Raw genomic sequence first — 70,643 nt, 5'->3', positions numbered from 1 at the left:
AGCTCCGGTGAAACCGCACAGCACACTGCCTGCTCTGAAATTCGCCTGCCTCAAATTACAGCCGCCGCTACAGGGATGGAACCCGCGACCTGAGGATCAGCAGTCATAGCCAAAGTTTTTGCAGCGTTGGAAACGACTGCGGTGTTTCAGGCGCCTTGTACTCGCCCCATCTGCCGGTTTTTTTACAATTGAGCGAATCGATTTCAGCGAAACAGAGCGGTGCAGACAGGGTAGCTTGATGAGAAAGCCGCTTTACCGTGATAGCTTAAGGACCTGAAGTCGCAGAAAATCTTGCGATGTCGTCAACGTCATCGGCATCGTCGGCGTCGTTGACCGTGAGCGAAAAATGGACGAGAAAACATCAGACAAGCAACGCATGTGGCATGCAGCTAGGCCACATACAGCGTGTTCCGCAGTTAAACGTACGCTGTAGAATACTTCTCCGCAGCTAAACTGGAGAGTTGTTCGTGATCAAATTTCGCACAAATGGCAGAATTGTTTCATTTTAAGTATTTTTTGTGGTACTTGCCAGAATCGATAAAAAAATTCGGATATTCGCACCTTCTGCGGCAACAGCGAAAAAAACTAACCGTTGTCTCATCGGTTGTACCGGTGCCCCGTCTGCTTTGTCAGCCGTGGTCATTCTGTGAAGGAGGGGGGTGGGGAGTGCATTGCGGGGGCGTTGAAGACGCTTTTTCAACTACCAATGATTACAACAAACATGGTTTGGACAGAACTCCCCTAAATTTCAAGAATTTCTTTAAAAAGCGTCTTCAAACGTCCTGCAAAACACCCCCACTCCCTTCCATTGCCGAACCTCTACGGCCGACATGCTAGATGGCCTCAACAGTATAATCGCTGAGATAAGCACTGACTTTGTTTCCTTGTCCCGTTTGTTTCGTTGTTTATTGAGTCACTCTAGCACCTCACACGAATGTAGCTTGAAACAATTCTGCCGACCAAATGCGTTTATTTGCGAAATTTGAGCTTGAACAACTCTTCAGTTTAGCTGATGGAACCTTCTGTGGCGCTCGTTTATCGGCGGAACAGACTGTAGCTCACGTGACCTTGTGGCGCCGTCACAACCTGCGCATCAGATTGGGAGCGAACGAGAGAGAGAAAGAGAGACTTTAATGAATAAAGGAGAAGAGCGAACGAGAGGTTGTAACAGTGATGCAATGGTGGGACTGTTTTTCTTTAGCATGTCAAATGCTTGAGGCTTATATATCCTTTCATTGTTTTTATTTGGTCAATCATGTCGTTGTTGCCAACCATTGCGGGCCCCGGAAGCTTGTCATGCTCCTACTTTTTTTCCCGAGGCAAACCTGTCTTTGAAGCGGAAATGAAAATGAAATGAAAGGGAAACATGGATTGCACATGCCCCACCAGTGGCAGCACCTGCCGTCACAGGGCAGTGGCGCATCGCTCAAGCGGTGAATACCTTAGCCGCTGCACCACTACGTCAGGAGTTGTATCAGAACTCGCGGGGATCTATGAAAGTCGAGAATAGAATGGCCTCTTCAGCGTATATGAACAGTAACTCATTACGCTATCGCTTCATGGCGTTCAAGCGGAGCTTAAGTGTCCCTTGCAATTTTATGCGTAGTATATTGCAATCACTCAGTTCAGCCCTTGGGCGCGGCCGGGCAGCCACCAAACCATGAGACGTGACGTCACGTGGTTTGATGACGTCAGGTCACGTGGTGACGTGACGTCACCAAACCACGTAAACAAAGAAAAGAAAGAAAGAAACATAAAAAATGAAAAGAAAAAATAAAAAGAAGAAACGAAAAAGGAATAAAAAGGGAAAAAACAGGACGGCTGAGCATGGTGGCGGTTGCAACAGCCCCGTTTCAAAGGGGGTGCTCCTATCCATCCGTCCATCCATCCATACGTCACGGAGGAAAAGCTGCTGAGAAAATCGAGTGCCGCCAAGCAATACCTCGCGCAAAAAGACGGTGCAATAAGCAACGCATTCTTGGCTTAACCAAGCTAAGCCTGGCCATTTTTTTTCTTGAACTCACTGAATATATTTGATTTCGTCCTCCCTTTTGAGTGGAGCCAGGCAATAAAGGATCTCAGAGCGCGTGATAAAGGCTCTAGGCCCCCAGGAAGGTTAGGTAACTAGCATTAGGTGATTTTTTAACACGCTCTCACAGTGCTGAGGTATACCTGCAGATACGTGACATCTCATTTCATAGAAGTAGCCACTCCCGGCAGAACTACCCTAAGTGAGCACATATTCACATTAAGTCATAAGCCCCAGCAGCACAGCTGATTGGTCCAACATTGGAAATATATTGGTGGAGGTAGGTCCTACAAAGGAACAGAGTGCGACCATCCATTTCCTATATTGGGCCGATCACCCGTGCTGCCTGGGAACAATGCACTCACGGCTTTCGTTTCAGTATTAACCACCTGCACTTTGCTAAAAATAAAGAGCAAGGGGGCGTGAGGATAAAACCTTTGTTTCGTAATGGTGTCTCGAAAACTGTTTGCGGGCGATCTCTTGCAACATCAGCATATCAAAGGTCCATTAAAATTTTCTATTGATGAAGGAATCGTTTTCGATGACATAACTTTTTTAGTAATGGCTTTGCAACACAGCCGACGTAGAAATACCAAGATTGCACCTTGCTTACCCTGGTTGTCCATTCTGTCCTTTCAAGAACCACACGTAAGTAGCTTTTTGGGACTGCTTGTCGTAATCTGTCTGAGCGGCTGTTACGCAGTCCAGGTCTCCGTCCAGACCTTCGTCAAAAATGGCGGTGAGTGCCGTAAACGTATCCATTAGCTGCGACAAATACCAAAACCAATAAACAGGCGGATTTACATGGCCACTGTATTCAATGCCTTGAAATATCACTGCGAAAACATCATTCCGATGGGTAAACCCAGTGAAAGGGCTTGCGACGTTTGTATGCTTGCGGCGTTTGTGGGTTTGTGCCAAGCGAAAGAAAGAAATGAAAATAAAACTACCAAATTATCAAACTAATATTCGTGTTTTGAGCTATGTGGCGGTAGTCACGGACAGAGGTGCGCTCCATGCGGTGGCGCGGACAACCTTGTGGCAGAAACATGGCACTAGAGCAGTACGTGTTGGCGTTGGCATTGTTGCAGAAACGCGCCACTATCGGATAGGTCTTCTGCGTACATTGTGCAAATGAGCATTCAGGAGAAAATGTTGAAGACGCGCAGAACTGACTCCCTATAACAATGGACACCTCAATACACAATTGACCTCATTTGAAATGCTAATGGCAGCATGAATAAAATCTGGAACGTTATAAGAGGTGCAATAAGGCATCGTTCAGTGCAGAGTATATTACCTGACTTAATTAGAGAAACTGCTGATGAGTTTAACGACTATTTTATGAATATTAGACCGCACCTAGCAACTCAGCTACCTCAGTTACTGATCCTATGCCATCAATGAAATCAATTGTGAATAGTTTTGTAATTTATGATGTAAAGGTAGATGAAATAATAGCACTAGTTAAAGAGTTAAGAACATATATGGCAGCAGGCCTCAATCAAACTCCTGTGAAATTATTTAAGGATAATATTGATATACTAGCCGATCCTCTTATTTATCTATTTAATCACTCCCTTGAAAGCGAAATATCTACTGCTGAATTAAACATAGGAAATGGCGTTCTAGTTTTTAAGGAACGAAATCGCTCTCCTGCATCTAATTATAGACCAATATCAATTATTAGTGTTATCAATGCAGTTTTCGAAAGGATACTCAGTACAAGTATAAACATATTTATATCCAAATAGAATGTGCTTAGCCCCGTCAGCGAGGTGTCAGGCCATATAAATCTATTTCCTCTGCGGTTCTCAACATAACACGAATGCTAAATACAGCGCTCTACGAGACTAGAATTGCCATCGTTGTATATATTGATATAAGATAGGCCTTCGACACAGTTAACCACAAGATTTTACTCAACAAAGTTGGCAATTATGGATTCAGTGGTAAGTTCCTGAATTTACTCAAACGCTATCTTAGCGACCGCAAGCAGCAGACAGTAATTAAAAAATATACATCTACTTCACAAACCGTATTAACTGGCATGCCACAAGGATCGGTTATTGGGCCCATGCTATTCTGACTGTACATAAATGATCTCCCTGGCATCCTTAAGTATTCCCAACTTTTATTGTATGCTGTCGACACCACTCTTGTGTTTATTGGACAAAATTTCGATGAAATACAGGATAAAATAAAGGCACAGCTAGGCAATGTTTTAAGGGGCTCACGTCCAATCAATTAACCCTTAATCTCAGCGAGACTAAGTATACAGTTTTCAATCCCGAGAAAAGCAACTGAATACTGAGATACTGCACATATCACTACGCGGCACAAAACTAGAACAAATTAGTTCTTGCAAATATTTAGCATTTTATTTGAATCAGACACGCACTGGAAAACAAACATTAAACATCTCTGTTCGAAGGTCGTATACGCGTGCTATGTTCTACTAAAAGCTCGTGAATGTTTCGTATATCCCATTAGGCGCATTCTTTACCTTTCCTTCTTTCCTAGTGGCCTCTCTTACTGCATTGAGTCTTGGGGTGCCACTTGCATAACTATGTAATTCCACTGCAAAAACGTGCGTTACGAATTATTACGTTTTCAAGTCGCGATCAATCCAGTAGATCCCTGTATAATTCTGTCCATGTGCTGTCGTTCAATGCTTTATAAGAATTACAAATTGCACAAACTATACACAGAATCTTAGAGGCCAATGTTCCTCTTCCCATAGCTTTGCTTCAATTCTCATTGCGAAATGGAGACTCCATACGGGTGAGCATGATCTTGATGGGTGGGCGAACTGCGAAGGAAGATAGGCACGGTGAGCTTGAATTACATTTGCAAATGCAGTATGTGGTCTGAGTACGGGAAGAGCTGCAAGATGATGACTCGGAACTCGCGTGAGGTGCCGAATGTGTGTTCTCATGGTTTCAACAGCAATGTATGAAGTAACAGGATGCTCCCCAGTCTCCATGAACCCCGGGTGCACCTATCTATTCCTGGAATTAATAAGAAATCTGATTTATCATTGCCTGCTCTCAAGCAACTGACACTGCATCATTTGCATTTTAACCATAAACACCGCATACATGTCTACACAGATGGCTCAGTGACTTCAACAAGCTCTGCTGGGTCTGTGGTGATACCGGCCAGGTCTATTTTAATGAAGGTGAGGACTACCTATCTCACCTCTTCAACTGGTGCGGAACTAGCTGCCCTACGGGCGGCAGTTCAGTTCATTAGTCAGGAATCTGCAGATGACTGGACAGTTTTCACCGACTCTAAAGCAGCCCTTCAAGGCCTGCAAACTGCACTACGCCGTGGGTCACAGGAACAACTCGTTGCCGAAATCCGCAAGCTCTACCATGACGCCACTTTGAAAGGACATAACATAATTTTCCAGTGGCTGCCGGGCCACTGCGGCATTCATGGCAATCACCAGGCTGACGAAGCTGCCCGTTCTGCCCACAATGATGGAATCCCCGTTAATATCCCCGTAACGAGAGCTGACGCAGCGTGTGGGCTTCGTTCTTTGAGGCTGGAGCTCACACTTTCAGCGTGGAACTCTGGTGAGTTGTGCAACCGTCGCCTCAGGACTTTGGACCCTGGACTGCGCCTCCGTCTTCCGTGTAATGTAGCGCGTCGTGGAGCAACACTACTGTGTCGTCTATGGCTCGGTGTTGCCTTCACGAATAAGTATGCTTTCCGGATCGCGATGGCCGACAGCCCTTCTTGTGTCAACTGCGCCTGTGATGAGACAATCACCCATATCTTGTGTGAGTGCCCTGCCTTTGTAGCCGAAAGACATAAGCTGCGATGTGCTTTGGACCGCCTGGACCCTCGCCTTTTCACAGAGGCCAAGATCCTCGGTCCGTGGCCACAACAGTCAACTGCCATCAAGGCTTACAAGGCACTCTTTCGCTTTTTGAGAGCGACTGCCTTAATTGACAGACTGTGATTATTTCCCTTTACTTCTCTCTTTCCTCTTTAATTCCCCTCATTCCCTTCCCCTGTGCAGGGTAGCCAACCGGAATCCTTTCTGGTTCACATCCCTGCCTTTCCCTCTCTCTCTCTCTCTCATTGCGAAATACAAGAGCTGTCCCGGGGACATCTCAAGATGTCCCCGGGAAAAGGCTCACAGAATTTAACGGAGCCCTTATCTGGAATTCTTTGCCTATACACATCAAGCAAGCCTATAACTTTAATAACTTTAACTATAACTTTAATACGTCGCCACTGGATCCTGTACTAGCATATGGCTATAAATCCAGCAACTGTTTTGCACTTTGAAAGAAATTCTGAAAATAAAGAACGAATGGGTAAATCACACTTTCAGGTGGCTTGCGGTGATGTCCACTTGAAAAACCTCTGCTTTCGCTCAATATTGCATGCTGAAGAGAGCCATGCATGGAATGGCACTTATTGATTCGGCATGTCGCCGGTCCTGAAGTGGCACTTTCTTTAAAAGCATTTAGAATAAATGTAGGGATCAAGAAAATAATATTTGCCGCCAGAAACTAGAGACATGCCGTACTCTGCTAATAATGGCATTGCTAGGCACGAAGAACTCAAACTGAGGAAAATTCTACTAAAGAGACTACCGGTGTTTTAAAAGCCATACTATGCAGTGCTCTCAGCGCTCCTCTCCTTTTGTTATCCCCCACGTTCTTTATTCGTTTTGAATAGGCTTTCTCCATTTTCCTTAGTAAATGAATGTCGCTTACATTGCTCGTATTAAATACACCTAAGCCTTTCAGCTGAAGCTGCAAATACCTGCTGTCCAAAGCAAAATATTGTGGCACAGCAAGATTCATTTTTAGAGCCAAGTTCCCTTAGTCATCGCCAGCAGAGCCTCAGATTTGTCTTCCTCAAGTAAGCTTCTCCGGACTCCTATCTTTGATAGCGTGGAGGAAGGCTCAACAAAAAAAAATCAGCAGTTTACTGCGAAAATTGATTTGAAACGTACATAGCAGCATGGCACGTTTTGTACGACATGCCTGTTACTGATCGAGCTCTTAAGTAAGCTGCACCTCAGACTACAATTTGACGTAACGCCATCCCAAACGAAATGGAGCTGGCGAAAGAAAAACCTTTGAGGGAGACCAGTACTGGTGCCTGGGAGGTTAATGAGCTACCACGAGCTCGAATAGAGGCAGCCTACAACCCGGCTGCTGCCCTTACACCCGGGTCAGCCATGGTGCCCGGTAGGTTATGGAATCGTCACACCAACTTCAGCGGGATGAAAAATTCAAAGTTCCATAATGCCAGACATAAACCATAAGCATTCTTCTTATGAAACATTTTTTTTATTTTAGTACCTCTCTCTTGAATCAAACAAGGTAAAGCCAAGTTTATGCTCTGGCTTGAACACCTCTAATTATAGTCCCATCTTGTAATAGACACAAGCACAAGCACGCACCAAATGGGAGAGGCTAAAGATTCTCCGGGTACGGCATGCTGCCGATAAGAAATTTTGGTGAATGGAACGTTTAATTATTATTGACAGAATATTTAGTTTTCCTACTTGTTTCTTTTCGGCACCTGCAGCCACTAACACACAGCTTATTATTTTTTTCTCTCAGTAAGTGGCTAAAAATTTGTCGCAAATAGACGGATTTCACCGGCAGTTGCGCTACGCCACCGCCTCACCGCCGCCGCGGTGCACTCTGGGTGTTGTGGTACTCCGGTCGGCGGCCGCGTCGGCGCGGTGCGTGACGCACGCCCGAGAAGCAGTCTTGTTTGCGTCGCACACGTGATCTTTGTCTTCATGAATGCTGGATTTGTGGAACAAGTGGGTTCACTTGAGAGGTTTCGTGAGCTCTGGCAACTGTGCGAAGCAAAGGGTCCTGGATTTTTCTTTTTCTCTAAGGGAAAACGCCCCCAAGACATAGCGTAGAAACTGTTCATGAGAAGCAGCTGAAGAAGTCCTGTTCAGTACACTTAGCCGTCTTGTCCCTGTTGATCGGTGGACATTGACAAATGGCAAGTGGTCGAAATTTCCGGAGCCCTTCACTACGGCGTCTCTCATAGCCTTAGTCGCTTTGGGACGTTAAACCCCACAAAACCAAACCAAACGAAATGGCAAGTTTGCAAGTTCTGAAGCTGTATGAAATCACCTTCACGAGCCGCTCAGCTTTGAGGCACTCCCTTAAATTCAGATTTACCTTCGTTCTGCGTCTTCAAGCCGTCTTTGCTGGAATTTCTGCCCAATGTAAGGTTGTAAGCGAACAACTGTGCTAAGTTTGATTGTGATATTCAGGTTGCACAACGTACGTTTGATGCGAGTATCCACTCCCGACATCTCGAGCGGCCATGCTAGCGATAGTGCTTCCTCTATTTCACTGAATGAGAATGCGAGGCTATAAAACCAAAGAAATGTGGAATAATTCCTGACGTTTTGTTGCACATCGGTCGTTAAGCATGCGTGGTATTCCAATTTCAGCCACATGCCATTTATGCCGAGATATCACCACATTTTGCTCGCTGTTTTCCAAAAAAGGGCCATTTAGTGGTTACTTATTAGTCAACGTGTTCAGACCCGTTCTGAGAAAATAGCGAGAGTGAGTCGTACGGGAGGGGCCTTGGCAGCAAAGATTATATTAACGTAAATAAAAAGTAATTAGTGTTGTAACAATGAACACAAAAATATTGGTCGCGAAATTAAAAACCGTGCAAACCTAATTTAGCGAACTAAAAACTTCCACATTTGGCTTCTCCTTTTCTCATTTTGCACTGAAGAGAAGCATTTGTTACAACTCCATTTAGAAAAACGCCATAGCTCACTCGAACTGCTCATCTTTCCTGCTAGCGACCCGCCGAGCACGTCGTGAATACTTTTATGCGTTTATGTGAACAATAAAAACACTACTTCATCGCCACTTTTTGCACAAGAGACGTGGTGAAAAAATAAAGAGAACAGGCGCGTCTATAGTGAATGCCCAGATGGATACAGGGAATACTGAAACCGCAAAACGAAGTGGCAAGAAATGTAAACGCTGTCTGAAGGGGTAAAACGCGTGCATCACTGTGCGTTAAAATGTTCTGCTGGCAAAATTAACGAAAGTGACGGTCGAGCGCGTTTTCAACGTTATTTGCAACATATTCAAAAACAAGGTTCGAGTAACAAGCGCAGCGTCGCCACCGCGGTCACTCCACTAGAGGCAGCAACTGACCATGCTCTCTGCGCTCCTCCTGCTGCGATTAGCATTGTGTACTTCGAAACTCCGTCGTGGCGCCTCTGTTTCCTTATAAAGCTCAATACAATAAACGAAACGGCAGAAAGTTGCTGCGACCGGGTATAATGCCAATCAAGATGCAAAGTAAAGTGCGCTGTCGCGCAGACCACGCCACGAAGGAGTACAACCAACATGGCGGCTGGCTACTTCCGGTAAACGCGTGCATGCGCAGTAGGCTTTGTGAAATCGGTCTATTCCGCATAGGCGCCTACAAGAGATCTACCTCAGAAGTTCTCCGTTATGTTTCTTGGCCATAACAGAGCTTGGCCGACACCTTCCAACAACAGGTCACGCACGCATATCAATATCTACGCCACCGACTTCCTCTGCGTTTCCTGGCGGTCACAGGTTCACCTTCTGCCGTGTTTACATTGAGATAGATGCTCATTTGCTACTCTTGCTTACCATCCTATGCGTGACCAATTATCCATTAAATTCTCTCTCCTCTTCCTCTCATCCTATGCGTGACCCGCTTCTAGGGCATATGGTTCATGAGCTGCACATGCAAACGACTCTCCTCGTAAGTCGCTACACTAGCCCAAGCAGAGTTCCAACGCTCGATACAGGAGCTTGGCACACACAGCTGTGTTGAACCGGCCTCAGCTTACCTTCCAAGCATCTGGCAGCTCATGCGTTTCTTTGTTTTTTGCTTGTGCGGTAGCCAGTGGGACCGACAGGGCTAGAGCACATGCGCTGACCAGGAATAACGGAGAGTTCCGATGCATGTTTGACGCTGTAGAACCGTTTCTAAGCCCTATCCACCCACTCGCTTCACCTTTATACAACATGGAGCCTTGATGTAGTGTCATTCAGCCCCGGCAAAATGCAGCGACGCTCATTATTTCAGTTGTGTTTTGTCAGACGTTTCCAATTATTTCCAGTTGGTTAACTGTTTGTAAAAATGGAATCCTGACTGCAGAATAACAACTTTTTCTTCATGTTGTTCTTTGAGCCGCTTTTTTCCTAAACCTATGTTGGTAACCCAACGAAATAAAGTGATGTTGCCTACATGTACCTCCAACATAAACTGCCTTAAGCATAAGTTAACAAAAAAGTTCAACTATTTACTTAAACGACAGCATATATACAGTCATGCCGCTCTTTTCCTTGCCCGCAAGTGTACAGGTTGAGCATCTGCCTTTATTCCTTCATCTTTGACGTACCCCCTACGCCAATGCAACAGCTAACTGGCCACGCCGTGCGGTACCGTAAATTAAGAGGGTCAAACAATCAAAAACATGGGCTTAATGTACGCGAGCAAGCGGTTCAGTGCTACAAATATTGTTGTATGACAAGCGGTACAATAGCAAACACCTAAATCTTGCCTGCCAGCTACAAGTTGTGAAACACGATGTTTTCGCGGACGCTAGGTCACTTTTTAAGCGCACTTTCCAGTAGGATACTGTATACGAGGCCTGCACTAATTATTCAAACTTTACTTTTTCTCAGGAGGACACTTTCACGAGAAGTTCTTGAGAGTTGCCTGTCATCAAATTTGACTTTCCGCCAAAGAAACCTCAGCTTTATTTAAAGCATTCAACTATTAAGCAATTCAGGTTCACCGCACTTATACCACGACTTTGAGCTCCAGATGTACGCAACGGGGTCAAAACTCAGTCTCAGAAATTTATGCGTCACACAAACATGTTTCCGGAACGAAAAAAAGCTACAGAGAATGTTTACTATATTCGAATCGGAGTGAAAGCACGGATTTGTGCTACGTGGGAGAGGACAGTGAGCAGGCAGCATTGCCGCGGGACGGTGCAGATGGAAGTTGATGCCGACGATGATCTCCGATGCACAACTCAAGAGTGTGGTGCAGTTTAACACGAGTCGTGTTGGCTGCGGCGATAACCTAGTAGCTGTCCGACAGAACTGACTTCACTTAAATCTAGAGCACAGCGTAAGGCATTCCTGAAGTCTTTGGCATGATAGGGACGGCCAGCAAGGTCCACATGCAGAAAAACTGAGCTGAAAACCAGCTTACTAGGAGGTAGACGGGGCAGAACGGTACGATAAGTACTATTACTGGCGGCAGGTGCCGCAGCAGTATCTCGGCCTTGGTTCCATTTATCTATTTCAGTGGAGAACATCCAGAACATCATTGTAATAAATACCATGTTAAAAAAAAAACGGCGATAGCCTAGTGGTCGCGCTGAGCGGCCCTTAAAGCAGATCTGTTGGCGCTGCCGCTGGTTCGACTCTCAGTCATGAATATTTATTCAATTTATTTTCCTCTTATTCATGGTTTGACCTCTAACTCAGCTGAAGGTCAAATTTACACGGTCCGCGATTGAAGCCAGTGAAGTTTTGGCTTCAAAAACACACAGGATTCTGGTAGCGACGCAGACGCGAAAGCCCAACGCTTTAATCCAAATACCAATTCTTCGCACAGAACCTCCATATTTAAGCATCAATGTTAGCAGGGTTTCCACTCGGGGAGAAGAGCACAAAACGCATAAGAAATAGAAGAATGCAAGCAAAAAAGAACACATTGTCGGCGTAGGTTTCAGACTTATTTTTTCTGCCACCGTACACGCTCTTCAAACGAAAAACAATTGCTCGTAGATGCCTTCAGTCCTTTATAACTTGTAGGCTCTTCCCTTTGGCGCCGGAATTGGCAAGAGAGGTTTCTTATCACGCTGAAATTGCCAGTGCGGATACCCGTGATTACGGTTGTGAGGAAAACAACTTTCTGTGTCCTTTCCTCTTTTGCCACTGCGTCTCTACTGCTCCCTCTCAGTTTGACTGCGCTGACCATCTGATCTGTGCAACCAAAAGGAACCGCTTTCCAACCTGTTAGGCAGACATCATAAACATTTCTTTGCGTATACTTAAGCATGGAGAACATGTAGCGCTTGTGTCTAGCAAATGTGACACGTACACAAAACCGCCGAATCACATATAGGTTCGTTTAAAAAAAAAAGCATAGTGTTTTATTTTTCACACTGTACAATAACTAGTTCTTGCAATTTAAACTGTTAAAAGTATCGCTATTGAAGCATGGAGAACATGTAGCGCTCGTGTCTAGCAAATGTGACACGTACACAAAACCGCCGAATCACATATAGGTTCGTTTAAAAAAAAAAGCATAGTGTTTTATTTTTCACACTGTACAATAACTAGTTCTTGCAATTTAAACTGTTAAAAGTATCGCTATTGCCAGAGTAGTATCTATCCCATCATCGGCTATGCTACGCAGACTGCAGGGCAGAGGCCTCTCCCGTATGCCTCCAATTTACCCTATCCTGTGCCAGCTGCGGCCACCTTATCCCCTCACACTTCCTAATCTTACGCTCCCGCCTTATTTTCAGCCGCCGCCTCTTATGCTTGCCTTCTTTTTTAACGGAGACCGTTAGCGTTATGGACCATCCGTAATCTTGCATATGCGTTACAAGCCCTCATATCATCTTCATGATTTCGAATAGTATGCCATTAACTCGCCTTTGTTAAGTGACTTAATGCGCTCTCTTCCTCTCTCCTAACCTTATGCCTATCATTTTCATTTACATAGCTTGTTGCGTTATCCTTAATTTACGTTGAACCCTTTAGTATTCACCTTTGTGGTGAGTAGGGGAGTAGTGTAACCCACCGCGATTATACCAGATGTTTCAAATGTTTGAGGCGCATCCTGTAAAATGTAAAATGCATAACTAAATCCTAATATTTAACTTTATAACTAGCACCGAGAGGCGTCCGACTGCAATATGGATGTCCTAGCCGGCCGTTAGCAATATCCTAATCAGTTTTTATTGATTAAAACTAATTCACGAATGAAGTAATTCATCTGTTGAATAAATTAGCGAATGTGTGAAATAATTCACTAAATAAACTAGTTAATAATCTCGGACAATTAATTCATTACCCAAACAATCGTTTTGATCATTGTTTATTTAATTATTTCAATAATTGATTCATTAGATTAAATTGTCACAGAATTTGGGAAGTATCCGACCAGTTTAACGAGTTATTTCGTGTGCGCATGCGTGCACTTAAGCTCAAGCACGCGGTCCGATTTTGTGAGAGACTTCGCAAAACACTCCCCTTCGCCCCCCCCCCCTCCCCCCTCTACACGTGCCCCCTACTCCGTCACCTTCAGAAGCACTCTCACCTGTGGAGTCCCATTAGATCAACTGCGAGCTCCCTGAGTCTTACACAACTTCTGAGATCACCGTTTGGTACTAGTTCCAAGACGCTTCCAGTATAGCTTCGAAACCACCCACGGATGCTGCCAGAAGGTGACCGGACACAACCCGCAAACACGTTATTTACGCTCGTTAAAATGCCCTACGCAACCGACGTACGCGCTGGGAAGGTCACCGTGACTGTGATTAAGTGTGTTATCGGTTGTCTGAACGATTAGGGATTCTAGATGCAGACGGCGGCAAAGATACTTTTCTGTTTTTAAAATGTGCGTGGTACTGTAATCTATGTTATGCTTCATGATTTCATAATGTTCGGCCAGTGCAATAGACAAAACTTTCACGTTGTTGACATAATTCCGGCGTTGTTTCAGCCTCTACACCAAGTTTTACTTTTGCCCACGTACGCATGATCATAGTCCCCGCATGGAATGCTGTTCATTATGCCATGGAATTTTTTTCTTTTGCCAGGCTGTCTTTCACGTTTACAAGGGCTTGCCGTAACTTTTTCGCCGGCACGTGTGACACCTGTTCCAGGCTTATTCCGGCACATAGGATACAGTTGTGCGTTTTTTTGTTTTTGTTTTCTTTTTATCGGCAGTACCACTGTTATACCGCCGCGGGCGCGACAGTTGACGTCGTACGGCGCAGATGAAAGGCAAAGGGTAGCCGCTTTCTGAGAGGTCTTTGAGACTATTTTGCAGCCAGCTTGCATGTCTTCTTGCCCTGTGCAAATGCGGTCTGCTCGATTAAAAAGCGAGGCAAACGGTGATCTCTTGTTCGAGACTGGATGAAGGAAATTAAAATGAAGATAGCATCCAGTATGATTAGTCTTCGCCGCGGTCGAACAGTGTTCCTGCCGTCTAAAATTGCGCTCCTCTGCCCTGTGTTCCCGGAATCAGCGTATTCTTGGCTCACATATTGCGATCTTATGACGTTGAGGTGTCACACGTGCCGGAGAAAAAATTACGGCAAGCCCTTGTAAACGTGAAAGGCAGCGGCGAAAAGAAAAAATTCCTCTCCAGCAGCGAGTCGCTGCTGGGTAAGTACCGACGCTACCTTGCATCAATTGTTCTGCTATTCGTATAATTCGTTGCATCACTCCGAAAATACGACACTTTATCACACCGATAATTGGCTTGAGCAGGGTGTACAGTTAAATCCGGATTAACATCCAGTTGGTGCGACACGGCTCTTCGACGTCGTATAATGCTCCAAAGGTCGCCATGTAGCTGTGCGCGGAATTATGAGTTAAGAGGGCTATTTGTCACCTGAACTAGTTGGTGGTACGCTTCTTGTGATGAGTGCGAAGCCGAGCACATCTTTAGACAGGTAGCAAGAGTACGACACAACATTACCTGGTCTTTTTACCCTTTGTGACGTTCTTTTCAAGAGCCTTTTCTATAAAAAGTGTCAGCATTATTGCTTATTCAGAATGGATGGAGTTGCATGACATAAAGACGCGTAATGTTACCGCTGGCGGCTGCATTTCATGCGCCCTGGCGTGAATACTGGATTCCTGCAAAGAATAAGTTTCGAAGCCGGAGTGAATGCGTGCATATTTTATTGACTTTCCGAGTGTGCTCAACCTGCAAATTTCCTCCCTTCTGGGCCTGCTCACGTAGTAGCCGGGATTCTACCGGACACCAGCTCTCCGCAGGATTCTTTGTCGTAGGCTTTCACGCCATCATCGCAGTTGTCTTGGTATTGGTCAATACAGTTTTGGGGGATCTTGTCCTTTACCTCAGTTGTGACCCACATGACGCATTCTGCGGATGAACCAAAACATAATTATGAGATTAAAAACTAGCTAACGTTAGCAACAGAACGCTTTGTGATGAACTGAACACTGCACAGCAGCATTTACATTTTTTTGTGCAGTCAACATGCTGTTCAAAAAAAAAAAAGAAAAGGAAGCAAACAGGTTTTTCTGTGGCTGTGAGTGCTAATATTTTTGACACCCACCACTAGTAATAGAATATGAAAGCGAGTGTAGTCGTTTCGCTGTAAGGCACGTGTTCAATGTCGTTTAAGGCTAGCTACCGAAATTCTGAGCATACGACATGTCAGCGTTACAAACCTTGAACACTTGAGTCAAAGTGTTCGAAGATACTTTTAAAACGCTTGTCTCCGTCGCGTGTTTATCTGAAGGGCAGAAAAATACGCAACCTTAAGTCCAGCTCATCACTTACCTTCACGGTCTTCGAAAGGAAATTCCATTACGACGCAGTCTTTGTAGTTCGTGTACATGAAATGGCCTGGTATTGTATGTTCAAAATCTACGGAGAAATTATAAGGCAAATTGGAATAAAATAATTTATATTAACACGCTAAAGCTTCATTATGCTATGAATCGCTAGTTTTTGCAATCTTCCAAAGTATACGGAATGGTGTTTTTTAAAGCGCGAATTCCTGCGGATGTTTCAGACCTATTCGCAAATATGTCTGATGATATTTCTTCAATGCGCAGATCAACACGCAAAGAAAAAATAACCATCACATGCCTGTCACTGAATGCGTAAACGACTCAAGCGACTATTGAAGTTTCTAGTTTGGCGCCAAGTTTATCTTTGGGTCTCTCTTACTCCGTAAACACTGATTTCTACGATGTTTGCAACCCAGTCAGACCTAATAGAAATCACATTACGTCAAGTTTCGAACGGAAAAACTACCTTCTTGAAAACGTACGCTTCCCAGCGTCAGCTGCTTGAGTCGTCTAATGGAACGTAGCCGGTATAAGAGGAATGGTCTAAACCTGTATTACCCAGCTCCGTCAAATGTATGGCTTCACTTCAGGGTAACTTAGCAGAGTGCTTGCTATAATCTAGCTTTCAAAACAGATGTGCCGACCTCAGGCTTCATGGCCACCGTTACATAAAACACCACCCAATAGCAACGCACCCTAGGTCCCACTTTTCTCATTCATGCGGCAGCTTTGCCGTCACAGGATATGCAGTGGTGACTTAGAAGCTTGAATAACTAGTTAATAAGAAGCAAAGAAAAACACCGTCGTGTAAGCATTGTCTTGCTGCTCTCCTAGCTTTTTTTTATGAAAATAGTAAATCATATAAAACTTTGCGGCCATGCTCCTTGTCAGTGCACGTGACTACTGCTGCAACGCATTGGGCGCTGTGATCCGCGTATGTTAGTGTCCGCGCACTCTTCCTGCGGTAAGAACCACCGTGTTGCACCGCTGGACGCCCGGCACTTCCCGAGCAAGTGTTCCTTGATCTAGCGTCTCCACCTGGCTGTCGTTTCCACTCAGTCCCACCGCCGCTTGGGGCCATGCCTCACACGTTGCATCCCTCCTCCTTTCCACTCTCTCCCTGCTTTCTACTTTCCTTGTCACCATCGACAAGACAGCCAGCCCCTCATACACCCTTCGTCACGTTAGCACAAGTCACCATCGGCCAAAGGGCCCGCCCCTTATACAGCCTTCGTGACGTCAGCACAGGTCCCAATCGGCCAAACTGCCAGCCCCTTATACAGCCTTCGTGACGTATAAGGGGCAAAGTTTCGTTCTGGCGCCCCCTGCTACGCTTTACTTCTTTTCGAATACACTCCGCTACCCTTACGAACCAGCGATTATCTTGCATTCACATTACGTGCCTTGTACAAGCACATTTCTTTCTCTTCATTTCGACTGGGTGTTATTAACTCGTGTTTATTCCCTCACCCACCCTGCCCGCTTCCGGTCTCTTAACGTCACACGTGTCCTTTTTCTTTCCGTATATGGCTTTCTTGTGCTTAACTTAGCTGAAACCGTTTTCGATTTTGTTTATTATTGGCCTTTCCTTCGGTCCCTGCTACTGCCACGCGCACTATTACGGCGTTAGCTCTTTATAGGAGGCCACCCTGAGTCGCACTGTAATTCAAGCCCATCTTTGAGTTCTCAGCGCGACAAGCGCGGCTAGTTGGTATTTCATTTTTTGAGACGCAGTAGAAATGCGCTGAGCATAAAAACAACAAGACGATACAAGATTGAACGAACAGCAACTATCAATTGAATTTTGATATGCGAAATGGGACATATAAAGGAAAAGGGAAGCCATCAAGGAGCATGCGCAAGATCCCTATCTTGTGTAATCGGCATGACCTGTCTTCGAAGAAAAGCCATCTCCCTGGCCGATAGCAGTATTGAAGGCGTGCTGACGAAATCTTTGCTGCAATTAGCTATAAGAAAAGCCTCAATTATCTATCTGCTGATTCTCTCTGAGCGCGTGTCTAGAACGCGCTTTTGTCCAGACGTGGTTTCCTTTTTTCTTTTGCAAGGATCACAAACTTTGCAGTGATTTGCAAGGGTGCCTGGGCCGCTAATGCATTCCAGGTTTCTCGAGTGCTCCTGCAATCTAACGTTCTAACAACGGCCAGTCTGGACAATATAGCTGGGAACACTCGCGACCGCAATGCTAATGATAACATCCGCTGTGGCAGCGCACAAACGTTTCCTTGTGTTGTTGGGCACACGAACTTGCCAAGCCGTGGCAAGTTAAACCAAGAGTCATGCCAGCGTAAAAGATTATGAGAAAAAAAAAGAACCAACTTGATTTATCACCATTCAGAACTGCCATTAATTTTCTATTTACCGTCATTCACAGTGGACACAGTGGTATCAGGTGTCGGCCCCGGCTGTATGTGGTAAGTTATGTTTCGCCTGCAGTGAGAACAAAAAAGTATTAGCAAGTACTCCCGCCCCCCCCCCCCCCCCCCATTTATTTCCGCCCATTTCCTTGTCGCAGCGTTATATTAGTTAAAATTCCAAGTGCACAGATCAATAGACACAGTTTCAAACACATCCAATTATATGCCAGCACACTCCAAAGAATAATGCTTCCTCAAAAAGAGTAAACAGGCTGCTGTACTCTAGCAACTGTGTACTCCGTCTTAATTGTCTAAAGAGTGAAATAGTCCATTCAGTAGTAAGTACAACATCCTGCTCCCTTCCTATGTGCGCAAAGCAGTTACGGGATTGTTCTGCTTTCTTTGTTTCGGTAATAATGAAGAACTGTATGGTCTCAAGACACTGGCGTCGCTAATTCTGCGGAATTTAAATGAAGAGATCTGAGCTGCAGTGAAAAGTGATGTACCTGTGCGAAGGCTCTCAATACGCATCATTCAGGAAAAGCATGCATTCGAGTGCGTTTGCTACAGAGAAGGCTCCCTCCTACCTTCGCATGTTCTGACAACCAATTACAGCTGTATCATAAATTTAAAGCATTCTATGCTATTCTGGGAAACTATTCACGTTTTCTTAAACATATGGTCCAAAGCAGCGACTTTCAAGAAAAAGGGTATCGTACGAACAACTGTCGCTTTGGCTCAAGAAAAACACGTGCTGCTAAACACTCGTGAGTGTGCACAATTGGCTGTGAAACATTACTCTAATTACTTGGTTTTGCAGTTATAGCAACGTTTAAATGTCCGACATGCAGTGCAGCTACACTAGCTTTTTAGAGCATTTACATATGAAATAAGGCGCCGGTGGTCTGAATACTTGAAAAGCAAACATTGAACAAACAATACTTCGAGACCACACTTCCGAACGAAGAAGCGAAGCAATTTTGTTTTGTTCTTTCAATTTACTGGCACTGACAGACTTCAGAAAACTGTGCAAACGGCTGCAACAAGGCACACTATGAAATGAACAGGTATCATTTCATTGCGAACAATGCATTTTCCAATCGGCGATCACGGGTCAGAACTGCGGCGAGGGAATTGGCCACGGTGCTGCTATCCTCAGTCGGTTTTGAGTATTTTCTTGTGATTGTGAAACTGCCACAATAGCAGCAGCAGTATTTGTCAAGGTTACGCAGTATTATCATTGTTTAACGAAAGCGTATACGTAGCTACTTCAAACGATGACAGGATATACTTTTCAGAAGCCGCGGTTGTTCGGCTTTGGCTCAGTCTTTTCTAACAGCAGTTTGTTCGGATCTCACGCAACGCTACAACAACTCATGGTATTTATCAGTGCACATTTGTTCGAATAAACCATACCCACGTGTCTCTAGGGGAATTCTCCAGAAGTTATCTACTCTATTGAAGCATAAAATCAGCCCTAAGCTTCTTTATAAATTAATTTGAAAGGTTGAATTTTAACTTACGGTATATGCCCATTCAGGCCTTTCAGAAAAAAAACGTAAGTTGCTCGCGGAGGCTCCAAGCTGAATTCTGTCCGCACCGTAGTCAGGCAGTCGAGGTCTCCATCGCGGTCGACGTCAAAGACAGCTAGTAAGTATTCAAAGTGCTCGAAGACCTGCAACACAAAAGTGTGCTGGTAGAGTACCTGTCTACCAAGGACTGTTTAATTCACCTGACTTTTCCAACCGGCTTCATTTCGGCGTGAACAGACACTCAAACGCAACGCCCTACTTAGAGCTTAGTATGCGAGTGCGGCCTACTAAGCCGTAATTGTACTTTTTGTTTGAAAAAATTGAGGAAAAAATGGCAGAAACAAGAGAAAAACATGGCAGCAAACCAGAAGCCAAGAATGCAGACAAAAAAACTACAGAGAGTATTTACTACATTCGAATCAGTGCGAAAGGTTTGGTTTGGTTTAGTTTATGGGGTTTAACGTCCCAAAGCGACTCAGGCTATGAGAGACGCCGTACTGGGCTCCGGAAATCTCGACTACCTGGGGTTCTTTAACGTGCACTGATATCGCACAGTACACGGGTCCCTAGAATTTCGCCTCCATCGAAATTCGACCGCCGCGGCCGGGATCGAACCCGCGCCTTTCGGGTCAGCAGCCGAGCACCATAACCACTGAGCCACCGCGGCGGCTCAGTGCGAAAGGACGGATTTTGGCTACGTAGAAGACGACGGCAGTGCCGCGGGACGGAGCGCTTGTGCTAGGTGAAAGGACAACGGAACAAACGGATGATCTTGCTTGGGATTGGTGTCCATCGCATTATTGCTTACGAATTAAAAAGGGTACTCCTTCAGCCCTCCTTTCTACTAATTGCTTATTAATTTCTTCTTTCTTTCTTGGCGTCTTCTTTGTCGTCATCTTCTTTAAACGCCGCGAAATCGGTCACTCCCTGCTTTACGTTAATAGATCGATGAGAGTCCTCATACGATTCCTGGCGCAGTGGTGCGGCCGTTAGGCGACGCGCCACTGTCCTGTGATGGCAGGTGCTGCCATCTGTGGGGCTTGTGCGACCCTGGTTCTTCTTTACGCATAACCTCTACAGACCAATCCTCAATTTAACTGCCACAGTTGGCAGTTTCCTCACAATCCGGTGCCCAGGGATCACACTCCTGGAGCTTCGCCTACGGCTTCGCTTCTTCCGCGACATGCCCCTCTAAAGCCCGGGATACGACGTTTTTTTTCGACGGTATTCGCAAGGCAGAAAACGTCGCTGGGGTACGACGCCCAGCTGGAGATACACAGAGTGTGGAAGCGGCGGCGCCCCACCGCGTATTCCTCGATGCGAAAGCAAACGTGATCAACACGTGGAAAACACCACTTTGCAAGGAGGTTTGTGAGAGCTGCGACGCTGACCCTTCTGTTAAAATCACGAAGGTGTTCACTTCGACACCATTGCACGAATTTTAGCACGCGTGCGTAAGCATCTATAAAAATTTGCGTGCTCGAATGCATGCCGTCCCGTACCTTTCGACGCTCGCTCATCCGCGGACACTATCGGCTGCGGTTTTCTTGTACACATTGGTTTCAGGAAGGAAACGCAGGCATTCCACTCCAAGATTCGACCGTGTTCTCCAAAAAAAGCGACATTTCATGTTTGATGATGCGTTTATTTTCCCGGCAATAGCATTTCCGTGCCAAATAGATCGTCGTCTATGGCGGCCATATTGGCGGCGGCAGGCAGAGGAGGCCAAACCGGAAGAGCGGGCTCTCTGCGCTGCTATTGACTCTCTTCAGCCGCCGCTTCCGGCCTCACCGGACGCCGCGCGTCAATATCTGGCGGGTCCAGATCGGTGACGGCCGGCGTTTTTCTCGATGCCGGGCGTCGAGTGCGTGGTGGGTGGTGAAAACATTTATTTAATCATAGGGAGAGGTGTTGGGGGTCGTGACCTGAAGGGTCACGCCCTTACAACCACTAGGTGGGATGCCTAGTCAGACACACCATTGGCGTTTGCCGCAGCCCGGGCGCTCTGCGTTAAGGCCCTTTGGGCCTCGAGGGTGCAGCAACCGGACAGGGTCACCTCCCAGTCCTCTTAGGTGGGGTTCGGGATAGGCGGTAGGAATGGGTTCTGCTGGCAGGCCCACACCATGTGCTAGGTATCAGACACCTCCCCACAGTGTGAGCACCGCCCGCCGAATTTAAGATCGAAATGCTGTAGAATTGCTGGGCACAGCATCGTGTTGGTGAGCAGGCGCAGGAGTACCCGCTCGTTGACCTTCCCCAGCCCTTTGCACGGGGTGGGAAGAGATTGGTGCGTGGATTTGTAATAATCGGGTATTTCCTTAAAAGTGTAAATCGGATTGAAATCGAAGTCCTGGTCGGCGTCGGGTCCCGTGGAAAATGCCCGGAGAGAGAGCGCGCGGGCGGCGGCGTCGGCTGCCTCATTTCCGTGGACGCCTTGGTGACCTGGAGCCCAAAGGATAGATCGGTGCGCGGGATCCGAGTCTCGGCTACAATTTTGGTAAATGCGATAAGCTAGGGGAGTAACCCACCCTTGCGTGACGTTTCGACAAGCCCCTCGCGAGTCGGTGATTATGTATTTGGAGGAGGTGTCAGAGGCTGCCAAAGCGATGGCAACCTTTTCTGCGTGAATTGCTGAGTGGGCCTTGAAAGTAAGGGCGTCTACTGTTTTACCCTCGTGGACGACCGCGGCCGTGTACCATTCCTGGGGTCCGGGCCGGACGCGTCCACGTAGAAGACTCCTGATTTGCTGCGAAAATGGCGGTCCAAGGCTTCCGCCCGCGCCAGGCGCCTGCCATTATGATCCTCTTTGAACATATTGGTGGGGAGAGGCCGCACGTGGAGGGCGCGTCTCCAGTGTACGGGAAGGCGGCATCTCTCCTCTGTGAATTGAGTGTGCTGGATGTGGAGTCGGACTAAAAGGCGGCGACCCGACCCTGTCTTTGTGAGACGAGTGTATTGGTTGTTGAGGTGGGCCTCCCGAAGCTCCCTAAAAGTTTTCCCCATCCCCAGTGCCATAAGGCGGCTTGCAGAGGTAGAAACCGGGAGGTCCAGCGCTCGTTTCATGATTTTGCGGAGGATGACCTCCAGGGCATCCTCCTCCTGTTTCCGCAGGTGGAGGTAGGGAGTCGAATGCAAGATTCGACTGGTCACGAATGCGTTCGCCAGCCGCAAGGCGTCTTTGCATCGTAACCCACCGCGCTTGTTGGAAACCCGGCGGACCATGCGGCCCACCTGGTCCCCCACCTGCCGGAGCTTGGCGAGTGTTGTGTCGCAGCGTCGCTGGTTTTGTGTGAAGAGTCCAAGGACTCTGATTTCCTTGGATTCGCGAATGGGACCGCTTTGCAACGAGAGATTGATTTGGGTCGAGCATGTGCGCGAGGGACGTAAATGCACGAATTCCGATTTCTGCGGGGAGCATTGCAGACCACAGTCTCGAGCATAGCGGTCCACTATGCTGGCGGCCGTTTGCAGGCTGGTCTCCATATCCCCCAGGCGTCCTTGCGTAGCCCAGATGGTGATGTCGTCGGCGTTCAGCGCGTGCTGGACCCATTCGACCGCACCCAGCAGGGCGGGTAGACGCATCATGGCAATGTTGAATAGCAGAGGGGACAGCACCGCGCCTTGTCGAGTCCCCCTCGTGCCGAGTAGGAAAGGTCCGTGCTCTTCGTCCTGTATTCGGATGTAGGACAGTCTGTCTGTGAGAAATTGTTTAACGTAATTGAAGGTATTGGTGCGAAGTGAGTTTGACTCAAATGTGTGAGTATGACCTCGTGAGTTTGCCGTCCGGTGAAAATCGCCGACTTGCCGCCGCAAAAACGATCCTTGTATTCCGGCCTTAATGCTCACCATTACGACAGCACCCAGCAGGGCGGGTAGGCGCATCATGGCAATGTTGAATAGCAGAGGGGACAGCACCGCGCCTTGTCGAGTCCCCCTCGTGCCGAGCAGGAAAGGTCCGTGCTCTTCGTCCTGTATTCGGATGTAGGACAGTCTGTCTGTGAGAAATTGTTTAACGTAATTGAAGGTATTGGTGCCGAAGTGAGTTTGACTCAAATGTGTGAGTATGACCTCGTGAGTTTGCCGTCCGGTGAAAATCGCCGACTTGCCGCCGCAAAAGCGATCCTTGTATTCCGGCCTTAATGCTCACCATTAAAAAATAAATTTGAGCTCTGATGCGACCCACATTACAATTTTAAAGTTATTCAAGGTCTTTTGAATACTAGTGCTAGTGGTAGTGAATAGCAGCGCGATTACTAGTGCTTTCTGATCTTCAAGAAGTCGGGAGATACTCTCGGAATTACATTGGTAGCCGAGCACGCGGGACCTCCATAAACAGAAGTACAACGTCCTGCGTAAGCCCGTCACCATTGCCTATCGCTAAGTATCGAATAACGCGTGGATCGAACAGTAACTCTCTTTTGGTGTTCTATGAACAACATTCCAAAAATATACGCCCTTCCAGCGTTGCAAAGAAACGTGATCAGTTGTTTCGAGTTGACCACAAATTAGACGTATGGTTTTCCACGGCATGTAAAAAAAACAGTTGTTCTGAAATGTTTTCACTGAGAACTTTAGTTCTAGTGAAAAGGGAACCAACAATCAGTGAAACCGAGGAAATCATAGGGGAATTCTTCTATTGATTTTCTGTTTTGTAGTGATGATAAATGCGAAATTAGTAGTGTAGCCATTTTCTTTTACCGGAAAGGTAGCTGATTTGAATGTTGATGATGATGATGAAAACTTTATTTGTAACAAGGGAGTTTTAGACACGTCGGTCCTTGGGCCCCCGCACGGCCTCACTGCACTCAAACGTTCATGTCCAGGAGGCTCATGACGCTGGCAGCCCGGCCGGTGGCGATGGCTTGCTTGGCCGGGTCCTCGGAGCGCAGTAGGGTCTCCCAAGCCTCCCAAGTGGTAAGATGCTCCAGGCCCCGCGGGGGAGGATCCGCCGGGCAGAGGAAAAGAATATGGTCGAGAGTGGCTTTGGGGTGGTGGCAGAGGGTACAGGAAGGGTTCGTGTGGACTGGGTGATATCGCGAGCGTATATAAGGGGAGGGCAAAGTGCGTGTTTGGAGCCGCCTCCAAAGTGTCTGATGGTAATTGTCGAGGGAAGGATGAGGTGGGGGGTAGAATAAAAACAACCCCATGCCTCCGGCGAGATCCGAGTCTACGACCTGCCCGTGCTCTACCAACTGAGCTTGGATGGCAGCTTTGAAATCTCTTCTCGGGGTATTTATGTTTCAGGTAACCTAACTTTGAGAATGTTCATCACTGCCACTCTGGAACCACAACGACAAACGTACGAACGTCCTGTTATACCGCAAGTGTCACGCAGAACTTGATCGAACGGTGAGGGATAAAGCTGTGCGAGAACCCTCTTGTGCATCCTAAGGCATCAGGACTGCCAGAACTGAGTCCCTCTTTAAGCTTTTGAGTGGACAAAGACAAGAAACTTGCGGGCTCGAGAAGATGCAGATATGAAGAAGGCCAGGACATTGAAACCGAAGAAAACAAAAAGGGATGATTGTTTATAGCTCATTTCTAGAGGTGCTTCTCTGATTTCCGCCGCGCCACATGCCACTTTTCACCTGCCGCCTGCCTTCTATCGCAGGTGTGTCGCCATACACTTACCCTTCTATTGTAACCCTCCTCCTCCTTCCAACGAAAGTACCGTTCGGCTGGCTCCCGTGGCAACCGCCCACGGGTTTCTCCTTCTTACACTCTCACCATACCCTCCTCCTTCCACAGTAACCCACTACCGGTTGAAGATTACTCCGCTCGCTCCGCACCCTACCCCTTCAGAGGTAACCACCTTACGGCACACCTCGCTGTAACCAACCACTGGTTGCCCATTCTCACCTTCTCGCCATACCCTCCTCATTACAGCGCCACAATCCTTCGGCTGGTTCCCTTGGCAACCAGTTGCACCTTCTTACGCTCTCCTCATACACTCCTGTTTCCTTCCACGGTGATCACCTTCCGGACTGTTTCGTGACCAACCACCCATCAGTTACGCATTCCCCTTCACTCCTCATACAACCCTCCGAGTGGTTCCCATGGCAACGCACCCACCATGGCGACTACTCCGACTACTACCATTAGGACGACGACGCGAAACCCAGGAACAAGCCTTTAACAGCTGTCGCTATAAAGCAGCGCATGCTTATGAAACATTATTTCCTGTCACACCACAGCTAATGCTCAAAACTTCGTGTTACGCGCTTGTAACCGTCCTGCGATTTATTATACGTCATTTGGGTAAATGGGAAATTAGTAGAGTAATCATTTCTTATCGCACGTGACATGCGGAGGTAGAGCGTTCGGATGCCCCCGACAGAATGTGGCTCTGTCTTTAACGCGATAGCTCTAAGGAGCTCGTGTTGCAGAGAATCCGGAGTCGCCGTCGGTGTCGTCGCCCGTGAGCTAAAAATATGCGAAAAACCTCCAGAGAAACAACATAGAAGGCAGATGGGCCACCTAGATAACGAGATCTTGCGGCGTCATCACAACCTGCCCACCTGATTGCGAACACACTGCCCACCGTGGTAGGTGGAAAATAATATTGGTCGCTCGGGAAGAGCAACCTGGGTCGCACAGGTCCCACCGGTGGCAGCACCTGCCATCCCAGGGCAGTGGAGCATCGCTTAACCGCTGCACCACTGCGATAGTGGTGGCGCCAGGACTTTAAGTGTTCTATAAATGCTGACAATGACCAAATCTGCATATTTGAATTAACCCGTTACGCTAGCTCGTCATACCCTTAAGACTGAGCTTAAGTTTCCCTCCAGTTTTTTTTTTCTGCTTGCTAATCAGTTACCTTTCAGGTAAAAAATGGCTACACTGATCCGCAGCTTTTGATTAACTGCCAGATTTTACATGCTCAATGATTGCCTGTCAAACAACTTTATTTACTACCATCATGCGCCTCAGACTTGACCTTATGTCCTTGCTTATTGTGTGTTCTTCATTTATTGTAGTTTTGTTAATTTATCATTTACCGCGCTAATGCCTAATCATCGCACATAAATTACTTAACATTTCATGAGAGCATTTCTGGCGTGTGGATCGCATTGAATTTATTTCGTAGTGTGTTTGTAGCTGGATTTTGTGTGCGCATTATGTCGCCAGTTTCCAAGCGTCTTCCTTCTCTTATGTGAACAGGAGTCGCCACCTATGCACTCGGTCGCCAATCTCTCCTTTAGTATTCATGTCAATAAAAAAGATCTATTTTGAAAGGGTTTTTTTTTTGAGAACGAGTCATAACATAGAAAATTTATCAGAGAATAAACGTTATTGTCATCGTTAATATTCGAAACATATCTGTGCGCCGCAAATGAGACAGTTTCGGTCAACTATACAGGGATGCACAATGCTATTCGTGCGACAGGCAGCCACTACTTTGCATACAATGAATACGACCCTCGAAAATAATGTATCTTCCAGCATGACAGAGGGGGGCCTAGAAATATTAGCAGAGTAATCAACCTAGAAACACATGTCACGCAATTCATTCGTTAAAAGCAGGCAGAGGGCACTGCCCACACGTGCGAAACGATATACCCCCTCCCCCCCCCCCCTCCCTGCGCCCTGCGAGGGGCAGAGGGCGCAAAGATGACGTCACATACGGCGGAGCTACGTTTCCAGCAAAGAAACGGCTGTTTCAAGGAAGAAAACGGATGCCGTCTAAGGTGAAGCTCACGAAGCACTCTTTGGAGGCATTGCATCAAGCACGGCAGCATGGAAGTGAAGGCAGCGGACATCTCAAATTTCGGCAACAATGACGTCACCATGAGTTTCCTCACACATATCCAAAGCAGTGCGGAGAACTATAAGCATCGTTGTGGTTTTAATCGCCGATTACGTCACCACTTTAAACGCCATCGCAAAACTACTTTGCATGTTTTACATAGAACCTTCATAGAGTCAAATTTTTGAGTAATCTCGAATTCTCAAAAAAAAAAATAATTTCATCTTATCGTTAAAAGGCAACTGCACCACTTTATGAGTATTTCGCAATATTCAAGGATTCGAATCTATATAGCGTGAAGGTAAAGCGTGCCAAGAGTTTTTGCACTAGCGTTTAAAATAGTGACGTAATCGACGATTAAATTTTGCGCTTCTCCACAAACCAAAAGAGGAATGCGGGGAAACTCAGCATGATGTCACGGAAGGTATGATTTCGAATTACCACTGCCGTCAGCCACACCCTGCCGTGCCTCGTTGGATCCTGCGAAACTGCGTTCAGCGGGCTGTGCCTTCGATTGCGTTGTTTTTTTTTTTTTTTTAACCAGGCGTTTGTGCGTTGGAAATGTACCGATACCTTCGATGACGCTATCATTGCCCCCCACTTGGCGCTGTGCGCTGCGGAGAAGCTTGAAGGCTGCCGCTATTTAAATCGGCGATTACGTCACCATTTCAAACGCTAGCCCAAAAGGACTTTGCATGCTTTACTTTCAAGTTTCACACATTCGACCCTCTTAAGCTCATCGATTCCTAAAACCTCTGCAGTTGCCCTATAACGTCGTTTTCATATGTGATCACAATCACCAGAGGTAGAGTATCCCATTAAAACAGAATTTTAAATGCAGAAATACCGATGTAATGTGAGCTACTCATGTCCAACCCTCTTCGACAAAAATTTTGGATATTGAAAAACTGCAAGATACTATTACAGAAATATTGAAGGTAATGGTCCATTCTTCCGACATGTAGCAAAATCTTTTGTTTATAGTTTTTCTATCGCTGGCATCAAGCAGTTAAGATTCCCACAGAAAAGCAATGGGAAACGCGTTTGACGACAGCAAAAACGTTAGCAGGAAAAAAATTCAAGCCTGACGACGGGAGATCTCCAGATATAATCATTGTTATAGTGAAATCTTACAATATATGAAAAAAATTATACTCATGAATCCTTTCCAGTTCAAAAATGCTTTTGTCCAGAATTGTTGCGTATGACTGACATTACGCGATTGTTCCAATTCGCCCACTTATAAACCTTGTTACGGTCCCACCCTCTTTTTTTATATACTCCAAGAAGTTTGGGATTGTGGCAAAATTAGTTTGCAGTTTTAGTTGCCGTATAGTTCACAGCGAGCACACCAGGATGCTGGTTGCAGTGCACTTACCTTGAAAGCATCCGGGACATCATGCTTCAATTGGTGTCTCGCTTTGCAGGAGGCAAGCGGGAAAGCTAGTAAGAAGCTAAGTAACGTAAACAGAGTATGAGTGAGTGGACCCGACAGTACCATCTTACCACTGGGCAAGAATTTGTGCTGTATACCCCGCACGTTTACAACTTGCAATAGGGTAAAATGCCACGTACGCCCGCCACCTATAAGTAGCATGCAGGGTAATAGCAGGTTCGACGTTTTAATTTGTCTTTCGTCTTATCTCTTTCTGCTCTTCTCGAATCCCCACTCCCTATAATGCAGCTGTCAATCTACATAGCTGCGAAGCTGTTTAAATATGCGGTATGAAACTGTGTGTAATACATGCTTTTTTTTTTTTTTTTTTGGGGGGGGGGGGGGGGGGGGGGGTTGTTACTCATAGAGCAGGAAACAGCAAGATCAAAATGATTGTTACTGCTTGTTCTATCAGTCCGGACACCAACAGTTTCATTATTTTTTTCTATTCAAGCCTTTTTTTCTTCATGTTCTAGGTGTTTTTATTTTAGAATTTTTCTCTCAAATAATACCCACTCAACCAAGATGAGTCTGCTGCCGTCTGTACTGATAGAACAAGCGGTAATAGACAGCTGTTTATACAAAGCAAAAACTGAAAATGAAACAGCAGAAACACGAGCAGGAAAGAGGCCTCAGAGGTAACAAAAAATGAAGTTGAGTAGGTTCATGTCCCTACTGATGGAGCATACGGTCGTATGTGCTCAGATGACCCCGGTGGGCCTCCATAGGGGCGAGCTCACAACGAGGCGAGTGTGCTTGGAGCTGGGGCTGCGAGACCGCTATTGTTGTTGCTTCTTAGCATTGACCTTCGTGGGTTCTTCTTTCAAGCCCATTACAGGGTCGAGGTAATTGTGCCTCGTCACCCGAGGCAGGACATTCAGGTTAACGTCCTCGGACACGACACATCATTGACAATGATGATAATCAAGCAATCTTCCTATTGTATATACGATGGCTCAAAATACAACTCCTCAAAATAAGTGCCTCCATACTCTCGGGTAACCCAGAGACTGCAGAGGAAGCTGCCATAGCACTGGCTTGTGTAGGCACAAAAGCGAGGTACATCATCAGTGACTCCAAAGTTACCATTCTAAATTTCAGCAGGGGCCGGGTCTCCCCTCTAACGAATACAATTCTAAGCCGTCATGTAATAGACAGGAAAATTACACTAGTCTGGACACCAGCACATGCATCCCTGCCTTTTTTCCTTCCGGGCGGACCCGAGCGAGGTGGTCTTTACAGACAGGGATCGCATGGTGACCTACAGAGAAATTACACAGCACTATCGTTTGCAACGAGCTAGACTTCCTCCAGCGGATGGATCCTTGTCCAGATACCAAGCCATCAACTGGCGCCGGTTACAAACTTACACCTTTCCAAACCCAGCCCTCTGGAGTCTTATGTACCCAGGGCAATTTTCAGACAAATGCGCAAACCGCGAATTTAAGGCCACCTTGGACCACATACTGTGGGAATGTCCTCATGCCCCCCGGGAAGGACGAGGTATAAACACAAAAGATCAATGGGGGACCTTACTACTGACCTCCGACCCGGCGACTCAGCTACAACTCGTCCGACTGGCCGAAGCCGCCGCCGAGAGTCAAGACCTTTCGGCCGTCGTCTAGGCGTGTAGCCCTGTGGCTACCCTCTTTCTGTTGGACATTAAAAGTTTTCCTATCCTATCCTACCTCTCCCAGACAACCCATGTTTGTCCACACTGTTATATCGTCAGCATACATTGCATGCCTGATGCCTTCGATGTTCTCTAGTTTTCGAGCTAGGCCTATCATAGCTATGTTGAAGAGAGTAGGGGTGAGATAACTGACCCTTGGGGTGTTCCCTTGCTTGGAGTGCGAATTTTTTCCGATCGAAGGTCTCCTATGCCGATGGTGGCAGTTCTATCGGACAGGAAGGCTTTCACGAAGTCATGGATTCAGCGTCCGCAATCAACGTTACTAGAAGAGTTGGTTCTAGTAACATTGTCCGCAATCCAGGTTGTCTAGGCCCGTAAGGATCGCTTCGTGGCTGACGTTATCGAATGCCCCCTTGATGTCCAGGGCCATTATGACATTTTCTCTCGTCCGAGTTACGTTTCGCAGGACATCTTGTATTTGGAGCAGAACGTCCTGCGTCGAGAGCTTCGCTCTGAAGCCGAACATGGTATGTGGTTCATAGTCGTTATCTTCCATGTAATTTTGCAGTCTTAAAGTTACCACCCGTTCGTAAAGCTTGCCAAGGCAAGACGTGAGTGATATGGCCGTGAGGCTTTCAATTTGTAGCTTTTTACCAGCTTTTTACGTTGTCAACGCAAACGCCAATGAACACAACGAACGCCGACGGCCTATGGCTTCTGCGTGGCGTTTCTAGCACAACGTTGTCAATACCAACGCATGCAGCGCACACCTGTCACTACCGTCACTTAGTTTAAAGCACGGTTGAGGTGTTCAGTTCCAAGAGGGCAGTTATGCGCCTTCCCTCTGGTTCACGTGTCCACCGAGATGTGCACACCTCGCCCTCACCTCACGCTCGTATATCCTGGCATAGCAGAGCTAAGCCACTGCCAAATTTCAAGCGAAGGTCTTTAATGGCTCATGCTCGAGGTGTCCGTCCTTGCTCGCTGTGTCCGTCCATGCTCGCGGTGTCCATCCGCGCGCTGAAATCGTGCCAACTGTGGCCTCTCCTCCGAGCAGCGGCGCAACCTTCTCCGTAATTTCATTTCCTCAAGTTCAATTTCTTCATTACGGCCCCTCTTTCTGTTTCTTCTTTCACTCCAACTTCCTCCCTTCCACTGCAAACTGATTGCAGGTGTCCCTAGAGATATGCGAGACAGTTACTTCTCCTTTCCTCAAATACAATTTTCATTTTCATCCCAACTGCCCCTTGTCTTTCTTATTTCACTCCCACTTCCTCCCTGCCTGTACGGCACGGTTCGGGTGTCAACCTCGACGGTTGCCGGGCAATGGCTCATACGGCCGCGCCAACAACACAAAAGCACGACTCAGGCATCCACTGACCCAGGGAGCCAGTTTCCGCACTTCCTTCCTTAAAATGATCGGAGTGAACAACGTCATAGCCACCGCCAACGAACGCCGAACAACGGCGACGCCGCTAAACGGGCGCCAAAGAGCTGCGCTCTAAAACAGGTTCGGCCGAGATCGAACCCGCGTCTTCCGGGTCAGCAGCCGAGCACCATAACCACTGAGCCACCCCGGCGGCTGCGCTCTAAAACACTACAATTAAAAAAAAGCGACCGCAGTCGCCAAAGACAATAAAAAGAAATCTCTGCATCTCCCGTAACCGTGAGTAGAGTAAGCATGAAATGTTTACGGGCATAATGCGAAGCGCACGCGGACGCGACGAGACGCAGGCCTGACAAGAATGTGTATGCAGTGCGTTCGGAACTGTCTAAAGTGCGTAGAGGTGAAAGCGTTTTCCGCACCACTGTGCCTATATGACACTGGTGAAGTCACCACTGGATTACGTCACACATAATTCACGACGACGTAATTACAAATTAATAATTAGTGACTCATTACTTAATAATGAGTAAATACTAATCAACTGCTAATTAATGACGCTTAAGCTTCGCCTTTAGGAGTGGAACGCGACAGCGTGTTGTGGCGCTGCCAGGCAGTCCACGGAACGCCACCACCCGTTCGGCGCGATGCCTTGCCCCTTGAACGCGACGCTTTTTGAGGAAAGGAAATTGCGCAGTAATTCTCTGTAATCTCGGCGGACACCCGAACGAACCGCTCCGTATAGGAACGGAGGAAAGCTACCACCCGTTCGGCGCGATGCCTTGCCCTTTGAACGCAAGGCTTTTTGAGGAAACGAAATGGCGCAGTAATTCTCTGTCATCTCGGTGTACACCCGAACCGCATCTTAAAAGAAGTTAGGACCGTCACCACCCGTTCGGCGCGATGCCTTCTCCTTTGGACGCAACGCTTATTGAGGGAAGGAAATGGAGCAGTAATTCTCTGTCATCACAGTGGACACCCGAACCGCACCTTAAAAGAAGTTAGGACCGTCACCACCCGTTCGGCGCGATGCCTTCTCTTTTGGACGCAACGCTGATTGAGGGAAGGAAATGGAGCAGTAATTCTCTGTCATCACAGTGGACACCCGAACCGCACCTTAAAAGAAGTTAGGACCGTCACCACCCGTTCGGCGCGATGCCTTCTCTTTTGGACGCAACGCTGATTGAGGGAAGGAAATGGAGCAGTAATTCTCTGTCATCACAGTGGATACCCGAACCGCACCTTAAAAGAAGTTAGGACCGTCACCACCCGTTCGGCGCGATGCCTTCTCCTTTGGACGCAACGCTTATTGAGGGAAGGAAATGGAGCAGTAATTCTCTGTCATCACAGTGGACACCCGAACCGCACCTTAAAAGAAGTTAGGACCGTCACCACCCGTTCGGCGCGATGCCTTCTCTTTTGGACGCAACGCTGATTGAGGGAAGGAAATGGAGCAGTAATTCTCTGTCATCACAGTGGACACCCGAACCGCACCTTAAAAGAAGTTAGGACCGTCACCACCCGTTCGGCGCGATGCCTTCTCTTTTGGACGCAACGCTGATTGAGGGAAGGAAATGGAGCAGTAATTCTCTGTCATCACAGTGGACACCCGAACCGCACCTTAAAAGAAGTTAGGACCGTCACCACCCGTTCGGCACGATGCCTTCTCCTTTGGACGCAACGCTTATTGAGGGAAGGAAATGGAGCAGTAATTCTCTGTCATCACAGTGGACACCCGAACCGCACCTTAAAAGAAGTTAGGACCGTCACCACCCGTTCGGCGCGATGCCTTCTCTTTTGGACGCAACGCTGATTGAGGGAAGGAAATGGAGCAGTAATTCTCTGTCATCACAGTGGACACCCGAACCGCACCTTAAAAGAAGTTAGGACCGTCACCACCCGTTCGGCGCGATGCCTTCTCTTTTGGACGCAACGCTGATTGAGGGAAGGAAATGGAGCAGTAATTCTCTGTCATCACAGTGGACACCCGAACCGCACCTTAAAAGAAGTTAGGACCGTCACCACCCGTTCGGCGCGATGCCTTCTCTTTTGGACGCAACGCTGATTGAGGGAAGGAAATGGAGCAGTAATTCTCTGTCATCACAGTGGACACCCGAACCGCACCTTAAAAGAAGTTAGGACCGTCACCACCCGTTCGGCGCGATGCCTTCTCCTTTAGACGCAACGCTTATTGAGGGAAGGAAATGGAGCAGTAATTCTCTGTCATCACAGTGGACACCCGAACCGCACCTTAAAAGAAGTTAGGACCGTCACCACCCGTTCGGCGCGATGCCTTCTCTTTTGGACGCAACGCTGATTGAGGGAAGGAAATGGAGCAGTAATTCTCTGTCATCACAGTGGACACCCGAACCGCACCTTAAAAGAAGTTAGGACCGTCACCACCCGTTCGGCGCGATGCCTTCTCTTTTGGACGCAACGCTTATTGAGGGAAGGAAATGGAGCAGTAATTCTCTGTCATCTCGGTGGACACCCGAACAGCACCGTACAGGAAGAGAGGAACGCTACCACCTGTTCGGCGCGAAGCTACCGGCGCTTATATGCCGATCCTGTAGGAGGGCTTAGAGAGTCTCGTTAAATCTCGTACGGTGCCTGGACGTTCTCGTTTCAGTGCCCGGATGAGTGGAATTCAGTGCCCGGATGTTGGCTCTCGGTCTCGGCGTGCCGTCACCACACTGCCGACAACGGGAGCTAAAAGCATTTCATGCTGAAAATTGGCTGCGGCTTAGCTAAGGTTAAGCCTGGATATTTCGAAGCGAAACGCTGCGGCGAGGCGGAGCAGAAGCCGAAGTGGGGCTGAGGCTATGGCCGCTTATCTGTTTTTTCAGCCAACGTCCGCTTCGGCGGACGCGGTTGTTGCGACACGCATCTTTCCTCTCTTTTTAAAGCGAACGCCTTTAACAGCTCATAATGTCGTGACCTAAACATGATAGCAAATTTGTCTCCTTTTCAGGTTGGTCGAAACGGTCATGACGTCACTGCGCGCAACTTTTGACGGGTGTCTACCGAAATATATGAGACAGTTACTGCCCAACTTCATTTCCTCAAATACAATTTTCGACTGATGTCCACCGAGATATGTGAGACAGTTACCGAGATATGTGAGACAGTTACTGCATAATTTCCTTTCCTCAAATACAAATTTCATTTTCTTCATTACGGCCCCTCTTTCTCTTTCTTCTTTCATTCCACTTCCTTCCTTCCTGTACGGTGGGGTTCAGGTGTCCACCGAAATGACAAAGAATTACAGCGCCATTTCCTTTCCTCAAAAAAGCGTAGCGTTCAAAGGGCAACGCATCGCGCCGAACGGGTGGCGGCGTTCCGTGGACTCCCTGGCAGCGCTACAACACGCTGTTGCGTTCCACTCCAAAAGCCACAGATTAAGTGTCATTAATTGGCAGTTAATTAAAGCACCACCAGAATGTGAAGTGAACAATCGCGTAGCAGAACGCAGTACTCAGGCATTCGCCTTTCACCACTTAAACCGCTAAAGTTGCTCGTAATTTTCATTTTTCCTCTTTCAACTCTCTTCTGTCTGCACGTGGCAGCAGCGGCGCCTCGGCTTGAGCCAGTCGGCAGGCCCGTGCACTTTCCTTTTCATCCTTCTCTCAGTCTTCTGCAACCTTCGAGGCAACCTTGTAGTACTTGTTGGTTTAAGACGCTTGCAATCGCTTCGAAACGCCTCTTGGACGCTACCTGCAGGTGAGGGGACAACCCGCAAACACGTTTGCGCTGGATAATAAGCCCTAGGCAGCGGACACGCGGTAGGAAGGACACCGTCAGTGCGATTGTGTCATCGGTTATTTGAATGATTAGGGATTCTAGATGCAGACAGCGACCTCTGTTTTTAATATGTGCGCGCTACTTCGATCTATGTTATGCTTCATCATTTCAGAATGTTCGGCCACTGCAATAGACAAAACTTGTTTTTGACATAATTGCGGTGTTCTGTCAGTCTCTGCAAGGTTTCTCTTTTGGCCACATACACACGATCACAGACCACGCGTCGAATGCTCTGAATTACGTTGGGGAATTTTTCTTTTGGCAGGCTGTCTGTCACGTGTACAAGGGCTTCCCGGAACTTTTTCGTCGGTACGTGTGACACCTGTTCCGGGCTCATTCCGGGTACATTAGATACACGCGTGTGTTTTCTTTTTTTTTTTTTTTTTTGACGGCAGGATCCCTGTTCGCCCGCCACGAGCGCGACAGTCGGCGTTGCACGGCGCTGACGGAAGGCAACGGGTTGCCGCTTTCTGAGAGGTATTAGAAACACACTTGTAGCCAGATTCCAAGTCTTCTGGCTATGTGCAAATGCTGTCCGCTCGATGAAAAAGCGAGGCAAACATTGACCTTGCTGGTTGAAGCGAATTCAAAAGTAGGACGCATCCAGCATGATTGATCTTTGCCGCTATCGAACAGTGGTCCTGCCGTCAAAAATTCGCACCTTTACGCTGTGTTCCCGGTATCAGTGAATCCTTGCCTCACATACTGCGGTACGTCCTATGAAGTTCCTATGACGGCCCTATATGACGGGTCTCTAAGCAGCTTACAAGTTACTGCAGACGGAACGCCTCATTTTTTAATTTACATATTCTCGAAAATCTGGTCACAGGGCAGTTTGTGCCGAATTAACATAGTGTCACGTTGTAGTAACGGCTGTCCAGCGGTCAGGAACACACCAGCAAGACTTGGAAACGAAGCTGTTTATTTGGGCTGACTTGCGCCCGCAAAAGAACTGAATCACTCGGCGGCGGCGTATAAAGAGAAGTTTATTTTATCTGTCATAGCATAGAAAATACAACAAAACAGATGAACTTAATTCTCTGATCATCAAGCACATGCGCAGTGACGCAGCACTGAGCATGTCAGTAATGCAGTAAAAATGCCGATACTCGACCGCCGCGCAGGACGATAAAGTATGTCGACCATTTGCGCAAGAACTCAGCCTCGCTCATTGACAGAGCGTACATGCATGCTTGTTCAAAGAGGCGCGTGCGCAGGCGCTGCAACATTGGGAACATTGTTCTTTGCGGACGCCCATTTAAGGATGCCACTCCACGCTGCCGCCACAAAACGAACATGCCGACACACAAGAGCATATTTTGAAACACTTCGGGAGAACTAGTGCGCGCTTCCAGGCGGGTTAAAAACATGCGTGACACTAATGTCCAAAAAGTGCGCGCAACTACACACTCAAACATTGCGTGCTGCAAAGTTTCAAGCAGACCGCACCGCGGGCATCGGGCGGAGGGCGCCACGCCCCACGCCGCAAGGCGGTCTCTTGTGGGCAGGACCCGCCAGCCTCGCAGCCAGCCGAAGTCCCTGACATCTGCAGGAAGCGTAGCTGAGGTCAGTTGGCGCCAGCGTGCCCGTCTCGTTTTCTGGAGTTGTTCGCGGGTCAGCGCAGCGACCGTTAGTGCTTCACACATTCTGGAGGGTGGGGTTTCATCAACATCCAGATCGGGCACGCTGGCAGTCAACGACGTCAGTGTGCGACGCACATTAACAAAAAATGCCGGCGGCTGCTCGGCTGTAGGGCCAACCACGTGTTGTGAAAAAAACACGTTACGCGCTGTACCCAGAAAATATGTGAGGAGTGTTCTCCCGGGATAGTCTGGGTTGCGTACAAGATCTCGTACTCCTCGCAAGGCGAGCACATTGCACATGGTGCGGATACAAGGTATACCAAACCCACCCATGTACGATGGAAGGCGCATGAACATTCGTGACACAAGTTCGGTTTTGCCCGCCCAAACGAAAGAGCCACAGGCCGAGGTTAGCCTGCGCGCAAACGTGCGCGGTGGGTTTGCGACGCGGGCGACAAAAAAACATGCGGCTAGGATTGTGGACTTAACTATATAGCAGCGCTCTGCCATTGAAAGGCGGAAAGTTGACGCCACCGAGAGGCGTTTCTCAGCGTTCGTGCGGAGGTTAGTCCAGGTTTCGCGGGCTACTTCTCCGCTGGCGAGGAATACTACTCCCAGGACTTTCACTCCCTGCACCCACTCCACCTCGCCCGCAAGGTTCGGTGTGAAGGTGCCAAACCTTAGTGCCTTGCTTTTTCCCCTGTTCAATAGGGCCCCAGATATCTCGCTGTACTCGAGAAACAGCCGCGAAAAAGCGACGTAGCTATCCTCGTCCTTGAGGAAAAGCGACACGTCATCGGCGTAGGCCGATACCTTGATTTGGCCCTGGCCAGGCAGAGGGAAGCCGCGTATGGATGGGCTGTCGTTAATGCGCCGGATGAGTGGATCCAGGCACAACACGAAGAATGTTGGGGAGAGAGGGCATCCTTGCCTTATGTACGGAGAGACGAGCATTCAGGTCTGCGTAAAGTAAGCGCAGCCTGCTGACAATTTGCGGAGGGAATCCGAAGGCTTCAAGGACTCCGAACAGATACGAGTGTTCCACCCGATCGAATGCTTTCGCCTGGTCTAGTGAAACAAAGCACCCGCTGAAGCCCGTCCTGCTGGCAAATGTGAACAGGTCTCTAGTGAGTGCCAATGCATCAAACACAGAGCAGTCAGGCACGCTGCTGGTTTGAGCCCGGTGGATTAGGTGAGGTAGGATCGTCCGCATTCTTGTGTTCAGTAAAGATGTGACTATTTTGTAATCTGCGTTTAAGAGGCTTATGGGCCGCCATGCTTGCGGGTCGGAGGGGTCACCGCCCGCTTTCGGAATGAGTATGATGCGACATTCGCGGAAAGAGTTTGGACGTAACCCATCCGCGAGGAAGCCGTTGACCATCTTCAGGAGCGCTCCTTGGATCTCGTAAAAAAAGTTTGAATAAAAACTTGTTGGAATGCCGTCTGGACCGGGGGCAGAGGCTGCATTCACACTCTGCAGGATGGCGTGCAGCTCTTGGCTTGTGGCTGGTGCGCAAAGGTTTTCATGCAACTCTTCAGCTACTCGTGGCAAGTTTCCAAAAAAACTTTGTAGAAGCCCGTCATAACCATCTTGAAGATGTAGCCAACTGTCCGTAGAGAACAGGTTCGAAAAGTGGCTTGCGAAGATCGTGCAGATATCGGCCGTGGTTTTGCTTTGGGTGCCGTCTGGGAGTGTCACGAAAGGCACAGTAGCGGGAGCGAATTCCTCTGCCGTGCCTGCGCGTACGTGTCGTAGCACAGCCGGGTCTGATATCGGCCGCCCGAGCTGGTGTGCACGACTAGCTGCCCGTGATGACTGGCAGAGCAACACGTGGTAACGTGCTTTAAGTAGACTAAGGTAATCGCTCATGGCAAAGGTTAAGGGTGCTCCCCTTTGCACTCTACGGATGCGCTTGAGGGTGTCATTCAGTGCATGAGTTACCCGGCGTCTGCGGTCTTGTCCGGCCGCCACCAGGGTTGCTTGCCAACGAGCCTTGAGTGTGTCCCATGAATCAGTCGCAACGAAGCTCCTGCACGATGCTGCCAACGCCGTACGCAACGACGCCACGCTTTCCGGGTCCGCCAGTAGGCTCGTGTCCATGCGCCACGTAACAGTACGTGGGGTGTCCTCACCAAAGTCGAGCCTGACTGACAAGGGGTGGTGATCGGAAATCACCGGCGTGCCTGCAGGGAACGCGAGAACTTCGCAGCTAACGACAAAAGAAGCGAGCTCTGGTGGAAAATAGAATTTGTCTATCCGACTCGCTGACTGTGCTCTCTCAAACGTCGTTCCAAAGGCATCCCCGTGAAGCTGCACCCACGCGTCAGACAAGCGGAACTGAGTCACGAGATCGCGGAGCGCGGGGGCACCGCAATAACGGCGACCGTGACCCTGTCCGCGGACGTCACGGTCGATGTTAAGTACACAATTGAAGTCACCGACGATGAAAGTGGGGTAGGGATCAAGGAGGAATGAGTCGAGGCGCTCAAAAAAATCAGAACTATTAGTCCGCCGTGCTGGCGCATATACAACCAACGCACGTACCCGCCGCTGGTTTAGTGTGAAGTCGACCGCAAGAGTGCGGCCGTCCAGCCCGAAAGTGCAATGAGCACCCGCGCGCAGGCAGGGGTTTACAAAAACGACACCAACACCGCACATATGAAAATCAGTCAACGAAAAATAAGCAAAAACAGAAAACCGGGTGGTGAAATTCAGCACATCAAGTGAAGTACGGAAGTTGCATTCCTGTAAAAACAGGATTTCGACGCCCCTAGCCCTGGCAAAGTGCATCACCTCTCTCTGTCTGTCTACGGATTGAAATCCCCGAACATTCAGGGAGAGGAGATGCACAACCGCCATGACTGCCAAGAGCACCGACGGCATAGCATACAACCTAAAGAGCGCTGCCATGGGCGGCGCTTCGCGCGCGCGGCACTTTTTTGCTCGAACGTTCGTTAACAGTCCCTTCGGATTCCGATGATTGGGGGTGGGCACGTTTGAAGTCTGGTCGGGAAAAGTCCATGTTTTCGGGGCCGTCGGCGCTTGTGGCCTCGCTCACCGGTTGCTGCGTGGTCTTGGCGACGCTCGCAGCTGAAGCCGATGCCGACGCCAGGGTCGCCGATGGGAGGGTGTGGCTGGCTGGTGACGGGAAGCGCGCGTCGTCCGCACCTCCAGGAGTCGTCGTTCCTGACACCTGGCCGCACGTCAAGTCGCCTGTCAGGCGAAGCGGCGTGACTTTGTCCGGTACGTCCACCAGGTCGCCCGACGCCACGCTCGACTCATCGCCGCTGCTGCTCTCGGTGTTGAAGGAAGCTGTGCGGGGTAGCGGCGGCAAGGGTTCCGCGAAAACAGCACCGAACGGCTCCACCTCGTTTGAAGGCGTCCCCTCGAGCTGCTCCTTCACGGGCACCTCCGTCGCGGGGGCGGGTTCGGGCTCCCTCGGGCGGCTGGTCGTTGGGTGCTCGTCGGCAACAGGCGTCCGGACGGTTGGTGGGCTCCGCGTTTCTGCGGCCACGTTGTCCTTACTCGGTTCCTTCCTCGAGGCGGCGGCCGCCGCATAGGACCGTGGCCGCAGGCAGTCCGCTGTGGCGTGGCTTCCACCGCAGCGCCTGCAAGCCGCTCCGCATCCGGCCGTGTCGTGGCCGAACACCTCGCAGCGAGCGCACCGCGGCGTTCGACACGCCGCGCCGATGTGGCCGTCCTGCCCGCAGCGGGAACACACCTTCCGGACGCCTCGGTAGTCAAACATGACGCGGTGGCCCTGGACGGTCAAGAAGTTCGGCACCGCCTGCTTCATCTCGATCCGGACCACGCGCGTCCCGTTGCCGACGTGACGACGGCCCTTGAGGACGGGGTGGGTGATGTCCAGCACCTTGCCGAAAGAGCTCAGTGCCGCTGCCAGCGCCGCGTCTCCCACGAACAGCGGCACACGAAAAGCCGTCACGTGGACCACGGCAGGACCCACGCAGGCTACTGGGACGGAAGTGCCGTTCACGTTGAAGGCGCCTTCCACGAGCATCTTCTCCGCCGCCGCAGCCGAGGCCATGGCGACGCAGAACTTCATGCCTCCATGGTGCTGGAGGCTCTCTAGCCCTTTCGGGCCGACAACCAACTCGATGCCGTCGACGATGTCGTCAGCTGTCGCGTCGGATGTAACTGTGAACGAAAAACAGTGCGCCTTTGGGGGCGGCGCACGGAACACCGGAGGGGCAGCAGGTCCCGGGCCTCCCATGACGTCACGGGCGGCCGACTGGGCTGCTGCTTGAAGGCCAGGAAGTTGCCCGAGCACCGGCAAAGGCACGGCGCCTGGGCTGGGAGGCTGGTTGCGGATCCTCGGGGTCGCAGTGGATCCGAGGCCCGCCTGCACTTGTCAAAACTTCTCAGCAAGCCAGCGCCGAAAAAACTTCGCTGGTTCTGGACGAGCTCGGGCAGCAACAGGCGTGCTCGGCGGTCGTCGAACTACGAATGCCCGCCGCTCGTGGCATCGCTCAATTTAAAGCCGGCGAGGAAACTTCGAGATACCAGGTCAAGATCATCTACAGTACTCTGGAAAAAATTCTGTGCCTCTCCCGTAACCGAGAGTAGAGTAAGCATGAAATGTTTACGGGCCTAATGTCATCTCGGTGGACACCCGAACCCCACCGTACAGGAAGGGAGGAACGCCACCACCCGTTCAGCGCGATGCCCTGCCATTCGAACGCAAGGTTTTTTGAGGAAAGGAAATGGCGCAGTAATTCTCTGCCATCTCGGTGGACACCCGAACCGCACCGTAATGGAAGGGAGGAACGCCACCACCCGTTCGGCGCGATGCCTTGCCCTTTGAACGCAGCGCTTCTCCCCCGGGCCCCTATGCGCCTGCGCGGCTTTGCTTCAATGCGCGAAGCCCCTAAGAGATCACGTATGAGAACGAAGTGTATCGTGGCATTTATGTGCTTTTTGCAAGCGTTATTAGAAATCGAAAATTATAATTCCGTGCATTATCAAACGCACAGCGACTGATATCTTGATAAACATTGAGAAGGCACTGGCAGCAGTTATTTGTTGTGACTCCTTTGGAGACCAACCGGCGCTTGCATGCTGGTTGCGTAGGAGGGCTTACAGAGTCTCGTTAAATCTCGTTAAGTCTCGTACGGTGCACGGATGTTCTCGTTTCAGAGCCCGGATGACTGGAATTCAGTGCCCGTATGAGTGGATTTCAATGCCCGGATGAGTGGATTTCAATGCCCGGATGAGTGGATTTCAATGCCCGGATGAGTGGATTTCAGTGCCCGGATGATGGCTCTCGGTCTCGGCGTGACGTCACTATACTGCCGACAACGGGGGCTAAAAGCATTTCATGCTTAAAAGTCCATAAGCACATGAAAAAATCTCTGCCTCTCCCGTAAACGAGAGTACAGTAAGCATGAAATGTTTACGGGCCTAATGTCATCTCGGTAGACACCCGAACCGCACCGTACAGGAAGGGAGGAACGCCACCACCCGTTCAGCGCGATGCCTTGCCATTTGAACGCAAGGTTTTTTGAGGAAAGGAAATGGCGCAGTAATTCACTGCCATCTCGGTGGACACCCGAACCGCACCGTAAAGGAAGGGAGCAACGCCACCACCCGTTCGGCGCGATGCCTTGCCCTTTGAACGCAGCGCTTCTCCCCCGGGCCCCTGTGCGCCTGCGCGGCTTTGCTTCGATGCGCGAAGCCCCTAAGAGATCACGTATGTCAACGAAGTGTAACGTGGCATTTATGTGCTTTTTGCACGCGTTATTAGAAATCGGAAATTATAATTCCGTGCATTATCAAACCCACAGCTCCACTGATATCTTGATAAACATTGAGAAGGCACTGGCAGCAGTTATTTTTTGTCTCGTTTGGAGACCAACCGGCGCTTGCATGCCGGTCGCGTAGGAGGGCTTACAGAGTCTCGTTAATTCTCGTTAAGTCTCGTACGGTGCCCGGATGTTCTCGTTTCAGAGCCCGGATGACTGGAATTCAGTGCCCGGATGACTGGAATTCAGTGCCCGGATGACTGGAATTCAGTGCCCGGATGAGTGGATTTCAATGCCCGGATGAGTGGATTTCAATGCCCGGATGAGTGGATCTCGGTCTCGGCGTGACGTCACCACACTGCCGACAACGGGGGCTAAAAGCATTTCATGCTTAAAACGTAGATGCAGCTCTTCTTGCCTGTGATGAATCGAGATTTGTCCAGTCCTTCTCGCGTCACAAACAAAAATCATAACATCCCTTTCCTGCGGCCTTGAGCGCGAACGAACGGCCACTATAGTGATACGTGGCAATATAAATTACCCGTGTTGGTCAAATGTTTTAAGGGAATCCCCCAAGGTGGAGCAAATTTGTAATAAGGGAGTAATTACTCATTGGCATCCACCCAAGCGCAGCCATACGGCTACAAAGGAAAGATATACAGCTTTCTCAGAAACTTCGTAGTTAAAGAAAAATTCGTCCTGGTCCGGGGTTCGAACCCGGGACCACCGCTACACCGGAGCAGTCGCTCTACCAACTGAGCTAACCGGGACGGCAAGCTTATGGTAGGGCGAGAGCGAATTGATCAATAACCCGAAGTGGGAACAGTGTTGGGCAAATGTTTTAGGGGAATCCCCCAAGGTGGAGTAAATTTGTAATAAGGGAGTAATTACTCATTACGCTTTCCTTTGTAGCCGTATGGCTGCGCTTGGGTGGATGCCAATGAGTAATTACTCCCATAATATAAATTACCCGTCCTCAGGCATTGTGATTTTTATACCGGCCAATGTTAATGAAAACATTAAAACGACTGTCGCTGTAAAATCCATTTCAGAGATTATTCCTGCTTGAAACTCTTATAGAAAGAGCCTTGTACGTCACTAGGATTAGAGTGTGCTAATAGTTCGCAGTGAAAGCTGAGCGCCCAACCTACAGTGACGCCGAGAATTTTTTGCAAGCTCCGTGCGTGTCATTGGTGGATGTGGCAGAGGACGACAGGTGGCAAGAGGACGACTTAACATTACGTGGTCTTTTTACCGTTTGTGACGTTATGCTCGAGCGATTTTTCATTTAAAAAACATCATGATTATTGCTTATTCGCAATGAATGGAGTTTCATAAAGTAACGACGCGTAACACCACTGGCGGCTTCATTTCATGCGCCCTGGTGTGAATTTTGGATTCCAGCAAAGAATAAGTTCTCAAGCCGGAATGAATGCGTGCATATTTTATTGACTTTCCGAGTGTGCCTAACCTTCAAATCCCCTGCCTTCTGGGCCTGCTCACGTAGTAGCCGGGATTCTACTGGACCAGCTCTCCACATGATTCTTTGTCGTAGGCCTTCACGCCATCACCGCAATTGTCTTGGTATTGGTCAGTACAGTTTTGAGGGATGTTGTCCTTTACCTCAGTTGTCACCCACAGGAGGCATTCTGCGGATGAAACAAAAAATTACATAATTATGAGATGAAAAACTAGCTAACGCTAACAACAGAACGCCTTGTGATGCACTGAACGCTGCACAGCAGCATTTACATTTTCTGTGTAGTGAACATAATGTTCACAAAAAAGAAAAAGGAGCAAACAGGTTCTTTTGTGGCAGTGACTGCTATGTTCTTAGCACCCACCACTAGTAATAGAATATCAAAGCGATTGCAGTCGGTTCGCTGTAAGCCCGTGTTCCGTGTCGTTTAAGGTAAGGTACCGAATTTATGGGCATGCGATATGTCAGCTTTAGAATCCTTGAACACTTGGGTAGAAGCCTTAGAAGACCCGGGTTCGAACCCGACCGCGGCGGCCGCGTTTCGATGGAGGAGAAACGCAAGAGGCGCCCGTGTGCTGTGCGATGTCAGTGCACGTTGAAGATCCCCAGGTCAGGTGGTCGAAATTATTCCGGAGACCTCCACTACGGCACCTCTTTCTCTCTTTCTTCTTTCACTCCTACTTCCTCCCTTCCCTTACGGCGCGGTTCAGGTGTCCGCCGATATACGTGAGACAGATACTGCGCCATGGCCTTTCCTCAAAAAACCAATTTACAATTTACACTTTTTAAACCCTTGTCTCCGTCGCGTGTTTATCTTAAGGGAAGAAAAATATGCAACCTAAAGTCCAGTTCATCACTTACCATGACGGTCATCGAACGGAAGTTCCATTACAACGCAGTCCTTGAAGTCGGTGTACATGAAATGGCCTGGTATTAGATGCTCACAATCTACGAAGAAAGTATAAGGCAATTTGGATTCAATAAATTTATATTAACACGCTAAAACTTCACTATTCTATGAATCGCTATATTTTGCAGTGTTGTAAAGCTTGTGGAATGATGGTTTTTTTTTTTTAATGCGCAAATTCCTAAAGATGCTCAGACCTGTTCGCAATTTTATCTGTCGATATGACCTCAGTGGGCAGATCAACACGCAGTGAAAAAAAATATACTGCCAGTCAATGAATACGCAAACGATCCAAGCAAGTACTGAAGTTTCTAGTTTGTCGCCAAGTTTATATTTGCGTCTCTCTTACTCCGTAAACACTGATTTCTACGATGTTTGCAACCCCAGTCAGACGCAATAGAATTCACATTACGTCAAATTTCTCACTTCAAAACTACCTTCTTGAAAACGTAAGCTTCCTAGCGTCAGCTGCTTAAGTCGCCTTATGGAAAGTAGGCGGTATAAGAGCAATGTTATAAACCTGTATTAACAAACACCGTCAACTGTACGGCTTCACTTCAGGGTAACTTAGCAGAGGGCTTGCTATAATATAGCTTCAAGAGCACATGTACCGATCTCAGGTTTCGTGGGAACTGTTTTTTAAAACGCCACTTAATAGCAATGTAGCCTTGGTCCCACTTTTCTCATTCATGCGACAGCTCTGGCATCATACGATAAGTGGGACCGTGCGTAAAAGGCCTATAAAGGAAATGGTGACGAAGAAGCTTGAATAACTAATGAATAACAAGCTAAGGAAAACATCGCCGAGCAAGCATGGTCTTCCTGCTCTGCTCATTTTTTATGAAGATAGTAAATTCATATAAAACTTTGCTACCACGTTCCTGGTTCGTGCACGTGACTACTGCTGGAAGGCATGGGGCCGTCATGCGCCCAATGCGCTCATGCGCCCAATAGTGATCACTCACTCTTCCTGCGGTAAGAACCACCTTGTTACAGCGCAAGACACCCGGCACATCCAGAGCAAGTGTTCCTTCATTTAATCCGTCTCCGCCTCACTGTAGTTTCCACTCACTTCCACCGGCCCTTTTGGCTATGCCCCACACGTTGCATTCCTCCTCCTTTCTACTCTCTCTCCGCTTCCTCCTTTACTTGTCACCATCTACGAAACTGCCAGCCCCTTACACAGGCCGCCGCGGTGGCTCAGTGGCTATGGTACTCGGCTGCTGACCCAAAAGACGCGGGTTCGATCCCGGCCGCGGCGGCTAGAATTTCTTTGGAGGAGAAATTCTAGAGGCCCGTGTACTGTGCGATGTCAGTGCACGTTAAAGAACCCCAGGTGGTCGAAATTTCCGGAGCCCTTCACTACGGCGTCTCTCATAGCCTTAGTCGCTTTGGGACGTAAAACCCCACAAACCAAACCAAACCTTACACAGCTTTCGTGACGTCAGTACTGGTCACCACCGGCCAAACTACCACCAGCCCTTATACAGCCTTCGTGATGTCAGCACAGGTTACCATCGGCCACACTTCCAGCCCCTTATACAGCCTTCGTGACGTCAGCACACGTGACCATCAGCCACACTTCCAGCCCCTTATACAGCCTTCGTGACGTCAGCTCAGGTGACTATCGGCCACACTTCCAGCCTCTTATACAGCCTTCATGATGTCAGCACATGTGACCATCGGCCACTTCGAGTGCGCTTAGTACGCCACGGCATGAGCAATCGAGGTTTTTAGATGGACCGCACTGAGTGCCCATGGCCGCGGTTTACCTGCACATCAATGAACGTGCTTCTTCGCGACTGGAATACACGCTTGAGGAACACAGGCGTAGGCTCGCTCAAAAAAATTACCTTCTCTATTACGTTGCTCAAGTATGCGTCTACATATATTCACGCCCGACCGGAGAGTTAATGAATGCACTAAATCGTCTTCTAATTTTGATCAGAGGCAACAAAAGCTGTGGTCCGTATCTTAATGTAAACGCAAGTCACTTAGAAAGCTTTGTGAAAAATCAGCGCAGTAAGCGCAAGCTGTGCACTGAATGGCGTGCTGACACACGATACCTCACATGGCATTTGCTGTTACTAAAACGGTGGGACAGAGTAAAGGAAAAATAGAGAAGCGAAAAGCTGGAACGCACCTAGTTCTGGCACGCATCGTAGTTTCTTTGCATAGTGGACAGCATAGCGTAAGAGCGCATCGTCATTCCACTTTTCAAACGAAGCGCAGCCGTTTTAACCCAACGCAGGGCCGCGGTTTCGTTTTCTGTACCAAACCAACATGAAGGACTTAGTTCTCGGAGCGCCGAGAGATGGCGCTGCGCATTTCGCATATCGTCTATTGGCACAATATAGATCCGCGTCAAGCCAAAGCAAGCTAAACCAAGAATCATGTCAGCTCAAGAGAGTCAGAAGAGCGGAGAAGAGTAAAAAGCAGATAAAAAGAAGAAATAACTTGATTTACCGCCATTTGTAACGGTCATTAATTTTCTATTTACCGTCATTCACAGTGGACACAACAGTATCAGGTGTCGGCCCAGGATGCACGTGGTAAGTTATGTTTCGCCTGCAGTGAGAACCAAAAAGTTTTATAAAGTGCCCCCCCCCCCCCCCCATTTTTTTCCGCAACTTTCCATGTCGCACTGTTATATTAGTTAAAATTCCAAGTGCATAGATCAAAAAACACAGTTTCAGACACATCGAATTATCTGCCGGCACACTCCAAAGAATAATGTTTTCTCATAAACAGTAAACAGGCCGCTGTACTCTTGCAACTTTGCACTCCGCCTAAATTAACTAGAGAGTGAAATAATCCCTTCAGTAGCAAGTAGAACATCCTGCAAACTTCATATGTGTGCTAAAGAAGTTAGGGGATCGTTCTGCTTTCTTTGGTTCTATAGTACTGAAGAGCTGTATGGTCTCAAGACATTGGCGTCGCTAATTCCGCTGAATGTAAATAAAGAGATCTTCTCAGCGGCAGTGAAAAAGTGATATGCTTATGCAAAAGCTCTCAACAAGCATCATTCAGGAAAAGCATTCATTCCAGTGCACATGCTATATAGGAGGCTCTCTCCTACCTCTCGCATGTTCCGAGAAACAATTACAGCTGTATGCTCAATTTAAAACATTCCATGTTATTCTGTGAAACTATTCACGTTTTCTTAAACATATGGTTCAAAGCAGCGACTGTAAAGAAAAAGCGTATCTTAGAAATAATTGTTGCTTTGGCTCAATAAAAATACGCACTGCTAATTACTCGTGAGTGTACGACATTCACTGTGAAGCATTACTCTAAATATTTGGTATTGCAGTTCTAGCAACGTTGGAATGCCCGTCATGTAGTGCAGTTACAGCAGGTTTTTAGAGCATTTACATATGGAATAAGGCGCCTCTGGTCTGAATACACGAAAAGCAAACATTCAACAGGCAGTAGGATGTGAACCCGCTTCTGAACGAAGATGTGCTGCAGTGTGCAGTTATCGCCTCAATTACCGCTTATTGAGCTGTGCGCACCTAACGCTTCACTGAATTGTGAATTACAGGCTCTTTTAACCACTCTGGTTGAAAAAATTTAATCCGGAAGCGCCTGTTAGAATCACAAGGGACGCATATGTGCGTATTCAAAAGAATTAAGGTTTGTCTCAGCAGCATTCAGGAGGACACGCGTTCGGCTTCTGATTGAGTGTTCCACGGTATGATTCCTTACAATCAATCAAGTTTACAATCAGAATATATCTGCTGCTGCAGAAAAGGGAGTGTATAGTGTACCTTGGCTAGAAGGAGTGCTACGGTTCTTCAAAAATAGTGAAATGTGGAACAAGCTTTTACTACATCGAAAGGCGTTCCTAACACTCCTTTACTTCTTGTGTAAAGGCAATTTCCAGCCATTTTCCTTCTGATCAATCGCCCTGTTCTCTCCCACCTTCGTAGTTTTGCACTCCAGTCATATTTCCGTCAGAATATTTCCTACCTGTGTTGATCAGCTAGCCCAGCAGCAAGCTTCTTGTTACTGGAACGCCGTCATATCTACTGTGCTTAAGCATTCTATGGCCCAATGCGCAGCAGAGCTTTTATTTTTAACCTGCTTCATTCTTTGCGAGTTAAAGCCAGCCAATAAACTGTTTTGCTATTCAAGACATTTGGGCACGTACTACCTGCATTCTTCTCGGGGTCCGAAGAAATTCTTTTCCTACATGCAAATTTTTTAGCTCTGTGTATCATTTAATGTCCCGGAATAGCTTATTCCCCTGAAAAATTTACCAGAAAGGCATTATTTAAGCCGTGTCCTAAAACTGGTTCTTCATTTATACCGCCTTTTTTATTTTGAAACGAAGGAACGTTTTAAGAAGCCGATGTTGTTTGGTCGAGTTTTTTCTAACTGCAGTTCGTTCGGATATCACGCGGCGCTGCAACAGCGGATGGTATTTAACTGTGGACATGTGTTCTAATAAACCATACCCACGTGTTTCTAGGGGAATTCCCTACAAGTTATTCACCTTACTCAAGCATAAAATCTGCGCTAAGCTTCTTTATCAATTAATTGTAAAGGTTGAATTTGAACTTACGGTATATGCCCATTCAGGCCTTTCAGAAAAAAAACGTAAGTTGCGCGCGGAGGCTCCAAGCTGAAATCGGTCCGTTTCGTAGTCAGGCAGTCGAGGTCTCCATCGTGGTCAAAATCAAAGACAGCAACTAAGTATTCAAAGTGCCCGAAGATCTGCAATACAAAAGTGCGCTGGTAGAGTACCTGTCTGCCAAAGACTGTTTAATTCGCCTAACCTTTCCGAACGGCATTCACTGCGGCTTGACCAGACTTGCAAACGTAGCGCCCCACTTAGGGCTTGTATGCAAGCGCTACCTACTAAGCCATGACCGTACTTTGATTTGAAAACACGGAAGAACATATGGCAGAAACAAGAGAAAAACCACGGCAGCAAAGCAGAAGCCAAGAATGGCGAAAAAAAAAACTGCACAGAATATTTACTACATTTGAATCAGTGCGAAAGGACGCATTTTTGTAACGTAGAAGACGACGAAAAGGAGTGAAAAGAGTGAAAAGGAGTGTCCTAATCCGCACTGGGTCATCGATCTCTCATTTAGACTCCATGCCAATAAGCAAAAAAACACTAAAGCAATCAGGCTATTTCGAATAGTTTTTTTTTTTAATAAAGGGTTATCAATGCGAAAATAACGAACGTTATTCTGCTCGTTAGTATTCAAAAGATATCAGTGCGCAGCAAATGAGACAGTTTCAACTCAGCTATACCGGGCCGCACAATGCCATTTGTGCGAAAGGCAGCCGCCACTTTGCATAGAATGAATATGACCCTCGAAAATAATTTATTCCTGCATGACAGAGGGAGGCCTAGAATTATTAGCAGAGTAGTCAACCTAGAAACACATGTTCTCGTACTTCATTCGTCAAAAGCAGGCAGAGGGCACTGGCCACACGTGCGAAACAATCTCCCTCTCCCCACCCCTGCGCCCAGCGACTGGCAGAGGACGCATCCCTGACGTCACGTACGACAGAGCTACTTTTCCAGCAAAGAAATGGCTTCTTTCAAGGGAGAAAACGGATAACCTCTAAGGTGAAGCTCACGAAGCACTGTCTGGCGGCATTCGATCACGCACGGCAGCATGTAAGCGAAGGCAGCGGACATCTGAAACTTCGGCAACAATGACGTCACCATGAATTTCCCCGCGCACGTCCAAAGTAGTCAGGGGAACCATCAACATCATCGTGGTTTTAATCGCTGATTACGTCACCATTTTAAACGCTAGCGCAAAACTACTTTGCATGCTTCACCTAGAAGCTTTACAAAGTGGAATTCTTGAGTAACCTCGAATTCTGAAAAAAGAAATCGTTTCATCTTCTCTTTAAAGGGCAGCTGCACCACTTTTTGAGAATTTCTAGATATTCAAGGATTCAAATCTATATAGGCTCTAGGCGCAGCATGCCAAGTTTAGTTGCACTAGCGTTTCAAAACGACAACGCAATCTACGATTGCGTTTTGTGCTCCTCCACAAAGCACTATAGGAATGCGGGGAAATTCAGTGTAGCGTCACGGAAGGTATCATTTCGAATTACCACTGCCGTCAGCCACACCCTGCCGCGCCTTGTTGGATGCTGCGAAACTACGTTCAGTGGGCTGTGCCTTCGATTGCGTTGTTGTTTTTTTTTTCCTTCAAAGCAGGCGTTTGTGCTTTGGAAAAGTACCGATACCTTCAATGACGTCATCATGGCCCGCTACTTGGCGCGGTGCGCTGCGGAGAAGCTTGAAGGCTGCCGCTATTTTATTCGGCGATTACGTCACCATTTCAAACTTTAGCCCAAATGGATTTTGCATGCTTTACTTTCAAGTTTCACACATTCGACCCTCTTAAGCTCGTCGATTCCTTAAACCACTGCAGTTGCCCTTTAACGTCGTTTTCATATGTGATCGCAATCACCAGAGGTAGAGTATACCTTTAAAACAGAATTCTAAATGCAGAAATATTGATATAATCTGAGCTACTCATGTCCAACCCTCTTGGACAAAAATATTGAATATTGAAAAACTACAAAGTACTGGTACAGAAATATTGAAGGTAATGATCCATTCTTCTGACACGTAGCAAAAGCTTTCGTTTATAGTCTTTCCATCGCCCGCATCGACCAGTTAAGATTCCCACAGAAAAGCAATGGGGGACGCGTTTGGCGACAGCAAATACGTTAGCAGGAACAAAATTCAAGCCTGACGACGGGAGATTTGCGGATATATTCATTGTTATAGTGAAATTTTACAATATGTGAAAACATTGCACTCATGAGCCCTTTCCTGTTCAAAAAATGCTTTTGTCCAGAATTGTTGCGTATGACTGACATTACGAGATTGTTCTAATTCGCCCTCTTATAAACCTTGTTACCATCCCACCCTCTTTTTTTATATATTCCAGAAATTTTGAGATTCAGGCAACATTAGTTTGAGTGTTAGTTGCCGTACAGTTCACAGCCAGCACACCAGGATGCTGGTTGCAGTGCACTTACCTTGAAAGCATCCGGGACATCATGCTTCAATTGGTGTCTTGCTTTGCAGGAGGCAAGCGGGAAAGCTAGTAAGAAGCTAAGGAATGTAACCAGAGGGTGAGTGAGTGTACCCGACAGTATCATCTTCCCACTGGACAAGAATTTGTGCTGTATACCCCGCACGACTACACCTTGCAATGGGGTAGAACGCCACGTACGCCCGCCGCTTATAAGTAGTATGCAGGGTAATAGCAGGTTCGACGTTTTAATTTGTCTCTCATCTTATCTCTTTCCACTCTTCTCGAATCTCAACCCCTATAATGCAGCTTTCAATCCACATAGCTGCGAAGCTGTTTAAATATTCGGTATGTTGTTCTTGTTGTTGTTGTGGTGACTGAGATAAGGATGAAAAGTAAATTGCCCGGGCCTGCCTACTGGCTCGAGCCAAGCCACCACCGCTGCCACGTGCAGATAGAGGAGAGTTAAAAGATCAGAGGAAAGAGAAAAAGGAAAGAAAAGACGCGTGTCGCACCAACAACTGCGTCCGCCGGAGCGGACGCTGCTGAAAAAACAGATAAGCGGCCAAAGCCGCGCTCGCCGGAGCGAGGACAGATACCGCGCTATATTCGGTATGAAACTGTGTGTAATACATGTTTTTTTCGGCGTAATTCATGTAGCAGGAAACAGCAAGGTCAAAATGATTGTTACTGCATGTTCTATCGGTCCGGACACGAACTGTTTCATTATTTTTCTACTCAGGCCTTTTTCTCTTCAAGTTTTAGGTGTTTTTATTTTCAGTTTTTGCTCTTAAATAAAACTCACACAACCAAGCTGACTCTGTTGCCGTCCGTACTGATAGAACAAGTGGTAACCGGCTGTTTCTCATAAAAAGCAAAAACTGAAAATAAAGGCAGCAGAAACCCCAGAAGAAAAGAGGCCTCAGAGGTAGCAAATAGTGAAGTTGAGTAGGTTCATGTCCCTACTGATAGAGCATGCGGTCGTCTGTGCTCAGATGACCCCGATGGGCCAGCATAGGGGCGAACTCCCAGCGAGGCGGGTGTGCTTGGAGCCGGGGCGGCGAGACCACTATTGTTGTCGCTTCTTAGCATTGACCATCGAGAGGTCTTGTTTCAAACCCACTACAGGATCGAGGTAATTTTGTCTCGCCATCCGGAGCAGAAAATTCAGGTTAACGTCCCCGGACACGTCACATCATTGGCAACGATGACAATCAAGCAATATTCCTATTGTATATACGAAGGCTCTTCCAAGTATTGCACGCTGGCTGTCTGTGATGTTGTATGGCAGCCGCGGTTAAAAATTGGTACAAAGTTCATTTTTGAGAATAGGAAGTGTTGCAGTAGTTGCCTCACATCTCGATGGACACCGGAACCACACGGTGTGGGAAGGGAGAAATGCCGTTATGAAAGAAGGAAGAAAGAAAGTGGTGCCGTAGTGGAGGGCTCCGGAATAATTTCGACAACCTGGTGGTCTTTAGCGTGCACTGACATCGCACAGCACACGGATCGCCTCCGGGTTCTGCCTTCATCGAGCCGTGGCCGCTGCGGCCGGGTTCGAACCCGGGAACTCCGGCTCAGTAGCCGAGCGCCTTGACCCCTGAGCCACCGCGGCGAATAACTTTGCACAAACCTACGACGATCGCTGATGTCGAGTTTTATTGAGTGTTCGTTTTTTGCGTGGGTGTTGTGATACAGATTAACGAAATAAGGTGCTGGGCTTAAAAACTTTCAAATTCCTCGCCATACTCGCCCGTTGATGTGTTGCTCGTGTATGGAACCTAAAACAAGAGATAGAAACACCAGTTTCCATTGCTTGACCTCACAAACCACACTTCTGCCAAGCCCTGGAGCATCTAAGGCTGACTTCCTTCAAGCAAGGGTGTTTGGTTCAGAGGGTTCGGGAAACACCTACCCTGCTTCTACTTCGCATTCTTGTTCTTCGCCCGTCTGTTGTGGTCAATACGCGTTGCAATTATTACACTTCCATCCGCTCTCTTCATTTAGTTAAGGTGGGCGGTCGGTTCCCTCCCCCCCCCCCCCCCTCCCGTGCCCAGATCTCTTCGTAGCACACTCTATTTTGTCATACTTTTGCTTCCGTAACACAAGGCAACGTATTAAATAGCGCTTAGACCAACGTTCTATGCATAGCGCTATGTGTGCCACTTTCCGTATACCCGAGTATGAAAATAAAAAATCGTCTCCTGACAAGCCGCCGAAATAAAGTTGATTCGGCTCTGATTTGCAGCGCTAATGAAAAACTGCCGGCTTTATTCAAAGAAATATAATTTGGAAAGACGCGACAATAATGATACCATCCAACTTTATTATTAATCAACCTCTTAAGCAGCACACTGCAAGAAAAGTTTGTATTGCATCCGGAAGGTTTCGTAAGATTCTCACCGACTTCTGAAAAAGCACTGTCGCAGTCTTCATGGTGAACTATGTTTTCTATGTTGCAGCTCTCTTTGAATCGGTCTAGGCAGATTTCAGGAACGTGGCTTATGGCTTCGTCCGACACCCATAGCAAGCAGTCTGAAAAGAGAACAAGGGTCATTTCAGATAATGTCATCACAAAAAGTAAGTGCGTAGGTAATAATGACTCCTCTGAAATTCTTTCCTGCTAACAAACTCATAGATAAAAAACAATGTGCAAGCCTTTGCTATGGTTTTTTTGTCATATATTATCAAAACTTGTTGCCGTATATTTATCTCTGTCATTAAGCTGAATAACGTGGACATGACGACACGTTAGAAAATGCTGCTTCATTCGCTATAAGCAGGACTATTCTTAAGAAACCAATGATTTACGATTAAAGATTATGTAACTACCTCCGAATACTATTATGCAGCTTTAGCCCACTAATAGTCCAGTCAAAACGCAACTAAAATGTCGGTTGCGGGAAACTGGGCTCTGGATGAGTCAGACGCTCACTTACTTTGGAATTCCTTGTACGGAAAGTATATCACGACGCAGGACTTGTTATCCTTGTAAAGAAACTGAGCAGTTTCCGAAGGACTGTGACCTGCAAAAAATTGGTTGCAAGTTACACTGTACCCACCAAGGATTGCGTGCGCGTGTGTGCGCGTGCGTGTGTGTGTGCCTGCGTGCGTGCGTTGTGTGTGTTCGTGCGTGTGTGCATGCGTGTGTGTGTGTGTGCGCGTGCGTGCGTGTGTATGTTTGTGTGCGTTGTGTGTGTGTGTGCGTGTGTGTGTGTTTGCGTTGTGTGTGTGCGTGTGTGCGTCTGTGTGTGTGTGTGTGCGTCTGTGTGTGTATGCGTGTGTGTGCGTGCGTGTGTGTGTGTGGGTGTGTGTGTTTGTGTGGGTGCGTGTGGGTGTGTGCGTGCGTGTGGGTGTGTGTGTGTGTACGTGCGTATGCGTGCGTGTGTGGTGCGTGTGTGTGCGCGCGCGTGTTCGCGAGTGTACGTGCGTGTTCGTGCGTGTGCGAGGGTGTGCGCGTGTGCGTGCATGCGCGAGCGTGTGCATGTGTGTGAACGCGTGCGCGAGCGTGCGTGCGTGTTGCGTGCGTGCATGCGTGCGCGCGCGTTTAAGCTCCAGCTCGCTATCCGACTTTGCAAGAGACTTCGCAAAACAATCTCCCCGTCACCCCCCCCATTTCAGGACGTGCCTCCCATTCTTCGTCATCTTCTGGTGAGAAGCACTCTCACCTGTGGGGTCACTGACACCCACTGCAAGCTCCCTGAGTCTTCTTCAACTTCTGACGTCACTGTGTGGTACTAGTTGCTTTAAGGCGCTTTCAATAGCTTCGAAACGCCTTTCGAACGCTGCCTGCAGGTGAGAGGACACGACCCGCAAACATTATTTACGCTTGTTAATATGACCTAGGCAACGGGCGTACGCGCTAGGAAGGTCACCGTCACTGCGATTAGGTGCGTGTTATCGATTTTTTGACAGTTTAGGGATTCTAGATGCAGACGGCGACGAAGATTCTTTCCCGTTTTTAAAATATGCACGTTGCTCCAGTTTGTGTTATGCTTCATGATTTCAGGATTTTCGGCCAGTGCATTAGACAAAGCTTTGTTGTTTTTGACATCAAACCGGCGTTGTTCCAGCCTATGCAAAAAGTTCCACTTTCGCCCATATAAGCAAGATCGCAGTCCCCGCATGGAATGCTATTACGTCAGGGAATTTTTCTTTTGGCAGGTTGTCTTTCACGTTGTCAATGGCTTGCCGTAACTTTTTCGCCGGCACATGTGACATCTGTTCCGAGCTTATTCCAGGCACATAATACACAGATGTGCGTTTTCTTTTCTTTTTTTTTTACGGGAGGACCACTGTTCGACCGCAGGTGGTGCGTCAGTTGAAATTTCACGGCGCTGACGAAGGCCAGCGGGCAGCGGCTTCTTGTCATGTTTTTGCGAACTATTTCGCGGTCAGCTTGCAAATCTCGCTCTGTGCAAATGCGGCCTGCTAGATGAAAAATGGAGGCAATCACTGACCTCTTTTGAGAGGCTGGGTTAAGGCAATTAAAATGGAGATAGCATCCAGTATGACTGGTCTTCGCAGTGGTCGAACAGTGGTCATGCAGTCAAAAAATGCGCACCTCTACCCTGTGCTCCTGGAATCAGTGAATCCTTGAGGCTCCTTGAAATGAACCCTTGAAAAGAATCCTTTCTTAAGAACTGCCTGCTTTCGTGAAGCCTCTCCAGTGGGTGGAAAGAAACAATTCGTCCAGTCCTTTCGCACAGTGTAACAAGTGAGCGACTTGCTTTGGAAAAAGATTCGACCGAACCTTCCTACAAAAGCCCCACCTCTATCGGGCCGCGAGCCGGCGCATATCTTGAATTCAACGGAAGTGTCTGCAGTTGTCAAAAAAGCTCTAAACCTGCGACCAAAGTTCTGAGTGGATCCCAGCGCCTCTGTTTGTGTCTTCTTTTCTTGGTCCTGCCTGTTGCGCTGTTTTTATGCATTTCATGCGCCCTGATGTGAATGCTGAATTCCTGAAAAGAGTAACTTTCGAAGCGGGAATGAATGCGAGTAGATTTTATTGAGTTTCTGAGTGTGCCTAGCCTGCAAAAATACTGCCCTCTGGGACTCCTCATTGTGCAATTTAGCGAGGAAAGATAAGCAAATGAAGGTTGTGTGTGACATTAACCACAGGAATAAGTTCCTGCATGGTAGATCGAATGTAATCTTTCGGATTCCGCGGAGCTGTGGAAAGGTGCAAGTCGGGAAAACTGGCCGCTGCATCAACATTAGATTATTAGAACATGTCAATTGCTGAGCTGATTCAAGAGGGCACCATCTGTCTACGCATTGTAATACTTGCAAGTTTGATAACAAAGATTGTAATCCACTTTTCGACAGGACTAAGGTTATTGGACGCGGGAGGGATAAGAAAGAACGTGAAAGCATCGAATCTTTGGATATCGCGGGATTAGGGCCTGAGAAATATGTTAGCGATGCTTCCGTACACCTGTACCGCAAGCAGTTAGAGTTTCTTGGTTTCACGAGATGATTGTGGCTCTTGTCTTTCTGGTTGGTGCTCATGCGCATTGTAGTTGCAGGAAGGAGGCGTTGGTGCAATAAACCAGCTGTTAGTCTGCGTTTGTCCCGTGTGGTTCTTCCTCTCTCTTGTCCCGTCCTTTTTGCGTACTTCTTCTTTGTTCTCATAATCACGAAGTAGCCGGGATTCTACTGGACCAGCTCGCCGCAGGTTTCTTTGTCGTAGGCCTTCACGCCATCATCGCAGTTGTCTTTGTATTGGTCAGTACAGTTTTGAGGGATCTTGTCCTTTACCTCAGTTGTGACCCACATGAGGCATTCTGCGGATGAGTCAAAGATTACATAATTATGAGATGAAAAACTAGCTAACATTAGCAACAGAATGCTTTGTGGTGTACTGAAGGCTGAAGAGCAACATTTACATTCTCTCTGTAGTGGCATGCTGTTCGCAAAAAAAGGAAACAAACAGGGTTTCTGGAAGTGAGTGCTAATACTTTTAACAGCCGCTACTACTAATAGATAATGAAAGCGATTGCAGTCGGTTCGCTGCCGGGCGCGTGTTCCACGTCGTTTAAGGTAAGCTACCGAAATTATGGGCATAGATATGTCAGCTTGAGAAGCCTTGAATTCATGGGTTAAAGTGTTAGGAGATACTTTTTAAACGCTTGTCTCCGTCGCGTGTTTGTCTGCAGTAGCGAAAAATATGCAGCCTAAAGTCCAGCTCATCACTTACCTTGACGCTCATCGAAAGGAAGTTCCATGACAACGCAGTCTTTGTAGTTCGTGTACATGAAATGGCCTTGTATCGTATGCTTATCATCTGCAAATAAATTAAGAGGCAAATTGGCTTAAATTAATTGATATTAACACTCTAAAGCTTCATTATGCTATGAATCGTTATAGTTTGCAGTCTTGTAAAGCTTGTGGAAGGGTGTTTTTTCTTTAATGCGCAAATTCCTAACGATGCTTCCCACCTGTTCGCAATTTTATCTGATGATATGACCTGAATGTGCAAATCAACACACAACGAAAAAATTGGCAGAGGCTTAGCTTGGTTAATACTAGTGGATTGCGAAAGCAAGAGATGTTGAACGCATTCGCCTGGCTGCATAATATGCACGCAGTTTAGCTAAACGTTGTTCCCGCTCTTCATCCGTTTCTTCCGCACGCCGCCGCTTCTTAGCTGCAGCACATCGTTGCAGCTTCACCTTATACACATCATCCGACATATTCGTGGAGGATTCGCTGGGTCGCCTGCGACGAGCCGAGTTGTGGGGCCGCTTTTCAACAGCTGGCATGAGGTCACGTAGAGCGAGCGCCTCCCCCACGGCAGCGGCGCGTGGAGGATTCGCTGGGACGATCGCGACGAGCCGAGTTGGGGGGGCCGCTTTTCCACAGCAGGTATGACGTCACACATAGGTCACGCTAAAGGTCAATGGTGGATTCTCCGGGACGACGGCCAAGAGCGGAAACCTCGAGAAGTATTGTTTTCGCAATAAAAGTAACTATCACATGCCTTTCACGGAATGCGGGAACGACCTAAGCAACTACTGAAGTTCTAGCTTGGCGACAAGTTTATATTTACGGATCTCTTAGTTCGTAAATACTGACTTCTACGATGTTTGAAACTCAGTCAAACCCAAAACAATTCACATTACTTCGAATTTATAACGCAAAAACTACCTTCTTGAAAACGTAAGCTTCCCAGCGTCAGCTGCTTAAGTCGTCATATGAAAATTAAGCGCTATAAAAGAAATGGTCTAAACCTGTAATAACCGGCGCATTTAACTGCATGACTTCACTTCAAAGTAATTTCGCAGAGTGTTTGCTATAATCTAGCTTCCAAAACACATGTTCTGATCTCAGGTTTCGTGGCCACTGTTATATAAAACGCCACCTAATAGCAACGCAGCCTAGGTCGCACTTTTCTCATTGATGTGGCAGCTTCGGCGTCATAGGATATCTGGTGGTGACCTAGAAGCTCGAATAACTAATGATTAAGAAGCAAAGAAAAACATGGTTTTGTAAGCATTGTCTTGCTGCTCCCCTAGTTTTTTTTATGAAAATAGTAAATCATATAAAACTTTGCAACCCTGTTCCTTCTACATTACGTGACTACTGCTGGAACGCATTCAGCGCTGCTATTCGCGTATGCTAGCGTCCGCGCACTCTTCCTGTGGTAAGAAACACCTTGCTTCACCGCTAGACGCCCGGCACTTCCCGAGCAAGTGTTCCTCGACGTTAGCTTCTCCACCTCGCTGTCGTTTCCACTCACTCCCACTGCCGCTTCGGGCCATGCCTCACACGTTGCATCCCTTCTCCTTTCTCTCCCTCTTTCTTCTTTCCTTGTCACCATCGGCAAGACAGCCAGCCCCTTACACAGCCTTCGTCATGTCAGCACAGGTCACCATCGGCCAAACTGCCAGCCGCTTATAAAGCTTTCGTGACGTATAAGGTGGCTAACTCTTTCTGGCATCCACTGCTACGCTTTCCGTCTTTTCGAATCCACTCAGTTACCCTTAAGTATCATCTATTATCTTGCATTCGCATTACATGCCCTGTACAAGCACATTTCTTTCTCTTCATTTTGACTGGATGTCGTTAACCCGTGTTTGTTCTCTCACCCACCCTGCCCGCTTCGGGTCTCTAAACGTCACGCCTATCCTTTTCCTTCCCGTGTCGTGCTGTCTTGTGCTTAACTTAAGCTGAACGCTTTGTCTGTTTTGTTTAATAGTGGCCTTACCTTCGGCCCCTGCAACTGCCACGCGCGCTATTAAGGCGTTAGCTGTTTATAGGAGCCCACCCAGAGTCGCAGTGTAATTGAAGACCGTCTTAGTTCTCAACGCGATGAGTGCGGCTAGTTTGTATTTAATTTTTAGACGTAGTAGAAACGCCCTGAGTATAAAAAGAACAGGACGAAACAAGACTGGACGAATAGCAACTATCAACTGAATTTTGATATGCGAGATTGGACATATAAAGGAAAAGGTGTAAACATCAAGTAGCATGCGCAAGATCTTTATCTTTTGTCAACGGCATGAGCTCTCTTCGAAGAAAAGCCATCTACCTGGCCGATAGCAGTATTGAAGGCGTGCTGACGACACCTTCGCTACAATTAGCTATAATGAAACCCTCAATTATCACTGTGCTGATTCTGTCTGAGCGCATGGCTAGCACACGTTTTTTTTTAAAGATGTGTTTTTTTTTGCAACGGTCACAAACATTTCAGTGATCTGCAAGGGTGCCTGGGCCGCTAATGCTGCCCAGGTTTCTCGAGTGCTCCTGCTATATGATGCTCAAACAACGGCCAGTCTGGCCAATATAGCTGGCAACACATGCGACAGCAATGCTATAGATACATCCGCTTTGGCAGCGCACAGGTGGTTCTTTATGTTGTAGGGCACACGAATTGCGTTTGCCCTGTTTCTCCAAAAGATGGCTGTCTCCAATTTTTTGACAATGGCATAAACCTGGGAAATGATCACACGTGCTGATCTTAAGCGGTTAGGTGCCAGAAGCCACTTCTAAAGTTCGATTCAGGTCATTCCAAGGTTGTTAAAACAGGCTTGGTAATGGCATGCCGGTTGCAGGCGGTGAAGAAATCTTGCCACCGCAAGGTGCAAGCAAGCTTGGACACACAGGTTGACAGGCTTTCGAAAAGTGGCTTCCCAGCACATGTTACAAGATCGGTAGCGGAGGATTGCCTGAATGGGTTCAAGAGAAAGCGACCACCGGCCGAGGATTATGAACAGGTAAGATTTAGGCCAATCGTCATCCCATATGTGCGTAAGATCTTGCACCGCATCAGAAAGATTGCCAGCAGGCACAACCTAAAGCTGGTATTCTCTGCTCCAAAAAAAAAACTGAAATCGTTGTGCCAGAATTAAGGTTGTTGAGGATTTTGCGGGGTAGCAGCGGAGCGCCAGACAGAGACGACCAGCGTGGCAGGCTTCTAGTTCCGGACTGCCCGTGCCGGGCGTGCGCCACGAGCACGCGCTGTCCGACTTTATTCAACAGGATCAACAGGTCAACAGGATCGAGAAGCAGGGCAGACGCAGTTCGTGTGCCCAACAACACAAGGAATCGTTTGTACGCTGGAAAAGCGGATGTTATTTATAGCATTGCTCTCGCATGTGGTGCCGGCTATATTGGCAAGACTGGCCGTTGTTTGAACCTCAGATTGCAGGAGCACTCGAGAAACGTGTGCAGCATTAGCGGCCCAGGCACCCTTGCAGATAACTGCAAAGTTCGCGATCCTTGCAAAAAAAATAATAAAACCACGTCTGGAAAAAAACACGCATGCTAGCCACGTGCTCAGACAGAATCAGCAGAGAGATAATTTAGGCTTTCCTTATAGCTAATTGTAGCTAACGTTTCGTCAGCACGCCTTAAATACTGCTATTGGCCACGGAGATGGTTTTTCGTCGAAGACAGCATAGGCCGTTTATACAAGGTAATGATGATCTTACGCTTTATGTGTCCTATTTTGCATATTAAAATTCAGTTGATAGTTCCCCTTCGTCCAGTCTTGTCTTGCATAATCTTGTCCTTTTTGTACTCAGCGCATTTATACTATGTCTTAGAGCTCTCCATGTTCTGCTTTCGCTTATTCTTGGCTTGGTGAACGAATATATCCGCACCAAGCTAAGACAAGCTAAACAAAGAGTCATTCCCGCGCAAGAGAAGCAAGAGCGAAGAAGAGTAAAAGAAGAAGCAACTTGATTTATCGCCATTTCGAACTGCCATTAATTTTCTATTTACCGTCATTCACCGTGGACACAGTGGTATCAGGTGTCGGCCCAGGCTGTATGTGGTAAGTTATGTTTCGCCTGCAGTGAGACTCAAAAAGTATTAGCAAGTCACCTCCCCCACCCCCATTTATTCCCGCCCCTTTCCATGTCGCAGCGTTATATTAGTTAAAATTCCAAGTGCACAGATCAATAGACACAGTTTAAAACACATCGAATTATATGCCAGCACACACCAAAGAGTAATACTTCCTCATAAAGAGTAAACAGGTTTCTGTACTCTAGCAACTGTGCACTCCGCCTTAAAGGCCTAAAGAGCTAAATAATTCCTTCAGTAGGAAGTAGAACATCCTGCTCACTTTCTATGTGCGCCAAAGAAGTTACGGTATTGTTCTGCTTTCTTTGGTTCTCTAATTACGAGGAACTCAAGACATGGCGTTGCTAATTCCGCGGAATTTAAATAAAGAGATCTTCTGAGCGGCAGTGAAAAAGGGATGTACCCATGAAAATGCTCTCAATAAGCATCATTCAGGAAAGCATGCATTTAAGTGCGTATGCTACACAGGAGGCTCTCTCCTACCTGTCGCATGTTCTGAGAAACAATTACAGCTGTATCCCAAATTTAATACATTCTATGCTATTCTGCGGAACTATTCACGTTATCGTAAACATATGGTCCAAAGCAGCGACTTTCGAGAAAAAGGGTATCGTAGAAACAACTGTCGCTTTGGCTCAAAAAAAACACGTACTGCTAAATACTCGTGAGTGTACAGAATTGACTGTGAATCATTACTTTAAATATTTAGTATGGCAGTTTTAGCAACATTCTAATGCCGGACATGCAGTGCAGCTACACTAGCTTTTTAGAGCATTTACACATGAAACAAGGCGGCGATGGTCTGAGTACTCGAAAAGCAAACATTGAATAAATAATACGTTGAGAACACACTTCCGAACGAAGATTTTCTGCGGTTTGTAGCTACGGGCCTCAGTTACCGCTTATCTAGCTGCGCGCAACTAACGCTGCACTTCTTTGTGAATTACTGACTCATTAATCATTGGAGTTGAATGAATTTAACCCTTGAGCATGTGCAGGTCTCACAAGTGACGCATATGAACGTATTTAAAAGAATTATGGTCCCTCTTGGCAGCATTTAGGAGGTAGCACGTTCGGCTTCCGACTGAGAGTTCCGCAGTATGAATCTCTGCTCGGGGGCTTTTTTTTCCAAGTTTACAATCAGAATATATTTGCTCCTGCAGAAAAGGGAGTGTATAGTGTACTCTGGCTACAAGGAGTGCTACGATTCTTTGAAAACAGTGAAATGTGGAAGAAGTGTTTACTACGTCGAAAGCTTTCCTAATACTCCTTTACTTCTTGTGCAAGCTAGTCCAGACATTTCCCTTCTGATCAATCCTCCTATTCTCTCCCGCCTTCGTAGTTTGCACTCAACTCATATTGCCGTCAATATATTTCCTACCAGTATTGAACAGCTAGCCCACCAGCGAGCTTTTTTTTTTGTTTATTGAATAACATCATATCTACTGTGTTTAAGCATTCTTTAGCCCTATGCGCAACAGGCCTTTTATTTTTAGCCTGCTTCGTTCTTTGCGTGCTAAAGGCAGCCATTAAAGTGTTTTGCTATCCAAGATATTTTGGAACGTACTAACTGCATTCTTCTCGGGGTCCGAAAAATTCTTATCCCACATGTAATTTTTTCAGCTTCGCTTATGTTTTAATGTTCAGCATATCTTATTCCTCTAGAAAATTAATCAGGAAGGCATTATTTAAGCCGCATCCTAAACTTGATTCTTCATATGTACCGCCTTTTATTACTTGGAAACGAAGCTACTTTGCTTTTTTCCTTCTCAATTTACTCGTACTGACTGATTCCAGAAAATTTGGCAAACAGGTGCGACAAGGCACACTGCGAAATGAACAAGTGCAATTTGATTGCGAAACATGGCTTTTCCCATCGAGGATCACGGGTGAGAACTGCGGTGAGATAATTGGTCACGGCACTGCTATGCTCAGTCGGTTTTTAGTATTTTTCTTGTGATTTTGAAACTGCCACAGCAGCAGCAGCAGCGTTTGTCAAGGTTACGCAGTATTATCGCTGTTTAACAAAAGCGCAAACCGAGCGACTTGAAACAACGTAAGGATATACTTTTCATAAGCCTCTATTGTTTAGCTCAATTTTTTCTAACAGCAGTTTGTTCGGATATCACGCAGCGCTACAACAACGCATGGTATTTATCAGTGCACGTGTGTTCTAATAAACCATACCCACGTGTCTCTAGCGGGATTCCCCAGCAGTTATTCACTGTATTTAAGCATGAAATCAGCGCTAAGCTTCATTACAAATCAAGTTGAAAAGTTGAATTTGAACTTACGGTATATGCCCATTCAGGCCTTTCAGAAAAAAAACGTAAGTTGCGCGCGGAGGCTCCAAGCTGAAATCCGTCCGTGTCGTAGTCAGGCAGTCGAGGTCTCCATCGTGGTCGACGTCAAAGACAGCTACTAAGTATCCAAAGTGCTCGAATACCTGCGATACAAAAGTGTGTCGGTAGAGTATCTGTCTGCCAAAGACATTTTAATTCGCCTAACTCTTCCAACCGGCATTCACGGCGGCTTAAACAGACTTACAAACGCAGCGGCCTACTTGGGGCCTACTATGCAAGTGCGACCTACTAAGCCGTGACCGTACTTTCATTTGAAAACATGAAGGAAGAAATAGCTTAGGCAAGAGAAAAAACACGGCAGCAACTCAGCAACGAAGAATGCAGTAAAAAAAAACTACAGAGAATATTTACTACATTCGAATCGGTGCGAAAGGACGGATTTTTGCTACGTAGAAAACGACGAAGAGCGGGTAGTGCCGCTGGACGGAGCGCTAGCTCTAGGCGAAAGGACAACGGAACAAAGACGGACGATTTTGCTCGGGGTTAGCACCCATCGCATTATTGCTTACGAATTAAATAGGGTACTCCTTTATCCTTTCTGCCCAGCCGCGATGGCTCAGTGGTTAAAACGCTCGACGGCTGACCCGAAAGACGCGGGTTCGATCCCGGCCGCGGCGGCTAGAATTTCTTTGGAGGAGAAATTCTAGAGGCCCGTGTACTGTGCGATGTCAGTGCACGTTAAAGAACCCCAGGTGGTCGAAATTTCCAGAGCCCTCCACTACGGCGTCTCTCATAGCCTTAGTCGCTTTGGGACGTTAAACCCCATAAACCAAACCAAACCATCATCTTCTTTAAACGCCCCGAAATAATTCACCGCCTGCTTTACATTCATAGATCGCTGAGAGTCTTCATACCATTCCTGGCACAATGGTGCGGTCGTTAGGAGATGCAGCACTGCCCTGTGATGGCAGCTGCTGCTATTTGTGTGGCTTGTGCGACCCTGGTTGTTCTTCACGCATTACCTCTCGCGACCAATCCTCTAATTTAACTTCCACAGATGGCAGTTTCGTCACAATCTGGTGCCCAGGGATCACACTCCTGGAGCTTCACCTAGGGCTTCACTTCCTCTGCGACATGTCCTCCTGTAATGCTCACGCATTAAAAGAAAACTCTCAGCTCTGATGCGACCAACATTGCAGTTTTTAAACTATTCAATGTATTTTAAAGGTTTAACGCCTACTAGTGCTTTCTGGTCTTCAACAAATCTGGAGATACTCTCGAATATGCATTGGTAACAGGCCATGTGGGACCGCCATAAACAGAGGACGCCAGTCAGTGCAACAACGTCATTCGGAAGCCCGTCGTCATTGCCCATAGCTAAGTATCGAATACCGCGTGGATCGAACAGAAACCCTCTTTTGGTGTCTATGCAGAACTTTCCACAAATACATGCCTTTCCAGCGTTGCAAAGAAATGTGATCTATTCCTTCGAGTTGCTTACACATTAGGCGTATGGTTCTCCACAGCATATGCAAAAAACAGTTGTTCTAAAATGTTTTCCCTTATAACTGTAGTTCCAGTGAAAAGAACCAATAGTCAGTGAAACCGTGGAAATCATAGGGGAATGCTTCTATTTAGTTTTTGTTTTGTAGTGATGATCAATGGGAAATTAATAATGTAGCCATTTTTTACCGGAAAGGTAGTTAATTGGAAGTGAATAAAAACTACCCCATGCCTGCGGTGGGATCCGAGTCTACGACCTCCCCATGCTCTACCAACTGAGTTTGGATGGTAGCTGTCAAATCTCTTTTCCGGTTATATATGTTTCAGGTAACCTAACTTTGAGAGCGTTGATCACTGCCACTCTGAATCCACAGCGACAGATGTAGGAACGTCTTCTTATACTACAAGCGTCGCGTACAACTTGATCGAACGGAGAGGGATAAGCTGTGGGAGCACATCTAATACTACTTATGGCATCAGGAGTGCCAGAACAGAGTCCCTCGTTAAACCATTGAGCGGACAAAGACAAGGAACTTGCGGGCTTGAGAAAATGTAGATATGAAGAAAGCCAAGTCATTGAATCCGAAGAAAACAAAGAGGGAGGATTTTTATAGTTCATTTTTAGAGCTGCTTCTCCGGTTTCCGCCGAGCCACATGTCTCTTTTCACCTGCCACCTGCCTTCTTTGGCAGGTGTCTCGCCATACCCTTCTCCTTCTATTATGACCATCCTCCGCCTTCCAGCGAAAGTACCATTCGAATGGTTCCCATGGCAATCACCCACCGGTTCCTCCTTCTTGCACTCTCACCGTACCCTCCCCCTTTCACAGTAACCCATTACCGGTTGATGATTCTTCCGCTCGCACCGCACCCTACCCCTTCAATGGTAACCACCTTACGGGCACCCCTTGTTTAACCACCGCCCGGTTACCCGTTCTCACACTCTCGCCATACCCTACTCGTTATAGCGCCACCACCCTTCTGGCTAGTTCCCGTGGCAACATGTTGCACCTTCTTACGCTCTCCTCATACACTCCTGTTTTCTTCCACGGCAACCACCTTCCGGACGGTTTCTTTGGCAACCACCCATCACTTACACATTCCCCTGCACTCCTCATACCCTCCTCCTTCCACAGTAACCACTTTCCGAGTGGTTCCCATGGCAACGCAACCACCATGCCGATTACTACCTCTACGACGACGACGCGAAACCCAGGAACAAGCCTTTAACAGCTCTCGCTGTAAAGCAGCGCATGCTCATGGAAAATTATTTCCTGTCACACCACAGCTAATGCTCAAAAATTCGTGTTACGCGCTCGTAACCATCCTGTGGTTGTTTATACGTCGTTTTGATCAATGGGAAATTATTAAGTAAACATTTTTTACTGCACGTGACATGCGCAGGTCGTGCATTCGGATCCCACTGACAACATGTGGTTCTTTCTTTAACGCAATAGCTTTAAGGATCTCGTGTCGCAGGAAATCCGGAGTCACCGTCGGTGTCATTGACCGTGAACAAAAAATACGGGAAAAATCTCCACACAAGCAACCTAGGAGGCAGGTGGGCCTCCTAGGTCACGTGACTTTGCGGCGTCATCAAAACCTGCCCGTCGGATACTCAACACACTGCCCACCGTGAAAGGTGGCAAATAATGATGGTCGCTCGGAAAGAGCAACCTGGGTCGCACAGGTCCCATCGGTAGCAGCGCCTGCCATCCCAGGGCAGTGGAGCACCGCTTAACCACTGCACTACAGCGCCAGAATTAGTACGGGGGCTCCCACGGATCTATGAGTGCATAGAATGACCAATTCTGCATATACGCGAATTAACCCATTACGCTAGCACGTCATACCCTTAATGCGGACCTTAAGTTTCCCTCCAGTTTTTTTTTCTGCTTTCTAATCAGTTACTTTTCAGGTAAAAAATGGTTACACTGATCTGCAGTTTTTGGTTAACTGCTAGATTTTCACATGTTCATTGATTGCCTGGCAACCAATCTTATTTACTACTATCATGTGTCTCAGATGGGACCTTATGCCCTTGCTTGTTGTGAGTTCTTCATTTAATGTATTTTTGATAATTTACCATTTACCGCCCTAGTGCCTAATCATCTCATATATATTTGACCATGAAAGCGCTCAAAAAGACAAGGGTGACAAAAATCACTCGTTGGTAATAGTCTTGTAAGCATGCGAAGGTGATTACCATGAGCATAAAATTGTTTTTCGCCTGAAATAAAATCAATTGAAAGTAACCGCTTCGTATGTCTCTCCTTTTCGGTCGTCCTTGTCGTTTTGAGCGCTTTTACAGTCAAAATGGAAAACCAACTCGCCCACTCAATTCGAATTCCATTATACATCTCATATAGTTTATTTCCGATTTCATGAGAGCATTTCTGGCGTGTGGATCGCTTTGTAATTATTTCTTAGTCTGTTTGTTGCCGGATTTTGTGGTGCATCATGTCGCCAGTTTCCAAGCGTGTTCCTTCCTTCATGTGAAAAGGAGTCGTCACCTCCTCACTGGGTCACCAATCTCTCCTTTAGTCTCCATGCCAATAAGAAAAATACCAAAACAATCGGGCTATTTCGGAAATGTTTTTTTTTTTTTAAGAATGGGTCATCACTGAGAAAATTAATCAAGCAACGAACGTTATTCTGGTTGTTAATATTCAAAACAAATTAGTGCGCAGCAACTCAAACAGTTTTAGTCAACTATAATAGGCCGCATAATGCCATTTGTGCGAAAGGCAGCCGCTACTTCGCATAAAGTGGATATCACTCTCGAAAATAATTTTTCTTCCTGCATGACAGAAGGAGGCCTAAAAATTTTAGTAGAGCAATCAACCTAGAAACACATGTTTCCGTACTTCATTCGTCAAAAGCAGGCGGAGGGCACTGCCCACACGTGCCAAACAATACCCCCCCCCCCCCCCCCCCCCCCCCCCCCCCCCTGCGCACAGCGCGCAGCGACGGGCAGAGGGCGCATCGGTGACGTCAGGTACGGCGGAGCTACGTTTTCAATGAAGAAACGGCTGTTTCAAGGAAGAAAACGGATGCCGTCTAAGGTGAAGCTCACGAAGCACTGTTTGGCGGCATTGGATCACGCACGGCAGCATGTAAGCGAAGGCAGCGGACATCTGAAATTTCGGCAACAATGACCTCAGTATGAGCTTCCCCGCACACCTCAAAACCAATGAGGAGAAGCATCTACATCGTTGTGGTTTTGATCCCTGATTGCGTCCCCATTTTAAACGCCAGCGCAAAACTATTTTGCATGCTTTACCGAGAAGCTTCATAGATCCGAATTTTTGAGTAACCTCGAATTCTCAAAAAAATCATTTCATCTTCTCTTTAACGCCGTTTTCACGTGTGATAGCAATCATCATAGGTAGAGCGTCCTATTCAAACAAAATTTTAAATACAGAAATATTCATATGATGTAAGCTACTCATGTCCAACTATCTGGGACAAAAATTTTGAATATTGAAAGTCTGCAATGTACTGGTAATGAAATATTGAAGGTAATGATCCATTCTTCCGACATGTAGCAAAATCTTTCGTTTATAGTGTTTCCCCCGCTCGCATCGAGCAGTTAAGATTCCCACAGGAAAACAATGGGGGATGCTTTTGACAATAGCAAAAACGTTAACAGCAAAAAAATTCAAGCCTGCCGACGGGAGATCTGCGGATATATTGATAGTTATAGTGAAATCTTACAATATATGAAAAAATTGTACTTCTGAACTCTTTCCTGTTCAAAAATGCTTTTGTCAGGAATTGTTGGGTATGACTGACATTACGTGATTGCTCAATTTCGCCCACTTATAAACCTTGTTACCGTCGAACATCTCTTTTTTTACATACTCCAGAAAGTTTGGGATTCAAGCAACATTAGTTTACAGTTTTAGTTGCCGTATAGTTCACAGCGAGTACGCCAGGATGCTGGTTGCAGTGCGCTTACCTTGAAAGCATTCGGGATATCATGCTTCAATTGGTGTCTTGCTTTGCAGGAGGCAAGCGGGAAAGCTAGTAAGAAGCTAAGTAACGTAAACAGAGGATGTGTGAGTGGACCCGACTGTGCCATCTTACCACTGCGCAAGAATTTGTGCTGTACAACCAACACGTTTACAACTTCCAATAAGGTAAAACGCCACGTATGCCTGCCGCTTATAAGTAGCTTGCAGGGTCATAGCGGGTTTGACGTTTTAATTTGTCTCTCGTCTTATCTCTTTTTGTGCTTCT

The 70,643-nt window shown here is 47.4% G+C and overlaps 5 protein-coding genes across 5 annotated transcripts in view; all 5 read right to left on the bottom strand.

Moving 5' to 3' along the window:
- The window catches only part of LOC149343012 (uncharacterized), an 18,239-nt gene extending 8,227 nt beyond the window's left edge, over positions 1 to 10,012 (bottom strand). The window contains exons 1-2 of the mRNA XM_089545545.1: positions 9,885 to 10,012; positions 2,643 to 2,794 (exon numbers count right to left, since the gene is read on the bottom strand). Of these exons, the coding sequence (XP_089401671.1) occupies positions 2,643 to 2,794; positions 9,885 to 10,001 (269 nt within the window). The 5' untranslated portion in view covers positions 10,002 to 10,012. The remainder of the gene's footprint in view (positions 1 to 2,642; positions 2,795 to 9,884) is intronic.
- Positions 10,013 to 15,035: 5,023 nt separating this feature from the next.
- On the bottom strand, positions 15,036 to 15,668 carry LOC149343011 (uncharacterized). The gene is made up of 2 exons (XM_089546867.1): positions 15,611 to 15,668; positions 15,036 to 15,187 (listed from the first exon to the last, which is right to left on the bottom strand). The coding sequence occupies exons 1-2, from the start codon at positions 15,666 to 15,668 to the stop codon at positions 15,036 to 15,038; spliced, it is 210 nt and encodes a 69-aa protein (XP_089402993.1).
- A 2,328-nt stretch (positions 15,669 to 17,996) lies between these two features.
- On the bottom strand, positions 17,997 to 28,779 carry LOC149343010 (uncharacterized). Its single transcript, XM_089546866.1, has 3 exons — positions 28,657 to 28,779; positions 19,523 to 19,674; positions 17,997 to 18,072 (listed from the first exon to the last, which is right to left on the bottom strand). Exons 1-3 carry the CDS (start codon positions 28,777 to 28,779, stop codon positions 17,997 to 17,999), a joined length of 351 nt encoding a protein of 116 aa, XP_089402992.1.
- A 15,613-nt stretch (positions 28,780 to 44,392) lies between these two features.
- Positions 44,393 to 52,413, bottom strand: LOC149343009 (uncharacterized). The gene is made up of 5 exons (XM_089546865.1): positions 52,291 to 52,413; positions 49,829 to 49,980; positions 46,227 to 46,231; positions 45,216 to 45,302; positions 44,393 to 44,523 (listed from the first exon to the last, which is right to left on the bottom strand). Exons 1-5 carry the CDS (start codon positions 52,411 to 52,413, stop codon positions 44,393 to 44,395), a joined length of 498 nt encoding a protein of 165 aa, XP_089402991.1.
- A 5,528-nt stretch (positions 52,414 to 57,941) lies between these two features.
- Positions 57,942 to 70,373, bottom strand: LOC149343008 (uncharacterized). The gene is made up of 4 exons (XM_089546864.1): positions 70,363 to 70,373; positions 62,514 to 62,581; positions 58,486 to 58,572; positions 57,942 to 58,072 (listed from the first exon to the last, which is right to left on the bottom strand). The coding sequence occupies exons 1-4, from the start codon at positions 70,371 to 70,373 to the stop codon at positions 57,942 to 57,944; spliced, it is 297 nt and encodes a 98-aa protein (XP_089402990.1).
- Positions 70,374 to 70,643: the final 270 nt, after the last annotated feature.

The sequence above is a fragment of the Amblyomma mixtum genome, chromosome 5 (genome assembly GCF_055824585.1).
Source record: "Amblyomma mixtum isolate Tamu chromosome 5, ASM5582458v1, whole genome shotgun sequence".
Classification (NCBI taxonomy): Eukaryota; Metazoa; Arthropoda; class Arachnida; order Ixodida; family Ixodidae; genus Amblyomma; species Amblyomma mixtum.
This window is presented reverse-complemented; position numbering and strand designations above follow the sequence as displayed.

Coding starts and splice junctions, on each gene's coding strand:
- LOC149343011 (XM_089546867.1), bottom strand. CDS start 15,668: ATGTACACGAACTACAAAGACTGCGTCGTAATGGAATTTCCTTTCGAA. Junction 15,188..15,610: donor TCCTTTCGAAGACCGTGAAG/GTAAGTGATGAG, acceptor GTTCATCCGCAG/AATGCGTCATGTGGGTCACA.
- LOC149343010 (XM_089546866.1), bottom strand. CDS start 28,779: ATGGTACTGTCGGGTCCACTCACTCATACTCTGTTTACGTTACTTAGC. Junction 19,675..28,656: donor ATGTCCCGGATGCTTTCAAG/GTAAGTGCACTG, acceptor TTTGTGTTGCAG/GTCTTCGAGCACTTTGAATA. Junction 18,073..19,522: donor GGCCTGAATGGGCATATACC/GTAAGTTAAAAT, acceptor TTCTCACTGCAG/GCGAAACATAACTTACCACA.
- LOC149343009 (XM_089546865.1), bottom strand. CDS start 52,413: ATGATACTGTCGGGTACACTCACTCACCCTCTGGTTACATTCCTTAGC. Junction 49,981..52,290: donor ATGTCCCGGATGCTTTCAAG/GTAAGTGCACTG, acceptor TTTGTATTGCAG/ATCTTCGGGCACTTTGAATA. Junction 44,524..45,215: donor TCCGTTCGATGACCGTCATG/GTAAGTGATGAA, acceptor TTTCATCCGCAG/AATGCCTCCTGTGGGTGACA.
- LOC149343008 (XM_089546864.1), bottom strand. Junction 58,573..62,513: donor TGTGTCCACGGTGAATGACG/GTAAATAGAAAA, acceptor ATTTATTTGCAG/ATGATAAGCATACGATACAA. Junction 58,073..58,485: donor TCCTTTCGATGAGCGTCAAG/GTAAGTGATGAG, acceptor ACTCATCCGCAG/AATGCCTCATGTGGGTCACA.